Raw genomic sequence first — 72,089 nt, 5'->3', positions numbered from 1 at the left:
CATGAGATGAGTAGAAAAACATCAAAAATTTCAGTCCTGCATGATTCTACCAAGAAATGTGTTCATTGAAACCGCTGGTTTTTGATAGTTTGGGCCCTATTGAATAATGAATGTTTTGAATTTTCTCCAAAAGTAAAGTAGTTGCAAACTCATCCTTTTAGAAACTTGTTTGGGCTGTTGAGAGGAGTAAAAAACCATCAAAAATTTCAATCCTGCATGATTCTACCAAGAAATGTGATTCTTCATTCAAAACGCTGGTTTTTGCTATTGGGCTCTATTGAATAATGAATGTTTTGAATTTTCTCCAAAAGTAAAGTAGTTGCAAACTCATCCTTTTAGAAACTTGTTTGGGCTGTTGAGAGGAGTAAAAAACCATCAAAAATTTCAATCCTGCATGATTCTACCAAGAAATGTGATTCTTCATTCAAAACGCTGGTTTTTGCTATTGGGCTCTATTGAATAATGAATGTTTTGAATTTTCTCCAAAAGTAAAGTAGTTGCAAACTCATGCTTTTAGAGACTTGTTTGGGCTCATGAGAGGAGTAGAAAAACATCAAAAATTTCAGTCCTGCATGATTCTACCAAGAAATGTGTGTTCATTGAAACCGCTGGTTTTTGATAGTTTGGGCCCTATTGAATAATGAATGTTTTGAATTTTCTCCAAAAGTAAAGTAGTTGCAAACTCATCCTTTTAGAAACTTGTTTGGGCTGTTGAGAGGAGTAAAAAACCATCAAAAATTTCAATCCTGCATGATTTTACCAAGAAATGTGATTCTTCATTCAAAACCTGATTTTTGCTATTGGGCTCTATTGAACAGTGAATGTTTTGAATTTTCTCCAAAAGTAAAGTAGTTGCAAACTCATGCTTTTAGAGACTTGTTTGGGCTCATGAGAGGAGTAGAAAAACATCAAAAATTTCAGTCCTGCATGATTCTACCAAGAAATGTGTGTTCATTCAAACCGCTGGTTTTTGATAGTTTGGGCCCTATTGAATAATGAATGTTTTGAATTTTCTCCAAAAGTAAAGTAGTTGCAAACTCATCCTTTTAGAAACTTGTTTGGGCTGTTGAGAGGAGTAAAAAACCATCAAAAATTTCAATCCTGCATGATTCTACCAAGAAATGTGATTCTTCATTCAAAACGCTGGTTTTTGCAATTGGGCAAAAATTGCAAAAGTAAAGTAGTTGCAAACTCATGCTTTTAGAGACTTGTTTGGGCTCATGAGAGGAGTAGAAAAACATCAAAAATTTCAGTCCTGCATGATTCTACCAAGAAATGTGTGTTCATTGAAACCGCTGGTTTTTGATAGTTTGGGCCCTATTGAATAATGAGTGTTTTGAATTTTCCAAAAGTAAAGTAGTTGCAAACTCATGCTTTTAGAGACTTGTTTGGGCTCATGAGAGGAGTAGAAAAACATCAAAAATTTCAGTCCTGCATGATTCTTCCAAGAAATGTGTGTTCATTGAAACCGCTGGTTTTTGATAGTTTGGGCCCTATTGAATAATGAGTGTTTTGAATTTTCTCCAAAAGTAAAGTAGTTGCAAACTCATCCTTTTAGAAACTTGTTTGGGCTGTTGAGAGGAGTAAAAAACCATCAAAAATTTCAATCCTGCATGATTCTACCAAGAAATGTGATTCTTCATTCAAAACGCTGGTTTTTGCTATTGGGCTCTATTGAATAATGAATGTTTTGAATTTTCTCCAAAAGTAAAGTAGTTGCAAACTCATGCTTTTAGAGACTTGTTTGGGCTCATGAGAGGAGTAGAAAAACATCAAAAATTTCAGTCCTGCATGATTCTACCAAGAAATGTGTGTTCATTCAAACCGCTGGTTTTTGATAGTTTGGGCCCTATTGAATAATGAATGTTTTGAATTTTCTCCAAAAGTAAAGTAGTTGCAAACTCATGCTTTTAGAGACTTGTTTGGGCTCATGAGAGGAGTAGAAAAACATCAAAAATTTCAGTCCTGCATGATTCTACCAAGAAATGTGTGTTCATTGAAACCGCTGGCTTTTGATAGTTTGGGCCCTATTGAATAATGAATGTTTTGAATTTTCTCCAAAAGTAAAGTATTTGCAAACTCATCCTTTTAGAAACTTGTTTGGGCTGTTGAGAGGAGTAAAAAACCATCAAAAATTTCAATCCTGCATGATTTTACCAAGAAATGTGATTCTTCATTGAAAACCTGATTTTTGCTATTGGGCTCTATTGAATAATGAATGTTTTGAATTTTCTCCAAAAGTAAAGTAGTTGCAAACTCATGCTTTTAGAGACTTGTTTGGGCTCATGAGAGGAGTAGAAAAACATCAAAAATTTCAGTCCTGCATGATTCTACCAAGAAATGTGTGTTCATTGAAACCGCTGGTTTTTGATAGTTTGGGCCCTATTGAATAATGAATGTTTTGAATTTTCTCCAAAAGTAAAGTAGTTGCAAACTCATCCTTTTAGAAACTTGTTTGGGCTGTTGAGAGGAGTAAAAAACCATCAAAAATTTCAATCCTGCATGATTTTACGAAAAAATGTGATTCTTCATTCAAAACCTGATTTTTGCTATTGGGCTCTATTGAATAGTGAATGTTTTGAATTTTCTCCAAAAGTAAAGTAGTTGCAAACTCATGCTTTTAGAGACTTGTTTGGGCTCATGAGATGAGTAGAAAAACATCAAAAATTTCAGTCCTGCATGATTCTACCAAGAAATGTGTTCATTGAAACGGCTGGTTTTTGATAGTTTGGGCCCTATTGAATAATGAATGTTTTGATTTTTCTCCAAAAGTAAAGTAGTTGCAAACTCATCCTTTTAGAAACTTGTTTGGGCTGTTGAGAGGAGTAAAAAACCATCAAAAATTTCAATCCTGCATGATTCTACCAAGAAATGTGATTCTTCATTCAAAACGCTGGTTTTTGCTATTGGGCTCTATTGAATAATGAATGTTTTGAATTTTCTCCAAAAGTAAAGTAGTTGCAAACTCATCCTTTTAGAAACTTGTTTGGGCTGTTGAGAGGAGTAAAAAACCATCAAAAATTTCAATCCTGCATGATTCTACCAAGAAATGTGATTCTTCATTCAAAACGCTGGTTTTTGCTATTGGGCTCTATTGAATAATGAATGTTTTGAATTTACTCCAAAAGTAAAGTAGTTGCAAACTCATGCTTTTAGTGACTTGTTTGGGCTCATGAGAGGAGTAGAAAAACATCAAAAATTTCAGTCCTGCATGATTCTACCAAGAAATGTGTGTTCATTGAAACCGCTGGTTTTTGATAGTTTGGGCCCTATTGAATAATGAATGTTTTGAATTTTCTCCAAAAGTAAAGTAGTTGCAAACTCATCCTTTTAGAAACTTGTTTGGGCTGTTGAGAGGAGTAAAAAACCATCAAAAATTTCAATCCTGCATGATTTTACCAAGAAATGTGATTCTTCATTCAAAACCTGATTTTTGCTATTGGGCTCTATTGAATAGTGAATGTTTTGAATTTTCTCCAAAAGTAAAGTAGTTGCAAACTCATGCTTTTAGAGACTTGTTTGGGCTCATGAGAGGAGTAGAAAAACATCAAAAATTTCAGTCCTGCATGATTCTACCAAGAAATGTGTGTTCATTCAAACCGCTGGTTTTTGATAGTTTGGGCCCTATTGAATAATGAATGTTTTGAATTTTCTCCAAAAGTAAAGTAGTTGCAAACTCATGCTTTTAGAGACTTGTTTGGGCTCATGAGAGGAGTAGAAAAACATCAAAAATTTCAGTCCTGCATGATTCTACCAAGAAATGTGTGTTCATTGAAACCGCTGGTTTTTGATAGTTTGGGCCCTATTGAATAATGAATGTTTTGAATTTTCTCCAAAAGTAAAGTAGTTGCAAACTCATCCTTTTAGAAACTTGTTTGGGCTGTTGAGAGGAGTAAAAAACCATCAAAAATTTCAATCCTGCATGATTCTACCAAGAAATGTGATTCTTCATTCAAAACGCTGGTTTTTGCTATTGGGCTCTATTGAATAATGAATGTTTTGAATTTTCTCCAAAAGTAAAGTAGTTGCAAACTCATGCTTTTAGAGACTTGTTTGGGCTCATGAGAGGAGTAGAAAAACATCAAAAATTTCAGTCCTGCATGATTCTACCAAGAAATGTGTGTTCATTGAAACCGCTGGTTTTTGATAGTTTGGGCCCTATTGAATAATGAATGTTTTGAATTTTCTCCAAAAGTAAAGTAGTTGCAAACTCATCCTTTTAGAAACTTGTTTGGGCTGTTGAGAGGAGTAAAAAACCATCAAAAATTTCAATCCTGCATGATTCTACCAAGAAATGTGATTCTTCATTCAAAACGCTGGTTTTTGCTATTGGGCTCTATTGAATAATGAATGTTTTGAATTTTCTCCAAAAGTAAAGTAGTTGCAAACTCATGCTTTTAGAGACTTGTTTGGGCTCATGAGAGGAGTAGAAAAACATCAAAAATTTCAGTCCTGCATGATTCTACCAAGAAATGTGTGTTCATTGAAACCGCTGGTTTTTGATAGTTTGGGCCCTATTGAATAATGAATGTTTTGAATTTTCTCCAAAAGTAAAGTAGTTGCAAACTCATCCTTTTGGAAACTTGTTTGGGCTGTTGAGAGGAGTAAAAAACCATCAAAAATTTCAATCCTGCATGATTCTACCAAGAAATGTGATTCTTCATTCAAAACGCTGGTTTTTGCTATTGGGCTCTATTGAATAATGAATGTTTTGAATTTTCTCCAAAAGTAAAGTAGTTGCAAACTCATGCTTTTAGAGACTTGTTTGGGCTCATGAGAGGAGTAGAAAAACATCAAAAATTTCAGTCCTGCATGATTCTACCAAGAAATGTGTGTTCATTGAAACCGCTGGTTTTTGATAGTTTGGGCCCTATGGAATAATGAATGTTTTGAATTTTCTCCAAAAGTAAAGTAGTTGCAAACTCATCCTTTTAGAAACTTGTTTGGGCTGTTGAGAGGAGTAAAAAACCATCAAAAATTTCAATCCTGCATGATTCTACCAAGAAATGTGATTCTTCATTCAAAACGCTGGTTTTTGCTATTGGGCTCTATTGAATAATGAATGTTTTGAATTTTCTCCAAAAGTAAAGTAGTTGCAAACTCATGCTTTTAGAGACTTGTTTGGGCTTATGAGAGGAGTAGAAAAACATCAAAAATTTCAGACCTGCATGATTCTACCAAGAAATGTGTGTTCATTGAAACCGCTGGTTTTTGATAGTTTGGGCCCTATTGAATAATGAATGTTTTGAATTTTCTCCAAAAGTAAAGTAGTTGCAAACTCATCCTTTTAGAAACTTGTTTGGGCTGTTGAGAGGAGTAAAAAACCATCAAAAATTTCAATCCTGCATGATTTTACCAAGAAATGTGATTCTTCATTCAAAACCTGATTTTTGCTATTGGGCTCTATTGAATAGTGAATGTTTTGAATTTTCTCCAAAAGTAAAGTAGTTGCAAACTCATGCTTTTAGAGACTTGTATGGGCTCATGAGAGGAGTAGAAAAACATCAAAAATTTCAGTCCTGCATGATTCTACCAAGAAATGTGTTCATTCAAACCGCTGGTTTTTGATAGTTTGGGCCCTATTGAATAATGAATGTTTTGAATTTTCTCCAAAAGTAAAGTAGTTGCAAACTCATCCTTTTAGAAACTTGTTTGGGCTGTTGAGAGGAGTAAAAAACCATCAAAAATTTCAATCCTGCATGATTCTACCAAGAAATGTGATTCTTCATTCAAAACGCTGGTTTTTGCTATTGGGCTCTATTGAATAATGAATGTTTTGAATTTTCTCCAAAAGTAAAGTAGTTGCAAACTCATGCTTTTAGAGACTTGTTTGGGCTCATGAGATGAGTAGAAAAACATCAAAAATTTCAGTCCTGCATGATTCTACCAAGACATGTGTGTTCATTGAAACGGCTGTTTTTTGATAGTTTGGGCCCTATTGAATAATGAATGTTTTGAATTTTCTCCAAAAGTAAAGTAGTTGCAAACTCATCCTTTTAGAAACTTGTTTGGGCTGTTGAGAGGAGTAAAAAACCATAAAAAATTTCAATCCTGCATGATTCTACCAAGAAATGTGATTCTTCATTCAAAACGCTGGTTTTTGCTATGGGGCTCTATTGAATAATGAATGTTTTGAATTTTCTCCAAAAGTAAAGTAGTTGCAAACTCATGCTTTTAGAGACTTGTTTGGGCTCATGAGAGGAGTAGAAAAACATCAAAAATTTCAGTCCTGCATGATTCTACCAAGAAATGTGTGTTCATTCAAACCGCTGGTTTTTGATAGTTTGGGCCCTATTGAATAATGAATGTTTTGAATTTTCTCCAAAAGTAAAGTAGTTGCAAACTCATGCTTTTAGAGACTTGTTTGGGCTCATGAGAGGAGTAGAAAAACATCAAAAATTTCAGTCCTGCATGATTCTACCAAGAAATGTGTGTTCATTGAAACCACTGGTTTTTGATAGTTTGGGCCCTATTGAATAATGAATGTTTTGAATTTTCTCCAAAAGTAAAGTAGTTGCAAACTCATCCTTTTAGAAATTTGTTTGGGCTGTTGAGAGGAGTAAAAAACCATCAAAAATTTCAATCCTGCATGATTCTACCAAGAAATGTGATTCTTCATTCAAAACGCTGGTTTTTGCTATTGGGCTCTATTGAATAATGAATGTTTTGAATTTTCTCCAAAAGTAAAGTAGTTGCAAACTCATGCTTTTAGAGACTTGTTTGGGCTCATGAGATGAGTAGAAAAACATCAAAAATTTCAGTCCTGCATAATTCTACCAAGACATGTGTGTTCATTGAAACGGCTGGTTTTTGATAGTTTGGGCCCTATTGAATAATGAATGTTTTGAATTTTCTCCAAAAGTAAAGTAGTTGCAAACTCATCCTTTTAGAAACTTGTTTGGGCTGTTGAGAGGAGTAAAAAACCATCAAAAATTTCAATCCTGCATGATTCTACCAAGAAATGTGATTCTTCATTCAAAACGCTGGTTTTTGCTATTGGGCTCTATTGAATAATGAATGTTTTGAATTTTCTCCAAAAGTAAAGTAGTTGCAAACTCATGCTTTTAGAGACTTGTTTGGGCTCATGAGAGGAGTAGAAAAACATCAAAAATTTCAGTCCTGCATGATTCTACCAAGAAATGTGTTCATTGAAACCGCTGGTTTTTGATAGTTTGGGCCCTATTGAATAATGAATGTTTTGAATTTTCTCCAAAAGTAAAGTAGTTGCAAACTCATCCTTTTAGAAACTTGTTTGGGCTGTTGAGAGGAGTAAAAAACCATCAAAAATTTCAATCCTGCATGATTCTACCAAGAAATGTGATTCTTCATTCAAAACGCTGGTTTTTGCTATTGGGCTCTATTGAATAATGAATGTTTTGAATTTTCTCCAAAAGTAAAGTAGTTGCAAACTCATCCTTTTAGAAACTTGTTTGGGCTGTTGAGAGGAGTAAAAAACCATCAAAAATTTCAATCCTGCATGATTCTACCAAGAAATGTGATTCTTCATTCAAAACGCTGGTTTTTGCTATTGGGCTCTATTGAATAATGAATGTTTTGAATTTTCTCCAAAAGTAAAGTAGTTGCAAACTCATGCTTTTAGAGACTTGTTTGGGCTCATGAGAGGAGTAGAAAAACATCAAAAATTTCAGTCCTGCATGATTCTACCAAGAAATGTGTGTTCATTGAAACCGCTGGTTTTTGATAGTTTGGGCCCTATTGAATAATGAATGTTTTGAATTTTCTCCAAAAGTAAAGTAGTTGCAAACTCATCCTTTTAGAAACTTGTTTGGGCTGTTGAGAGGAGTAAAAAACCATCAAAAATTTCAATCCTGCATGATTTTACCAAGAAATGTGATTCTTCATTCAAAACCTGATTTTTGCTATTGGGCTCTATTGAACAGTGAATGTTTTGAATTTTCTCCAAAAGTAAAGTAGTTGCAAACTCATGCTTTTAGAGACTTGTTTGGGCTCATGAGAGGAGTAGAAAAACATCAAAAATTTCAGTCCTGCATGATTCTACCAAGAAATGTGTGTTCATTCAAACCGCTGGTTTTTGATAGTTTGGGCCCTATTGAATAATGAATGTTTTGAATTTTTCCAAAAGTAAAGTAGTTGCAAACTCATCCTTTTAGAAACTTGTTTGGGCTGTTGAGAGGAGTAAAAAACCATCAAAAATTTCAATCCTGCATGATTCTACCAAGAAATGTGATTCTTCATTCAAAACGCTGGTTTTTGCAATTGGGCAAAAATTGCAAAAGTAAAGTAGTTGCAAACTCATGCTTTTAGAGACTTGTTTGGGCTCATGAGAGGAGTAGAAAAACATCAAAAATTTCAGTCCTGCATGATTCTACCAAGAAATGTGTGTTCATTGAAACCGCTGGTTTTTGATAGTTTGGGCCCTATTGAATAATGAGTGTTTTGAATTTTCCAAAAGTAAAGTAGTTGCAAACTCATGCTTTTAGAGACTTGTTTGGGCTCATGAGAGGAGTAGAAAAACATCAAAAATTTCAGTCCTGCATGATTCTACCAAGAAATGTGTGTTCATTGAAACCGCTGGTTTTTGATAGTTTGGGCCCTATTGAATAATGAGTGTTTTGAATTTTCTCCAAAAGTAAAGTAGTTGCAAACTCATCCTTTTAGAAACTTGTTTGGGCTGTTGAGAGGAGTAAAAAAACATCAAAAATTTCAATCCTGCATGATTCTACCAAGAAATGTGATTCTTCATTCAAAACGCTGGTTTTTGCTATTGGGCTCTATTGAATAATGAATGTTTTGAATTTTCTCCAAAAGTAAAGTAGTTGCAAACTCATGCTTTTAGAGACTTGTTTGGGCTCATGAGAGGAGTAGAAAAACATCAAAAATTTCAGTCCTGCATGATTCTACCAAGACATGTGTGTTCATTGAAACGGCTGGTTTTTGATAGTTTGGGCCCTATTGAATAATGAATGTTTGGAATTTGCTCCAAAAGTAAAGTAGTTGCAAACTCATCCTTTTAGAAACTTGTTTGTGCTGTTGAGAGGAGTAAAAAACCATCAAAAATTTCAATCCTGCATGATTCTACCAAGAAATGTGATTCTTCATTCAAAACGCTGGTTTTTGCTATTGGGCTCTATTGAATAATGAATGTTTTGAATTTTCTCCAAAAGTAAAGTAGTTGCAAACTCATGCTTTTAGAGACTTGTTTGGGCTCATGAGAGGAGTAGAAAAACATCAAAAATTTCAGTCCTGCATGATTCTACCAAGAAATGTGTGTTCATTCAAACCGCTGGTTTTTGATAGTTTGGGCCCTATTGAATAATGAATGTTTTGAATTTTCTCCAAAAGTAAAGTAGTTGCAAACTCATGCTTTTAGAGACTTGTTTGGGCTCATGAGAGGAGTAGAAAAACATCAAAAATTTCAGTCCTGCATGATTCTACCAAGAAATGTGTGTTCATTGAAACCGCTGGTTTTTGATAGTTTGGGCCCTATTGAATAATGAATGTTTTGAATTTTCTCCAAAAGTAAAGTAGTTGCAAACTCATCCTTTTAGAAACTTGTTTGGGCTGTTGAGAGGAGTAAAAAACCATCAAAAATTTCAATCCTGCATGATTTTACGAAAAAATGTGATTCTTCATTCAAAACCTGATTTTTGCTATTGGGCTCTATTGAATAGTGAATGTTTTGAATTTTCTCCAAAAGTAAAGTAGTTGCAAACTCATGCTTTTAGAGACTTGTTTGGGCTCATGAGATGAGTAGAAAAACATCAAAAATTTCAGTCCTGCATGATTCTACCAAGAAATGTGTTCATTGAAACGGCTGGTTTTTGATAGTTTGGGCCCTATGGAATAATGAATGTTTTGAATTTTCTCCAAAAGTAAAGTAGTTGCAAACTCATCCTTTTAGAAACTTGTTTGGGCTGTTGAGAGGAGTAAAAAACCATCAAAAATTTCAATCCTGCATGATTCTACCAAGAAATGTGATTCTTCATTCAAAACGCTGGTTTTTGCTATTGGGCTCTATTGAATAATGAATGTTTTGAATTTTCTCCAAAAGTAAAGTAGTTGCAAACTCATCCTTTTAGAAACTTGTTTGGGCTGTTGAGAGGAGTAAAAAACCATCAAAAATTTCAATCCTGCATGATTCTACCAAGAAATGTGATTCTTCATTCAAAACGCTGGTTTTTGCTATTGGGCTCTATTGAATAATGAATGTTTTGAATTTACTCCAAAAGTAAAGTAGTTGCAAACTCATGCTTTTAGTGACTTGTTTGGGCTCATGAGAGGAGTAGAAAAACATCAAAAATTTCAGTCCTGCATGATTCTACCAAGAAATGTGTGTTCATTGAAACCGCTGGTTTTTGATAGTTTGGGCCCTATTGAATAATGAATGTTTTGAATTTTCTCCAAAAGTAAAGTAGTTGCAAACTCATCCTTTTAGAAACTTGTTTGGGCTGTTGAGAGGAGTAAAAAACCATCAAAAATTTCAATCCTGCATGATTTTACCAAGAAATGTGATTCTTCATTCAAAACCTGATTTTTGCTATTGGGCTCTATTGAATAGTGAATGTTTTGAATTTTCTCCAAAAGTAAAGTAGTTGCAAACTCATGCTTTTAGAGACTTGTTTGGGCTCATGAGAGGAGTAGAAAAACATCAAAAATTTCAGTCCTGCATGATTCTACCAAGAAATGTGTGTTCATTCAAACCGCTGGTTTTTGATAGTTTGGGCCCTATTGAATAATGAATGTTTTGAATTTTCTCCAAAAGTAAAGTAGTTGCAAACTCATGCTTTTAGAGACTTGTTTGGGCTCATGAGAGGAGTAGAAAAACATCAAAAATTTCAGTCCTGCATGATTCTACCAAGAAATGTGTGTTCATTGAAACCGCTGGTTTTTGATAGTTTGGGCCCTATTGAATAATGAATGTTTTGAATTTTCTCCAAAAGTAAAGTAGTTGCAAACTCATCCTTTTAGAAACTTGTTTGGGCTGTTGAGAGGAGTAAAAAACCATCAAAAATTTCAATCCTGCATGATTCTACCAAGAAATGTGATTCTTCATTCAAAACGCTGGTTTTTGCTATTGGGCTCTATTGAATAATGAATGTTTTGAATTTTCTCCAAAAGTAAAGTAGTTGCAAACTCATGCTTTTAGAGACTTGTTTGGGCTCATGAGAGGAGTAGAAAAACATCAAAAATTTCAGTCCTGCATGATTCTACCAAGAAATGTGTGTTCATTGAAACCGCTGGTTTTTGATAGTTTGGGCCCTATTGAATAATGAATGTTTTGAATTTTCTCCAAAAGTAAAGTAGTTGCAAACTCATCCTTTTAGAAACTTGTTTGGGCTGTTGAGAGGAGTAAAAAACCATCAAAAATTTCAATCCTGCATGATTCTACCAAGAAATGTGATTCTTCATTCAAAACGCTGGTTTTTGCTATTGGGCTCTATTGAATAATGAATGTTTTGAATTTTCTCCAAAAGTAAAGTAGTTGCAAACTCATGCTTTTAGAGACTTGTTTGGGCTCATGAGAGGAGTAGAAAAACATCAAAAATTTCAGTCCTGCATGATTCTACCAAGAAATGTGTGTTCATTGAAACCGCTGGTTTTTGATAGTTTGGGCCCTATTGAATAATGAATGTTTTGAATTTTCTCCAAAAGTAAAGTAGTTGCAAACTCATCCTTTTGGAAACTTGTTTGGGCTGTTGAGAGGAGTAAAAAACCATCAAAAATTTCAATCCTGCATGATTCTACCAAGAAATGTGATTCTTCATTCAAAACGCTGGTTTTTGCTATTGGGCTCTATTGAATAATGAATGTTTTGAATTTTCTCTAAAAGCATGAGTTTGCAACTACTTTACTTTTGGAGACTTGTTTGGGCTCATGAGAGGAGTAGAAAAACATCAAAAATTTCAGTCCTGCATGATTCTACCAAGAAATGTGTGTTCATTGAAACCGCTGGTTTTTGATAGTTTGGGCCCTATGGAATAATGAATGTTTTGAATTTTCTCCAAAAGTAAAGTAGTTGCAAACTCATCCTTTTAGAAACTTGTTTGGGCTGTTGAGAGGAGTAAAAAACCATCAAAAATTTCAATCCTGCATGATTCTACCAAGAAATGTGATTCTTCATTCAAAACGCTGGTTTTTGCTATTGGGCTCTATTGAATAATGAATGTTTTGAATTTTCTCCAAAAGTAAAGTAGTTGCAAACTCATGCTTTTAGAGACTTGTTTGGGCTTATGAGAGGAGTAGAAAAACATCAAAAATTTCAGTCCTGCATGATTCTACCAAGAAATGTGTGTTCATTGAAACCGCTGGTTTTTGATAGTTTGGGCCCTATTGAATAATGAATGTTTTGAATTTTCTCCAAAAGTAAAGTAGTTGCAAACTCATCCTTTTAGAAACTTGTTTGGGCTGTTGAGAGGAGTAAAAAACCATCAAAAATTTCAATCCTGCATGATTTTACCAAGAAATGTGATTCTTCATTCAAAACCTGATTTTTGCTATTGGGCTCTATTGAATAGTGAATGTTTTGAATTTTCTCCAAAAGTAAAGTAGTTGCAAACTCATGCTTTTAGAGACTTGTATGGGCTCATGAGAGGAGTAGAAAAACATCAAAAATTTCAGTCCTGCATGATTCTACCAAGAAATGTGTTCATTCAAACCGCTGGTTTTTGATAGTTTGGGCCCTATTGAATAATGAATGTTTTGAATTTTCTCCAAAAGTAAAGTAGTTGCAAACTCATCCTTTTAGAAACTTGTTTGGGCTGTTGAGAGGAGTAAAAAACCATCAAAAATTTCAATCCTGCATGATTCTACCAAGAAATGTGATTCTTCATTCAAAAGGCTGGTTTTTGCTATTGGGCTCTATTGAATAATGAATGTTTTGAATTTTCTCCAAAAGTAAAGTAGTTGCAAACTCATGCTTTTAGAGACTTGTTTGGGCTCATGAGATGAGTAGAAAAACATCAAAAATTTCAGTCCTGCATGATTCTACCAAGACATGTGTGTTCATTGAAACGGCTGTTTTTTGATAGTTTGGGCCCTATTGAATAATGAATGTTTTGAATTTTCTCCAAAAGTAAAGTAGTTGCAAACTCATCCTTTTAGAAACTTGTTTGGGCTGTTGAGAGGAGTAAAAAACCATAAAAAATTTCAATCCTGCATGATTCTACCAAGAAATGTGATTCTTCATTCAAAACGCTGGTTTTTGCTATGGGGCTCTATTGAATAATGAATGTTTTGAATTTTCTCCAAAAGTAAAGTAGTTGCAAACTCATGCTTTTAGAGACTTGTTTGGGCTCATGAGAGGAGTAGAAAAACATCAAAAATTTCAGTCCTGCATGATTCTACCAAGAAATGTGTGTTCATTCAAACCGCTGGTTTTTGATAGTTTGGGCCCTATTGAATAATGAATGTTTTGAATTTTCTCCAAAAGTAAAGTAGTTGCAAACTCATGCTTTTAGAGACTTGTTTGGGCTCATGAGAGGAGTAGAAAAACAACAAAAATTTCAGTCCTGCATGATTCTACCAAGAAATGTGTGTTCATTGAAACCACTGGTTTTTGATGGTTTGGGCCCTATTGAATAATGAATGTTTTGAATTTTCTCCAAAAGTAAAGTAGTTGCAAACTCATCCTTTTAGAAACTTGTTTGGGCTGTTGAGAGGAGTAAAAAACCATCAAAAATTTCAATCCTGCATGATTCTACCAAGAAATGTGATTCTTCATTCAAAACGCTGGTTTTTGCTATTGGGCTCTATTGAATAATGAATGTTTTGAATTTTCTCCAAAAGTAAAGTAGTTGCAAACTCATGCTTTTAGAGACTTGTGTGGGCTCATGAGAAGAGTAGAAAAACATCAAAAATTTCAGTCCTGCATGATTCTACCAAGAAATGTGTGTTCATTGAAACGGCTGGTTTTTGATAGTTTGGGCCCTATTGAATAATGAATGTTTTGAATTTTCTCCAAAAGTAAAGTAGTTGCAAACTCATCCTTTTAGAAACTTGTTTGGGTTGTTGAGAGGAGTAAAAAACCATCAAAAATTTCAATCCTGCATGATTCTACCAAGAAATGTGATTCTTCATTCAAAACGCTGGTTTTTGCTATTGGGCTCTATTGAATAATGAATGTTTTGAATTTTCTTCAAAAGTAAAGTAGTTGCAAACTCATGCTTTTAGAGACTTGTTTGGGCTCATGAGAGGAGTAGAAAAACATCAAAAATTTCAGTCCTGCATGTTTCTACCAAGAAATGTGTGTTCATTGAAACCGCTGGTTTTTGATAGTTTGGGCCCTATTGAATAATGAATGTTTTGAATTTTCTCCAAAAGTAAAGTAGTTGCAAACTCATCCTTTTAGAAACTTGTTTGGGCTGTTGAGAGGAGTAAAAAACCATCAAAAATTTCAATCCTGCATGATTCTACCAAGAAATGTGATTCTTCATTCAAAACGCTGGTTTTTGCTATTGGGCTCTATTGAATAATGAATGTTTTGAATTTTCTCCAAAAGTAAAGTAGTTGCAAACTCATGCTTTTAGAGACTTGTTTGGGCTCATGAGAGGAGTAGAAAAACATCAAAAATTTCAGTCCTGCATGATTCTACCAAGAAATGTGTGTTCATTGAAACCGCTGGTTTTTGATAGTTTGGGCCCTATTGAATAATGAATGTTTTGAATTTTCTCCAAAAGTAAAGTAGTTGCAAACTCATCCTTTTAGAAACTTGTTTGGGCTGTTGAGAGGAGTAAAAAACCATCAAAAATTTCAATCCTGCATGATTCTACCAAGAAATGTGATTCTTCATTCAAAACGCTGGTTTTTGCTATTGGGCTCTATTGAATAATGAATGTTTTGAATTTTCTCCAAAAGTAAAGTAGTTGCAAACTCATGCTTTTAGAGACTTGTTTGGGCTCATGAGAGGAGTAGAAAAACATGAAAAATTTCAGTCCTGCATGATTCTACCAAGAAATGTGTGTTCATTGAAACCGCTGGTTTTTGATAGTTTGGGCCCTATTGAATAATGAATGTTTTGAATTTTCTCCAAAAGTAAAGTAGTTGCAAACTCATCCTTTTGGAAACTTGTTTGGGCTGTTGAGAGGAGTAAAAAACCATCAAAAATTTCAATCCTGCATGATTCTACCAAGAAATGTGATTCTTCATTCAAAACGCTGGTTTTTGCTATTGGGCTCTATTGAATAATGAATGTTTTGAATTTTCTCCAAAAGTAAAGTAGTTGCAAACTCATGCTTTTAGAGACTTGTTTGGGCTCATGAGAGGAGTAGAAAAACATCAAAAATTTCAGTCCTGCATGATTCTACCAAGAAATGTGTGTTCATTGAAACCGCTGGTTTTTGATAGTTTGGGCCCTATGGAATAATGAATGTTTTGAATTTTCTCCAAAAGTAAAGTAGTTGCAAACTCATCCTTTTAGAAACTTGTTTGGGCTGTTGAGAGGAGTAAAAAACCATCAAAAATTTCAATCCTGCATGATTCTACCAAGAAATGTGATTCTTCATTCAAAACGCTGGTTTTTGCTATTGGGCTCTATTGAATAATGAATGTTTTGAATTTTCTCCAAAAGTAAAGTAGTTGCAAACTCATGCTTTTAGAGACTTGTTTGGGCTTATGAGACGAGTAGAAAAACATCAAAAATTTCAGTCCTGCATGATTCTACCAAGAAATGTGTGTTCATTGAAACCGCTGGTTTTTGATAGTTTGGGCCCTATTGAATAATGAATGTTTTGAATTTTCTCCAAAAGTAAAGTAGTTGCAAACTCATCCATTTAGAAACTTGTTTGGGCTGTTGAGAGGAGTAAAAAACCATCAAAAATTTCAATCCTGCATGATTTTACCAAGAAATGTGATTCTTCATTCAAAACCTGATTTTTGCTATTGGGCTCTATTGAATAGTGAATGTTTTGAATTTTCTCCAAAAGTAAAGTAGTTGCAAACTCATGCTTTTAGAGACTTGTATGGGCTCATGAGAGGAGTAGAAAAACATCAAAAATTTCAGTCCTGCATGATTCTACCAAGAAATGTGTTCATTCAAACCGCTGGTTTTTGATAGTTTGGGCCCTATTGAATAATGAATGTTTTGAATTTTCTCCAAAAGTAAAGTAGTTGCAAACTCATCCTTTTAGAAACTTGTTTGGGCTGTTGAGAGGAGTAAAAAACCATCAAAAATTTCAATCCTGCATGATTCTACCAAGAAATGTGATTCTTCATTCAAAACGCTGGTTTTTGCTATTGGGCTCTATTGAATAATGAATGTTTTGAATTTTCTCCAAAAGTAAAGTAGTTGCAAACTCATGCTTTTAGAGACTTGTTTGGGCTCATGAGATGAGTAGAAAAACATCAAAAATTTCAGTCCTGCATGATTCTACCAAGACATGTGTGTTCATTGAAACGGCTGTTTTTTGATAGTTTGGGCCCTATTGAATAATGAATGTTTTGAATTTTCTCCAAAAGTAAAGTAGTTGCAAACTCATCCTTTTAGAAACTTGTTTGGGCTGTTGAGAGGAGTAAAAAACCATAAAAAATTTCAATCCTGCATGATTCTACCAAGAAATGTGATTCTTCATTCAAAACGCTGGTTTTTGTTATGGGGCTCTATTGAATAATGAATGTTTTGAATTTTCTCCAAAAGTAAAGTAGTTGCAAACTCATGCTTTTAGAGACTTGTTTGGGCTCATGAGAGGAGTAGAAAAACATCAAAAATTTCAGTCCTGCATGATTCTACCAAGAAATGTGTGTTCATTCAAACCGCTGGTTTTGATAGTTTGGGCCCTATTGAATAATGAATGTTTTGAATTTTCTCCAAAAGTAAAGTAGTTGCAAACTCATGCTTTTAGAGACTTGTTTGGGCTCATGAGAGGAGTAGAAAAATATCAAAAATTTCAGTCCTGCATGATTCTACCAAGAAATGTGTGTTCATTGAAACCACTGGTTTTTGATAGTTTGGGCCCTATTGAATAATGAATGTTTTGAATTTTCTCCAAAAGTAAAGTAGTTGCAAACTCATCCTTTTAGAAATTTGTTTGGGCTGTTGAGAGGAGTAAAAAACCATCAAAAATTTCAATCCTGCATGATTCTACCAAGAAATGTGATTCTTCATTCAAAACGCTGGTTTTTGCTATTGGGCTCTATTGAATAATGAATGTTTTGAATTTTCTCCAAAAGTAAAGTAGTTGCAAACTCATGCTTTTAGAGACTTGTTTGGGCTCATGAGATGAGTAGAAAAACATCAAAAATTTCAGTCCTGCATAATTCTACCAAGACATGTGTGTTCATTGAAACGGCTGGTTTTTGATAGTTTGGGCCCTATTGAATAATGAATGTTTTGAATTTTCTCCAAAAGTAAAGTAGTTGCAAACTCATCCTTTTAGAAACTTGTTTGGGCTGTTGAGAGGAGTAAAAAACCATCAAAAATTTCAATCCTGCATGATTCTACCAAGAAATGTGATTCTTCATTCAAAACGCTGGTTTTTGCTATTGGGCTCTATTGAATAATGAATGTTTTGAATTTTCTCCAAAAGTAAAGTAGTTGCAAACTCATGCTTTTAGAGACTTGTTTGGGCTCATGAGAGGAGTAGAAAAACATCAAAAATTTCAGTCCTGCATGATTCTACCAAGAAATGTGTGTTCATTCAAAACGCTGGTTTTTGATAGTTTGGGCCCTATTGAATAATGAATGTTTTGAATTTTCTCCAAAAGTAAAGTAGTTGCAAACTCATGCTTTTAGAGACTTGTTTGGGCTCATGAGAGGAGTAGAAAAACAACAAAAATTTCAGTCCTGCATGATTCTACCAAGAAATGTGTGTTCATTGAAACCGCTGGTTTTTGATAGTTTGGGCCCTATTGAATAATGAATGTTTTGAATTTTCTCCAAAAGTAAAGTAGTTGCAAACTCATCCTTTTAGAAACTTGTTTGGGCTGTTGAGAGGAGTAAAAAACCATCAAAAATTTCAATCCTGCATGATTCTACCAAGAAATGTGATTCTTCATTCAAAACGCTGGTTTTTGCTATTGGGCTCTATTGAATAATGAATGTTTTGAATTTTCTCCAAAAGTAAAGTAGTTGCAAACTCATGCTTTTAGAGACTTGTGTGGGCTCATGAGAAGAGTAGAAAAACATCAAAAATTTCAGTCCTGCATGATTCTACCAAGAAATGTGTGTTCATTGAAACGGCTGGTTTTTGATAGTTTGGGCCCTATTGAATAATGAATGTTTTGAATTTTCTCCAAAAGTAAAGTAGTTGCAAACTCATCCTTTTAGAAACTTGTTTGGGCTGTTGAGAGGAGTAAAAAACCATCAAAAATTTCAATCCTGCATGATTCTACCAAGAAATGTGATTCTTCATTCAAAACGCTGGTTTTTGCTATTGGGCTCTATTGAATAATGAATGTTTTGAATTTTCTCCAAAAGTAAAGTAGTTGCAAACTCATGCTTTTAGAGACTTGTTTGGGCTCATGAGAGGAGTAGAAAAACATCAAAAATTTCAGTCCTGCATGATTCTACCAAGAAATGTGTTCATTGAAACCGCTGGTTTTTGATAGTTTGGGCCCTATTGAATAATGAATGTTTTGAATTTTCTCCAAAAGTAAAGTAGTTGCAAACTCATCCTTTTAGAAACTTGTTTGGGCTGTTGAGAGGAGTAAAAAACCATCAAAAATTTCAATCCTGCATGATTCTACCAAGAAATGTGATTCTTCATTCAAAACGCTGGTTTTTGCTATTGGGCTCTATTGAATAATGAATGTTTTGAATTTTCTCCAAAAGTAAAGTAGTTGCAAACTCATCCTTTTAGAAACTTGTTTGGGCTGTTGAGAGGAGTAAAAAACCATCAAAAATTTCAATCCTGCATGATTCTACCAAGAAATGTGATTCTTCATTCAAAACGCTGGTTTTTGCTATTGGGCTCTATTGAATAATGAATGTTTTGAATTTTCTCCAAAAGTAAAGTAGTTGCAAACTCATGCTTTTAGAGACTTGTTTGGGCTCATGAGAGGAGTAGAAAAACATCAAAAATTTCAGTCCTGCATGATTCTACCAAGAAATGTGTGTTCATTGAAACCGCTGGTTTTTGATAGTTTGGGCCCTATTGAATAATGAATGTTTTGAATTTTCTCCAAAAGTAAAGTAGTTGCAAACTCATCCTTTTAGAAACTTGTTTGGGCTGTTGAGAGGAGTAAAAAACCATCAAAAATTTCAATCCTGCATGATTTTACCAAGAAATGTGATTCTTCATTCAAAACCTGATTTTTGCTATTGGGCTCTATTGAACAGTGAATGTTTTGAATTTTCTCCAAAAGTAAAGTAGTTGCAAACTCATGCTTTTAGAGACTTGTTTGGGCTCATGAGAGGAGTAGAAAAACATCAAAAATTTCAGTCCTGCATGATTCTACCAAGAAATGTGTGTTCATTCAAACCGCTGGTTTTTGATAGTTTGGGCCCTATTGAATAATGAATGTTTTGAATTTTTCCAAAAGTAAAGTAGTTGCAAACTCATCCTTTTAGAAACTTGTTTGGGCTGTTGAGAGGAGTAAAAAACCATCAAAAATTTCAATCCTGCATGATTCTACCAAGAAATGTGATTCTTCATTCAAAACGCTGGTTTTTGCAATTGGGCAAAAATTGCAAAAGTAAAGTAGTTGCAAACTCATGCTTTTAGAGACTTGTTTGGGCTCATGAGAGGAGTAGAAAAACATCAAAAATTTCAGTCCTGCATGATTCTACCAAGAAATGTGTGTTCATTGAAACCGCTGGTTTTTGATAGTTTGGGCCCTATTGAATAATGAGTGTTTTGAATTTTCCAAAAGTAAAGTAGTTGCAAACTCATGCTTTTAGAGACTTGTTTGGGCTCATGAGAGGAGTAGAAAAACATCAAAAATTTCAGTCCTGCATGATTCTACCAAGAAATGTGTGTTCATTGAAACCGCTGGTTTTTGATAGTTTGGGCCCTATTGAATAATGAGTGTTTTGAATTTTCTCCAAAAGTAAAGTAGTTGCAAACTCATCCTTTTAGAAAGTTGTTTGGGCTGTTGAGAGGAGTAAAAAACCATCAAAAATTTCAATCCTGCATGATTCTACCAAGAAATGTGATTCTTCATTCAAAACGCTGGTTTTTGCTATTGGGCTCTATTGAATAATGAATGTTTTGAATTTTCTCCAAAAGTAAAGTAGTTGCAAACTCATGCTTTTAGAGACTTGTTTGGGCTCATGAGAGGAGTAGAAAAACATCAAAAATTTCAGTCCTGCATGATTCTACCAAGACATGTGTGTTCATTGAAACGGCTGGTTTTTGATAGTTTGGGCCCTATTGAATAATGAATGTTTGGAATTTGCTCCAAAAGTAAAGTAGTTGCAAACTCATCCTTTTAGAAACTTGTTTGGGCTGTTGAGAGGAGTAAAAAACCATCAAAAATTTCAATCCTGCATGATTCTACCAAGAAATGTGATTCTTCATTCAAAACGCTGGTTTTTGCTATTGGGCTCTATTGAATAATGAATGTTTTGAATTTTCTCCAAAAGTAAAGTAGTTGCAAACTCATGCTTTTAGAGACTTGTTTGGGCTCATGAGAGGAGTAGAAAAACATCAAAAATTTCAGTCCTGCATGATTCTACCAAGAAATGTGTGTTCATTCAAACCGCTGGTTTTTGATAGTTTGGGCCCTATTGAATAATGAATGTTTTGAATTTTCTCCAAAAGTAAAGTAGTTGCAAACTCATGCTTTTAGAGACTTGTTTGGGCTCATGAGAGGAGTAGAAAAACATCAAAAATTTCAGTCCTGCATGATTCTACCAAGAAATGTGTGTTCATTGAAACCGCTGGTTTTTGATAGTTTGGGCCCTATTGAATAATGAATGTTTTGAATTTTCTCCAAAAGTAAAGTAGTTGCAAACTCATCCTTTTAGAAACTTGTTTGGGCTGTTGAGAGGAGTAAAAAACCATCAAAAATTTCAATCCTGCATGATTTTACGAAAAAATGTGATTCTTCATTCAAAACCTGATTTTTGCTATTGGGCTCTATTGAATAGTGAATGTTTTGAATTTTCTCCAAAAGTAAAGTAGTTGCAAACTCATGCTTTTAGAGACTTGTTTGGGCTCATGAGATGAGTAGAAAAACATCAAAAATTTCAGTCCTGCATGATTCTACCAAGAAATGTGTTCATTGAAACGGCTGGTTTTTGATAGTTTGGGCCCTATGGAATAATGAATGTTTTGAATTTTCTCCAAAAGTAAAGTAGTTGCAAACTCATCCTTTTAGAAACTTGTTTGGGCTGTTGAGAGGAGTAAAAAACCATCAAAAATTTCAATCCTGCATGATTCTACCAAGAAATGTGATTCTTCATTCAAAACGCTGGTTTTTGCTATTGGGCTCTATTGAATAATGAATGTTTTGAATTTTCTCCAAAAGTAAAGTAGTTGCAAACTCATCCTTTTAGAAACTTGTTTGGGCTGTTGAGAGGAGTAAAAAACCATCAAAAATTTCAATCCTGCATGATTCTACCAAGAAATGTGATTCTTCATTCAAAACGCTGGTTTTTGCTATTGGGCTCTATTGAATAATGAATGTTTTGAATTTACTCCAAAAGTAAAGTAGTTGCAAACTCATGCTTTTAGTGACTTGTTTGGGCTCATGAGAGGAGTAGAAAAACATCAAAAATTTCAGTCCTGCATGATTCTACCAAGAAATGTGTGTTCATTGAAACCGCTGGTTTTTGATAGTTTGGGCCCTATTGAATAATGAATGTTTTGAATTTTCTCCAAAAGTAAAGTAGTTGCAAACTCATCCTTTTAGAAACTTGTTTGGGCTGTTGAGAGGAGTAAAAAACCATCAAAAATTTCAATCCTGCATGATTTTACCAAGAAATGTGATTCTTCATTCAAAACCTGATTTTTGCTATTGGGCTCTATTGAATAGTGAATGTTTTGAATTTTCTCCAAAAGTAAAGTAGTTGCAAACTCATGCTTTTAGAGACTTGTTTGGGCTCATGAGAGGAGTAGAAAAACATCAAAAATTTCAGTCCTGCATGATTCTACCAAGAAATGTGTGTTCATTCAAACCGCTGGTTTTTGATAGTTTGGGCCCTATTGAATAATGAATGTTTTGAATTTTCTCCAAAAGTAAAGTAGTTGCAAACTCATGCTTTTAGAGACTTGTTTGGGCTCATGAGAGGAGTAGAAAAACATCAAAAATTTCAGTCCTGCATGATTCTACCAAGAAATGTGTGTTCATTGAAACCGCTGGTTTTTGATAGTTTGGGCCCTATTGAATAATGAATGTTTTGAATTTTCTCCAAAAGTAAAGTAGTTGCAAACTCATCCTTTTAGAAACTTGTTTGGGCTGTTGAGAGGAGTAAAAAACCATCAAAAATTTCAATCCTGCATGATTCTACCAAGAAATGTGATTCTTCATTCAAAACGCTGGTTTTTGCTATTGGGCTCTATTGAATAATGAATGTTTTGAATTTTCTCCAAAAGTAAAGTAGTTGCAAATTCATGCTTTTAGAGACTTGTTTGGGCTCATGAGAGGAGTAGAAAAACATCAAAAATTTCAGTCCTGCATGATTCTACCAAGAAATGTGTGTTCATTGAAACCGCTGGTTTTTGATAGTTTGGGCCCTATTGAATAATGAATGTTTTGAATTTTCTCCAAAAGTAAAGTAGTTGCAAACTCATCCTTTTAGAAACTTGTTTGGGCTGTTGAGAGGAGTAAAAAACCATCAAAAATTTCAATCCTGCATGATTCTACCAAGAAATGTGATTCTTCATTCAAAACGCTGGTTTTTGCTATTGGGCTCTATTGAATAATGAATGTTTTGAATTTTCTCCAAAAGTAAAGTAGTTGCAAACTCATGCTTTTAGAGACTTGTTTGGGCTCATGAGAGGAGTAGAAAAACATCAAAAATTTCAGTCCTGCATGATTCTACCAAGAAATGTGTGTTCATTGAAACCGCTGGTTTTTGATAGTTTGGGCCCTATTGAATAATGAATGTTTTGAATTTTCTCCAAAAGTAAAGTAGTTGCAAACTCATCCTTTTGGAAACTTGTTTGGGCTGTTGAGAGGAGTAAAAAACCATCAAAAATTTCAATCCTGCATGATTCTACCAAGAAATGTGATTCTTCATTCAAAACGCTGGTTTTTGCTATTGGGCTCTATTGAATAATGAATGTTTTGAATTTTCTCTAAAAGCATGAGTTTGCAACTACTTTACTTTTGGAGACTTGTTTGGGCTCATGAGAGGAGTAGAAAAACATCAAAAATTTCAGTCCTGCATGATTCTACCAAGAAATGTGTGTTCATTGAAACCGCTGGTTTTTGATAGTTTGGGCCCTATGGAATAATGAATGTTTTGAATTTTCTCCAAAAGTAAAGTAGTTGCAAACTCATCCTTTTAGAAACTTGTTTGGGCTGTTGAGAGGAGTAAAAAACCATCAAAAATTTCAATCCTGCATGATTCTACCAAGAAATGTGATTCTTCATTCAAAACGCTGGTTTTTGCTATTGGGCTCTATTGAATAATGAATGTTTTGAATTTTCTCCAAAAGTAAAGTAGTTGCAAACTCATGCTTTTAGAGACTTGTTTGGGCTTATGAGAGGAGTAGAAAAACATCAAAAATTTCAGTCCTGCATGATTCTACCAAGAAATGTGTGTTCATTGAAACCGCTGGTTTTTGATAGTTTGGGCCCTATTGAATAATGAATGTTTTGAATTTTCTCCAAAAGTAAAGTAGTTGCAAACTCATCCTTTTAGAAACTTGTTTGGGCTGTTGAGAGGAGTAAAAAACCATCAAAAATTTCAATCCTGCATGATTTTACCAAGAAATGTGATTCTTCATTCAAAACCTGATTTTTGCTATTGGGCTCTATTGAATAGTGAATGTTTTGAATTTTCTCCAAAAGTAAAGTAGTTGCAAACTCATGCTTTTAGAGACTTGTATGGGCTCATGAGAGGAGTAGAAAAACATCAAAAATTTCAGTCCTGCATGATTCTACCAAGAAATGTGTTCATTCAAACCGCTGGTTTTTGATAGTTTGGGCCCTATTGAATAATGAATGTTTTGAATTTTCTCCAAAAGTAAAGTAGTTGCAAACTCATCCTTTTAGAAACTTGTTTGGGCTGTTGAGAGGAGTAAAAAACCATCAAAAATTTCAATCCTGCATGATTCTACCAAGAAATGTGATTCTTCATTCAAAAGGCTGGTTTTTGCTATTGGGCTCTATTGAATAATGAATGTTTTGAATTTTCTCCAAAAGTAAAGTAGTTGCAAACTCATGCTTTTAGAGACTTGTTTGGGCTCATGAGATGAGTAGAAAAACATCAAAAATTTCAGTCCTGCATGATTCTACCAAGACATGTGTGTTCATTGAAACGGCTGTTTTTTGATAGTTTGGGCCCTATTGAATAATGAATGTTTTGAATTTTCTACAAAAGTAAAGTAGTTGCAAACTCATCCTTTTAGAAACTTGTTTGGGCTGTTGAGAGGAGTAAAAAACCATAAAAAATTTCAATCCTGCATGATTCTACCAAGAAATGTGATTCTTCATTCAAAACGCTGGTTTTTGCTATGGGGCTCTATTGAATAATGAATGTTTTGAATTTTCTCCAAAAGTAAAGTAGTTGCAAACTCATGCTTTTAGAGACTTGTTTGGGCTCATGAGAGGAGTAGAAAAACATCAAAAATTTCAGTCCTGCATGATTCTACCAAGAAATGTGTGTTCATTCAAACCGCTGGTTTTTGATAGTTTGGGCCCTATTGAATAATGAATGTTTTGAATTTTCTCCAAAAGTAAAGTAGTTGCAAACTCATGCTTTTAGAGACTTGTTTGGGCTCATGAGAGGAGTAGAAAAACAACAAAAATTTCAGTCCTGCATGATTCTACCAAGAAATGTGTGTTCATTGAAACCACTGGTTTTTGATGGTTTGGGCCCTATTGAATAATGAATGTTTTGAATTTTCTCCAAAAGTAAAGTAGTTGCAAACTCATCCTTTTAGAAACTTGTTTGGGCTGTTGAGAGGAGTAAAAAACCATCAAAAATTTCAATCCTGCATGATTCTACCAAGAAATGTGATTCTTCATTCAAAACGCTGGTTTTTGCTATTGGGCTCTATTGAATAATGAATGTTTTGAATTTTCTCCAAAAGTAAAGTAGTTGCAAACTCATGCTTTTAGAGACTTGTGTGGGCTCATGAGAAGAGTAGAAAAACATCAAAAATTTCAGTCCTGCATGATTCTACCAAGAAATGTGTGTTCATTGAAACGGCTGGTTTTTGATAGTTTGGGCCCTATTGAATAATGAATGTTTTGAATTTTCTCCAAAAGTAAAGTAGTTGCAAACTCATCCTTTTAGAAACTTGTTTGGGTTGTTGAGAGGAGTAAAAAACCATCAAAAATTTCAATCCTGCATGATTCTACCAAGAAATGTGATTCTTCATTCAAAACGCTGGTTTTTGCTATTGGGCTCTATTGAATAATGAATGTTTTGAATTTTCTTCAAAAGTAAAGTAGTTGCAAACTCATGCTTTTAGAGACTTGTTTGGGCTCATGAGAGGAGTAGAAAAACATCAAAAATTTCAGTCCTGCATGTTTCTACCAAGAAATGTGTGTTCATTGAAACCGCTGGTTTTTGATAGTTTGGGCCCTATTGAATAATGAATGTTTTGAATTTTCTCCAAAAGTAAAGTAGTTGCAAACTCATCCTTTTAGAAACTTGTTTGGGCTGTTGAGAGGAGTAAAAAACCATCAAAAATTTCAATCCTGCATGATTCTACCAAGAAATGTGATTCTTCATTCAAAACGCTGGTTTTTGCTATTGGGCTCTATTGAATAATGAATGTTTTGAATTTTCTCCAAAAGTAAAGTAGTTGCAAACTCATGCTTTTAGAGACTTGTTTGGGCTCATGAGAGGAGTAGAAAAACATCAAAAATTTCAGTCCTGCATGATTCTACCAAGAAATGTGTGTTCATTGAAACCGCTGGTTTTTGATAGTTTGGGCCCTATTGAATAATGAATGTTTTGAATTTTCTCCAAAAGTAAAGTAGTTGCAAACTCATCCTTTTAGAAACTTGTTTGGGCTGTTGAGAGGAGTAAAAAACCATCAAAAATTTCAATCCTGCATGATTCTACCAAGAAATGTGATTCTTCATTCAAAACGCTGGTTTTTGCTATTGGGCTCTATTGAATAATGAATGTTTTGAATTTTCTCCAAAAGTAAAGTAGTTGCAAACTCATGCTTTTAGAGACTTGTTTGGGCTCATGAGAGGAGTAGAAAAACATGAAAAATTTCAGTCCTGCATGATTCTACCAAGAAATGTGTGTTCATTGAAACCGCTGGTTTTTGATAGTTTGGGCCCTATTGAATAATGAATGTTTTGAATTTTCTCCAAAAGTAAAGTAGTTGCAAACTCATCCTTTTGGAAACTTGTTTGGGCTGTTGAGAGGAGTAAAAAACCATCAAAAATTTCAATCCTGCATGATTCTACCAAGAAATGTGATTCTTCATTCAAAACGCTGGTTTTTGCTATTGGGCTCTATTGAATAATGAATGTTTTGAATTTTCTCCAAAAGTAAAGTAGTTGCAAACTCATGCTTTTAGAGACTTGTTTGGGCTCATGAGAGGAGTAGAAAAACATCAAAAATTTCAGTCCTGCATGATTCTACCAAGAAATGTGTGTTCATTGAAACCGCTGGTTTTTGATAGTTTGGGCCCTATGGAATAATGAATGTTTTGAATTTTCTCCAAAAGTAAAGTAGTTGCAAACTCATCCTTTTAGAAACTTGTTTGGGCTGTTGAGAGGAGTAAAAAACCATCAAAAATTTCAATCCTGCATGATTCTACCAAGAAATGTGATTCTTCATTCAAAACGCTGGTTTTTGCTATTGGGCTCTATTGAATAATGAATGTTTTGAATTTTCTCCAAAAGTAAAGTAGTTGCAAACTCATGCTTTTAGAGACTTGTTTGGGCTTATGAGACGAGTAGAAAAACATCAAAAATTTCAGTCCTGCATGATTCTACCAAGAAATGTGTGTTCATTGAAACCGCTGGTTTTTGATAGTTTGGGCCCTATTGAATAATGAATGTTTTGAATTTTCTCCAAAAGTAAAGTAGTTGCAAACTCATCCTTTTAGAAACTTGTTTGGGCTGTTGAGAGGAGTAAAAAACCATCAAAAATTTCAATCCTGCATGATTTTACCAAGAAATGTGATTCTTCATTCAAAACCTGATTTTTGCTATTGGGCTCTATTGAATAGTGAATGTTTTGAATTTTCTCCAAAAGTAAAGTAGTTGCAAACTCATGCTTTTAGAGACTTGTATGGGCTCATGAGAGGAGTAGAAAAACATCAAAAATTTCAGTCCTGCATGATTCTACCAAGAAATGTGTTCATTCAAACCGCTGGTTTTTGATAGTTTGGGCCCTATTGAATAATGAATGTTTTGAATTTTCTCCAAAAGTAAAGTAGTTGCAAACTCATCCTTTTAGAAACTTGTTTGGGCTGTTGAGAGGAGTAAAAAACCATCAAAAATTTCAATCCTGCATGATTCTACCAAGAAATGTGATTCTTCATTCAAAACGCTGGTTTTTGCTATTGGGCTCTATTGAATAATGAATGTTTTGAATTTTCTCCAAAAGTAAAGTAGTTGCAAACTCATGCTTTTAGAGACTTGTTTGGGCTCATGAGATGAGTAGAAAAACATCAAAAATTTCAGTCCTGCATGATTCTACCAAGACATGTGTGTTCATTGAAACGGCTGTTTTTTGATAGTTTGGGCCCTATTGAATAATGAATGTTTTGAATTTTCTCCAAAAGTAAAGTAGTTGCAAACTCATCCTTTTAGAAACTTGTTTGGGCTGTTGAGAGGAGTAAAAAACCATAAAAAATTTCAATCCTGCATGATTCTACCAAGAAATGTGATTCTTCATTCAAAACGCTGGTTTTTGTTATGGGGCTCTATTGAATAATGAATGTTTTGAATTTTCTCCAAAAGTAAAGTAGTTGCAAACTCATGCTTTTAGAGACTTGTTTGGGCTCATGAGAGGAGTAGAAAAACATCAAAAATTTCAGTCCTGCATGATTCTACCAAGAAATGTGTGTTCATTCAAACCGCTGGTTTTGATAGTTTGGGCCCTATTGAATAATGAATGTTTTGAATTTTCTCCAAAAGTAAAGTAGTTGCAAACTCATGCTTTTAGAGACTTGTTTGGGCTCATGAGAGGAGTAGAAAAATATCAAAAATTTCAGTCCTGCATGATTCTACCAAGAAATGTGTGTTCATTGAAACCACTGGTTTTTGATAGTTTGGGCCCTATTGAATAATGAATGTTTTGAATTTTCTCCAAAAGTAAAGTAGTTGCAAACTCATCCTTTTAGAAATTTGTTTGGGCTGTTGAGAGGAGTAAAAAACCATCAAAAATTTCAATCCTGCATGATTCTACCAAGAAATGTGATTCTTCATTCAAAACGCTGGTTTTTGCTATTGGGCTCTATTGAATAATGAATGTTTTGAATTTTCTCCAAAAGTAAAGTAGTTGCAAACTCATGCTTTTAGAGACTTGTTTGGGCTCATGAGATGAGTAGAAAAACATCAAAAATTTCAGTCCTGCATAATTCTTCCAAGACATGTGTGTTCATTGAAACGGCTGGTTTTTGATAGTTTGGGCCCTATTGAATAATGAATGTTTTGAATTTTCTCCAAAAGTAAAGTAGTTGCAAACTCATCCTTTTAGAAACTTGTTTGGGCTGTTGAGAGGAGTAAAAAACCATCAAAAATTTCAATCCTGCATGATTCTACCAAGAAATGTGATTCTTCATTCAAAACGCTGGTTTTTGCTATTGGGCTCTATTGAATAATGAATGTTTTGAATTTTCTCCAAAAGTAAAGTAGTTGCAAACTCATGCTTTTAGAGACTTGTTTGGGCTCATGAGAGGAGTAGAAAAACATCAAAAATTTCAGTCCTGCATGATTCTACCAAGAAATGTGTGTTCATTCAAAACGCTGGTTTTTGATAGTTTGGGCCCTATTGAATAATGAATGTTTTGAATTTTCTCCAAAAGTAAAGTAGTTGCAAACTCATGCTTTTAGAGACTTGTTTGGGCTCATGAGAGGAGTAGAAAAACAACAAAAATTTCAGTCCTGCATGATTCTACCAAGAAATGTGTGTTCATTGAAACCGCTGGTTTTTGATAGTTTGGGCCCTATTGAATAATGAATGTTTTGAATTTTCTCCAAAAGTAAAGTAGTTGCAAACTCATCCTTTTAGAAACTTGTTTGGGCTGTTGAGAGGAGTAAAAAACCATCAAAAATTTCAATCCTGCATGATTCTACCAAGAAATGTGATTCTTCATTCAAAACGCTGGTTTTTGCTATTGGGCTCTATTGAATAATGAATGTTTTGAATTTTCTCCAAAAGTAAAGTAGTTGCAAACTCATGCTTTTAGAGACTTGTGTGGGCTCATGAGAAGAGTAGAAAAACATCAAAAATTTCAGTCCTGCATGATTCTACCAAGAAATGTGTGTTCATTGAAACGGCTGGTTTTTGATAGTTTGGGCCCTATTGAATAATGAATGTTTTGAATTTTCTCCAAAAGTAAAGTAGTTGCAAACTCATCCTTTTAGAAACTTGTTTGGGCTGTTGAGAGGAGTAAAAAACCATCAAAAATTTCAATCCTGCATGATTCTACCAAGAAATGTGATTCTTCATTCAAAACGCTGGTTTTTGCTATTGGGCTCTATTGAATAATGAATGTTTTGAATTTTCTCCAAAAGTAAAGTAGTTGCAAACTCATGCTTTTAGAGACTTGTTTGGGCTCATGAGAGGAGTAGAAAAACATCAAAAATTTCAGTCCTGCATGTTTCTACCAAGAAATGTGTGTTCATTCAAACCGCTGGTTTTTGATAGTTTGGGCCCTATTGAATAATGAATGTTTTGAATTTTCTCCAAAAGTAAAGTAGTTGCAAACTCATCCTTTTAGAAACTTGTTTGGGCTGTTGAGAGGAGTAAAAAACCATCAAAAATTTCAATCCTGCATGATTCTACCAAGAAATGTGATTCTTCATTCAAAACGCTGGTTTTTGCTATTGGGCTCTATTGAATAATGAAAGTTTTGAATTTTCTCCAAAAGTAAAGTAGTTGCAAACTCATGCTTTTAGAGACTTGTTTGGGCTCATGAGAGGAGTAGAAAAACATCAAAAATTTCAGTCCTGCATGATTCTACCAAGAAATGTGTGTTCATTGAAACGGCTGGTTTTTGATAGTTTGGGCCCTATTGAATAATGAATGTTTTGAATTTTCTCCAAAAGTAAAGTAGTTGCAAACTCATCCTTTTAGAAACTTGTTTGGGCTGTTGAGAGGAGTAAAAAACCATCAAAAATTTCAATCCTGCATGATTCTACCAAGAAATGTGATTCTTCATTCAAAACGCTGGTTTTTGCTATTGGGCTCTATTGAATAATGAATGTTTTGAATTTTCTCCAAAAGTAAAGTAGTTGCAAACTCATGCTTTTAGAGACTTGTTTGGGCTCATGAGAGGAGTAGAAAAACATCAAAAATTTCAGTCCTGCATGATTCTACCAAGAAATGTGTGTTCATTGAAACCGCTGGTTTTTGATAGTTTGGGCCCTATTGAATAATGAATGTTTTGAATTTTCTCCAAAAGTAAAGTAGTTGCAAACTCATCCTTTTAGAAACTTGTTTGGGCTGTTGAGAGGAGTAAAAAACCATCAAAAATTTCAATCCTGCATGATTTTACCAAGAAATGTGATTCTTCATTCAAAACCTGATTTTTGCTATTGGGCTCTATTGAATAATGAATGTTTTGAATTTTCTCCAAAAGTAAAGTAGTTGCAAACTCATGCTTTTAGAGACTTGTTTGGGCTCATGAGAGGAGTAGAAAAACATCAAAAATTTCAGTCCTGCATGATTCTACCAAGAAATGTGTGTTCATTGAAACCGCTGGTTTTTGATAGTTTGGGCCCTATTGAATAATGAATGTTTTGAATTTTCTCCAAAAGTAAAGTAGTTGCAAACTCATCCTTTTAGAAACTTGTTTGGGCTGTTGAGAGGAGTAAAAAACCATCAAAAATTTCAATCCTGCATGATTTTACGAAAAAATGTGATTCTTCATTCAAAACCTGATTTTTGCTATTGGGCTCTATTGAATAGTGAATGTTTTGAATTTTCTCCAAAAGTAAAGTAGTTGCAAACTCATGCTTTTAGAGACTTGTTTGGGCTCATGAGATGAGTAGAAAAACATCAAAAATTTCAGTCCTGCATGATTCTACCAAGAAATGTGTTCATTGAAAGCGCTGGTTTTTGATAGTTTGGGCCCTATTGAATAATGAATGTTTTGAATTTTCTCCAAAAGTAAAGTAGTTGCAAACTCATCCTTTTAGAAACTTGTTTGGGCTGTTGAGAGGAGTAAAAAACCATCAAAAATTTCAATCCTGCATGATTCTACCAAGAAATGTGATTCTTCATTCAAAACGCTGGTTTTTGCTATTGGGCTCTATTGAATAATGAATGTTTTGAATTTTCTCCAAAAGTAAAGTAGTTGCAAACTCATCCTTTTAGAAACTTGTTTGGGCTGTTGAGAGGAGTAAAAAACCATCAAAAATTTCAATCCTGCATGATTCTACCAAGAAATGTGATTCTTCATTCAAAACGCTGGTTTTTGCTATTGGGCTCTATTGAATAATGAATGTTTTGAATTTTCTCCAAAAGTAAAGTAGTTGCAAACTCATGCTTTTAGAGACTTGTTTGGGCTCATGAGAGGAGTAGAAAAACATCAAAAATTTCAGTCCTGCATGATTCTACCAAGAAATGTGTGTTCATTGAAACCGCTGGTTTTTGATAGTTTGGGCCCTATTGAATAATGAATGTTTTGAATTTTCTCCAAAAGTAAAGTAGTTGCAAACTCATCCTTTTAGAAACTTGTTTGGGCTGTTGAGAGGAGTAAAAAACCATCAAAAATTTCAATCCTGCATGATTTTACCAAGAAATGTGATTCTTCATTCAAAACCTGATTTTTGCTATTGGGCTCTATTGAATAGTGAATGTTTTGAATTTTCTCCAAAAGTAAAGTAGTTGCAAACTCATGCTTTTAGAGACTTGTTTGGGCTCATGAGAGGAGTAGAAAAACATCAAAAATTTCAGTCCTGCATGATTCTACCAAGAAATGTGTGTTCATTCAAACCGCTGGTTTTTGATAGTTTGGGCCCTATTGAATAATGAATGTTTTGAATTTTCTCCAAAAGTAAAGTAGTTGCAAACTCATCCTTTTAGAAACTTGTTTGGGCTGTTGAGAGGAGTAAAAAACCATCAAAAATTTCAATCCTGCATGATTCTACCAAGAAATGTGATTCTTCATTCAAAACGCTGGTTTTTGCAATTGGGCAAAAATTGCAAAAGTAAAGTAGTTGCAAACTCATGCTTTTAGAGACTTGTTTGGGCTCATGAGAGGAGTAGAAAAACATCAAAAATTTCAGTCCTGCATGATTCTACCAAGAAATGTGTGTTCATTGAAACCGCTGGTTTTTGATAGTTTGGGCCCTATTGAATAATGAGTGTTTTGAATTTTCCAAAAGTAAAGTAGTTGCAAACTCATGCTTTTAGAGACTTGTTTGGGCTCATGAGAGGAGTAGAAAAACATCAAAAATTTCAGTCCTGCATGATTCTACCAAGAAATGTGTGTTCATTGAAACCGCTGGTTTTTGATAGTTTGGGCCCTATTGAATAATGAGTGTTTTGAATTTTCTCCAAAAGTAAAGTAGTTGCAAACTCATCCTTTTAGAAACTTGTTTGGGCTGTTGAGAGGAGTAAAAAACCATCAAAAATTTCAATCCTGCATGATTCTACCAAGAAATGTGATTCTTCATTCAAAACGCTGGTTTTTGCTATTGGGCTCTATTGAATAATGAATGTTTTGAATTATCTCCAAAAGTAAAGTAGTTGCAAACTCATGCTTTTAGAGACTTGTTTGGGCTCATGAGATGAGTAGAAAAACATCAAAAATTTCAGTCCTGCATGATTCTACCAAGACATGTGTGTTCATTGAAACGGCTGGTTTTTGATAGTTTGGGCCCTATTGAATAATGAATGTTTTGAATTTGCTCCAAAAGTAAAGTAGTTGCAAACTCATCCTTTTAGAAACTTGTTTGGGCTGTTGAGAGGAGTAAAAAACCATCAAAAATTTCAATCCTGCATGATTCTACCAAGAAATGTGATTCTTCATTCAAAACGCTGGTTTTTGCTATTGGGCTCTATTGAATAATGAATGTTTTGAATTTTCTCCAAAAGTAAAGTAGTTGCAAACTCATGCTTTTAGAGACTTGTTTGGGCTCATGAGAGGAGTAGAAAAACATCAAAAATTTCAGTCCTGCATGATTCTACCAAGAAATGTGTGTTCATTGAAACCGCTGGTTTTTGATAGTTTGGGCCCTATTGAATAATGAATGTTTTGAATTTTCTCCAAAAGTAAAGTAGTTGCAAACTCATGCTTTTAGAGACTTGTTTGGGCTCATGAGAGGAGTAGAAAAACATCAAAAATTTCAGTCCTGCATGATTCTACCAAGAAATGTGTGTTCATTGAAACCGCTGGTTTTTGATAGTTTGGGCCCTATTGAATAATGAATGTTTTGAATTTTCTCCAAAAGTAAAGTAGTTGCAAACTCATCCTTTTAGAAACTTGTTTGGGCTGTTGAGAGGAGTAAAAAACCATCAAAAATTTCAATCCTGCATGATTTTACCAAGAAATGTGATTCTTCATTCAAAACCTGATTTTTGCTATTGGGCTCTATTGAATAATGAATGTTTTGAATTTTCTCCAAAAGTAAAGTAGTTGCAAACTCATGCTTTTAGAGACTTGTTTGGGCTCATGAGAGGAGTAGAAAAACATCAAAAATTTCAGTCCTGCATGATTCTACCAAGAAATGTGTGTTCATTGAAACCGCTGGTTTTTGATAGTTTGGGCCCTATTGAATAATGAATGTTTTGAATTTTCTCCAAAAGTAAAGTAGTTGCAATCTCATCCTTTTAGAAACTTGTTTGGGCTGTTGAGAGGAGTAAAAAACCATCAAAAATTTCAATCCTGCATGATTTTACGAAAAAATGTGATTTTTCATTCAAAACCTGATTTTTGCTATTGGGCTCTATTGAATAGTGAATGTTTTGAATTTTCTCCAAAAGTAAAGTAGTTGCAAACTCAAGCTTTTAGAGACTTGTTTGGGCTCATGAGATGAGTAGAAAAACATCAAAAATTTCAGTCCTGCATGATTCTACCAAGAAATGTGTTCATTGAAACCGCTGGTTTTTGATAGTTTGGGCCCTATTGAATAATGAATGTTTTGAATTTTCTCCAAAAGTAAAGTAGTTGCAAACTCATCCTTTTAGAAACTTGTTTGGGCTGTTGAGAGGAGTAAAAAAGCATCAAAAATTTCAATCCTGCATGATTCTACCAAGAAATGTGATTCTTCATTCAAAACGCTGGTTTTTGCTATTGGGCTCTATTGAATAATGAATGTTTTGAATTTTCTCCAAAAGTAAAGTAGTTGCAAACTCATCCTTTTAGAAACTTGTTTGGGCTGTTGAGAGGAGTAAAAAACCATCAAAAATTTCAATCCTGCATGATTCTACCAAGAAATGTGATTCTTCATTCAAAACGCTGGTTTTTGCTATTGGGCTCTATTGAATAATGAATGTTTTGAATTTTCTCCAAAAGTAAAGTAGTTGCAAACTCATGCTTTTAGAGACTTGTTTGGGCTCATGAGAGGAGTAGAAAAACATCAAAAATTTCAGTCCTGCATGATTCTACCAAGAAATGTGTGTTCATTGAAACCGCTGGTTTTTTGATAGTTTGGGCCCTATTGTATATTGACTGTTTTGAATCTTCTCCAAAAGTAAAGTAGTTGCAAACTCATCCTTTTAGAAACTTGTTTGGGCTGTTGAGAGGAGTAAAAAACCATCAAAAATTTCAATCCTGCATGATTTTACCAAGAAATGTGATTCTTCATTCAAAACCTGATTTTTGCTATTGGGCTCTATTGAATAGTGAATGTATTGAATTTTCTCCAAAAGTAAAGTAGTTGCAAACTCATGCTTTTAGAGACTTGTTTGGGCTCATGAGAGGAGTAGAAAAACATCAAAAATTTCAGTCCTGCATGATTCTACCAAGAAATGTGTGTTCATTCAAACCGCTGGTTTTTGATAGTTTGGGCCCTATTGAATAATGAATGTTTTGAATTTTCTCCAAAAGTAAAGTAGTTGCAAACTCATCCTTTTAGAAACTTGTTTGGGCTGTTGAGAGGAGTAAAAAACCATCAAAAATTTCAATCCTGCATGATTCTACCAAGAAATGTGATTCTTCATTCAAAACGCTGGTTTTTGCAATTGGGCAAAAATTGCAAAAGTAAAGTAGTTGCAAACTCATGCTTTTAGAGACTTGTTTGGGCTCATGAGAGGAGTAGAAAAACATCAAAAATTTCAGTCCTGCATGATTCTACCAAGAAATGTGTGTTCATTGAAACCGCTGGTTTTTGATAGTTTGGGCCCTATTGAATAATGAGTGTTTTGAATTTTCCAAAAGTAAAGTAGTTGCAAACTCATGCTTTTAGAGACTTGTTTGGGCTCATGAGAGAAGTAGAAAAACATCAAAAATTTCAGTCCTGCATGATTCTACCAAGAAATGTGTGTTCATTGAAACCGCTGGTTTTTGATAGTTTGGGCCCTATTGAATAATGAGTGTTTTGAATTTTCTCCAAAAGTAAAGTAGTTGCAAACTCATCCTTTTAGAAACTTGTTTGGGCTGTTGAGAGGAGTAAAAAACCATCAAAAATTTCAATCCTGCATGATTCTACCAAGAAATGTGATTCTTCATTCAAAACGCTGGTTTTTGCTATTGGGCTCTATTGAATAATGAATGTTTTGAATTATCTCCAAAAGTAAAGTAGTTGCAAACTCATGCTTTTAGAGACTTGTTTGGGCTCATGAGATGAGTAGAAAAACATCAAAAATTTCAGTCCTGCATGATTCTACCAAGACATGTGTGTTCATTGAAACGGCTGGTTTTTGATAGTTTGGGCCCTATTGAATAATGAATGTTTTGAATTTGCTCCAAAAGTAAAGTAGTTGCAAACTCATCCTTTTAGAAACTTGTTTGGGCTGTTGAGAGGAGTAAAAAACCATCAAAAATTTCAATCCTGCATGATTCTACCAAGAAATGTGATTCTTCATTCAAAACGCTGGTTTTTGCTATTGGGCTCTATTGAATAATGAATGTTTTGAATTTTCTCCAAAAGTAAAGTAGTTGCAAACTCATGCTTTTAGAGACTTGTTTGGGCTCATGAGAGGAGTAGAAAAACATCAAAAATTTCAGTCCTGCATGATTCTACCAAGAAATGTGTGTTCATTGAAACCGCTGGTTTTTGATAGTTTGGGCCCTATTGAATAATGAATGTTTTGAATTTTCTCCAAAAGTAAAGTAGTTGCAAACTCATGCTTTTAGAGACTTGTTTGGGCTCATGAGAGGAGTAGAAAAACATCAAAAATTTCAGTCCTGCATGATTCTACCAAGAAATGTGTGTTCATTGAAACCGCTGGTTTTTGATAGTTTGGGCCCTATTGAATAATGAATGTTTTGAATTTTCTCCAAAAGTAAAGTAGTTGCAAACTCATCCTTTTAGAAACTTGTTTGGGCTGTTGAGAGGAGTAAAAAACCATCAAAAATTTCAATCCTGCATGATTTTACCAAGAAATGTGATTCTTCATTCAAAACCTGATTTTTGCTATTGGGCTCTATTGAATAATGAATGTTTTGAATTTTCTCCAAAAGTAAAGTAGTTGCAAACTCATGCTTTTAGAGACTTGTTTGGGCTCATGAGAGGAGTAGAAAAACATCAAAAATTTCAGTCCTGCATGATTCTACCAAGAAATGTGTGTTCATTGAAACCGCTGGTTTTTGATAGTTTGGGCCCTATTGAATAATGAATGTTTTGAATTTTCTCCAAAAGTAAAGTAGTTGCAATCTCATCCTTTTAGAAACTTGTTTGGGCTGTTGAGAGGAGTAAAAAACCATCAAAAATTTCAATCCTGCATGATTTTACGAAAAAATGTGATTCTTCATTCAAAACCTGATTTTTGCTATTGGGCTCTATTGAATAGTGAATGTTTTGAATTTTCTCCAAAAGTAAAGTAGTTGCAAATTCATGCTTTTAGAGACTTGTTTGGGCTCATGAGATGAGTAGAAAAACATCAAAAATTTCAGTCCTGCATGATTCTACCAAGAAATGTGTTCATTGAAACCGCTGGTTTTTGATAGTTTGGGCCCTATTGAATAATGAATGTTTTGAATTTTCTCCAAAAGTAAAGTAGTTGCAAACTCATCCTTTTAGAAACTTGTTTGGGCTGTTGAGAGGAGTAAAAAACCATCAAAAATTTCAATCCTGCATGATTCTACCAAGAAATGTGATTCTTCATTCAAAACGCTGGTTTTTGCTATTGGGCTCTATTGAATAATGAATGTTTTGAATTTTCAACAAAAGTAAAGTAGTTGCAAACTCATCCTTTTAGAAACTTGTTTGGGCTGTTGAGAGGAGTAAAAAACCATCAAAAATTTCAATCCTGCATGATTCTACCAAGAAATGTGATTCTTCATTCAAAACGCTGGTTTTTGCTATTGGGCTCTATTGAATAATGAATGTTTTGAATTTTCTCCAAAAGTAAAGTAGTTGCAAACTCATGCTTTTAGAGACTTGTTTGGGCTCATGAGAGGAGTAGAAAAACATCAAAAATTTCAGTCCTGCATGATTCTACCAAGAAATGTGTGTTCATTGAAACCGCTGGTTTTTGATAGTGTGGGCCCTATTGAATAATGAATGTTTTGAATTTTCTCCAAAAGTAAAGTAGTTGCAAACTCATCCTTTTAGAAACTTGTTTGGGCTGTTGAGAGGAGTAAAAAACCATCAAAAATTTCAATCCTGCATGATTTTACCAAGAAATGTGATTCTTCATTCAAAACCTGATTTTTGCTATTGGGCTCTATTGAATAGTGAATGTTTTGAATTTTCTCCAAAAGTAAAGTAGTTGCAAACTCATGCTTTTAGAGACTTGTTTGGGCTCATGAGAGGAGTAGAAAAACATCAAAAATTTCAGTCCTGCATGATTCTACCAAGAAATGTGTTCATTCAAACCGCTGGTTTTTGATAGTTTGGGCCCTATTGAATAATGAATGTTTTGAATTTTCTCCAAAAGTAAAGTAGATGCAAACTCATCCTTTTAGAAACTTGTTTGGCCTGTTGAGAGGAGTAAAAAACCATCAAAAATTTCAATACTGCATGATTCTACCAAGAAATGTGATTCTTCATTCAAAACGCTGGTTTTTGCAATTGGGCAAAAATTGCAAAAGTAAAGTAGTTGCAAACTCATGCTTTTAGAGACTTGTTTGGGCTCATGAGAGGAGTAGAAAAACATCAAAAATTTCAGTCCTGCATGATTCTACCAAGAAATGTGTGTTCATTGAAACCGCTGGTTTTTGATAGTTTGGGCCCTATTGAATAATGAGTGTTTTGAATTTTCCAAAAGTAAAGTAGTTGCAAACTCATGCTTTTAGAGACTTGTTTGGGCTCATGAGAGGAGTAGAAAAACATCAAAAATTTCAGTCCTGCATGATTCTACCAAGAAATGTGTGTTCATTGAAACCACTGGTTTTTGATAGTTTGGGCCCTATTGAATAATGAGTGTTTTGAATTTTCTCCAAAAGTAAAGTAGTTGCAAACTCATCCTTTTAGAAACTTGTTTGGGCTGTTGAGAGGAGTAAAAAACCATCAAAAATTTCAATCCTGCATGATTCTACCAAGAAATGTGATTCTTCATTCAAAACGCTGGTTTTTGCTATTGGGCTCTATTGAATAATGAATGTTTTGAATTTTCTCCAAAAGTAAAGTAGTTGCAAACTCATGCTTTTAGAGACTTGTTTGGGCTCATGAGATGAGTAGAAAAACATCAAAAATTTCAGTCCTGCATGATTCTACCAAGACATGTGTGTTCATTGAAACGGCTGGTTTTTGATAGTTTGGGCCCTATTGAATAATGAATGTTTTGAATTTTCTCCAAAAGTAAAGTAGTTGCAAACTCATCCTTTTAGAAACTTGTTTGGGCTGTTGAGAGGAGTAAAAAACCATCAAAAATTTCAATCCTGCATGATTCTACCAAGAAATGTGATTCTTCATTCAAAACGCTGGTTTTTGCTATTGGGCTCTATTGAATAATGAATGTTTTGAATTTTCTCCAAAAGTAAAGTAGTTGCAAACTCATGCTTTTAGAGACTTGTTTGGGCTCATGAGAGGAGTAGAAAAACATCAAAAATTTCAGTCCTGCATGATTCTACCAAGAAATGTGTGTTCATTCAAACCGCTGGTTTTTGATAGTTTGGGCCCTATTGAATAATGAATGTTTTGAATTTTCTCCAAAAGTAAAGTAGTTGCAAACTCATGCTTTTAGAGACTTGTTTGGGCTCATGAGAGGAGTAGAAAAACATCAAAAATTTCAGTCCTGCATGATTCTACCAAGAAATGTGTGTTCATTGAAACCGCTGGTTTTTGATAGTTTGGGCCCTATTGAATAATGAATGTTTTGAATTTTCTCCAAAAGTAAAGTAGTTGCAAACTCATCCTTTTAGAAACTTGTTTGGGCTGTTGAGAGGAGTAAAAAACCATCAAAAATTTCAATCCTGCATGATTCTACCAAGAAATGTGATTCTTCATTCAAAACGCTGGTTTTTGCTATTGGGCTCTATTGAATAATGAATGTTTTGAATTTTCTCCAAAAGTAAAGTAGTTGCAAACTCATGCTTTTAGAGACTTGTTTGGGCTCATGAGAGGAGTAGAAAAACATCAAAAATTTCAGTCCTGCATGATTCTACCAAGAAATGTGTGTTCATTCAAACCGCTGGTTTTTGATAGTTTGGGCCCTATTGAATAATGAATGTTTTGAATTTTCTCCAAAAGTAAAGTAGTTGCAAACTCATGCTTTTAGAGACTTGTTTGGGCTCATGAGAGGAGTAGAAAAACATCAAAAATTTCAGTCCTGCATGATTCTACCAAGAAATGTGTGTTCATTGAAACCGCTGGTTTTTGATAGTTTGGGCCCTATTGAATAATGAATGTTTTGAATTTTCTCCAAAAGTAAAGTAGTTGCAAACTCATCCTTTTAGAAACTTGTTTCGGCTGTTGAGAGGAGTAAAAAACCATCAAAAATTTCAATCCTGCATGATTCTACCAAGAAATGTGATTCTTCATTCAAAACGCTGGTTTTTGCTATTGGGCTCTATTGAATAATGAATGTTTTGAATTTTCTCCAAAAGTAAAGTAGTTGCAAACTCATGCTTTTAGAGACTTGTTTGGGCTCATGAGAGGAGTAGAAAAACATCAAAAATTTCAGTCCTGCATGATTCTACCAAGAAATGTGTGTTCATTGAAACCGCTGGTTTTTGATAGTTTGGGCCCTATTGAATAATGAATGTTTTGAATTTTCTCCAAAAGTAAAGTAGTTGCAAACTCATCCTTTTAGAAACTTGTTTGGGCTTTTGAGAGGAGTAAAAAACCATCAAAAATTTCAATCCTGCATGATTCTACCAAGAAATGTGATTCTTCATTCAAAACGCTGGTTTTTGCTATTGGGCTCTATTGAATAATGAATGTTTTGAATTTTCTCCAAAAGTAAAGTAGTTGCAAACTCATGCTTTTGGAGACTTGTTTGGGCTCATGAGAGGAGTAGAAAAACATCAAAAATTTCAGTCCTGCATGATTCTACCAAGAAATGTGTGTTCATTGAAACCGCTGGTTTTTGATAGTTTGGGCCCTATTGAATAATGAATGTTTTGAATTTTCTCCAAAAGTAAAGTAGTTGCAAACTCCTCATCCTTTTAGAAACTTGTTTGGGCTGTTGAGAGGAGTAAAAAACCATCAAAAATTTCAATCCTGCATGATTTTACCAAGAAATGTGATTCTTCATTCAAAACCTGATTTTTGCTATTGGGCTCTATTGAATAGTGAATGTTTTGAATTTTCTCCAAAAGTAAAGTAGTTGCAAACTCATGCTTTTAGAGACTTGTTTGGGCTCATGAGAGGAGTAGAAAAACATCAAAAATTTCAGTCCTGCATGATTCTACCAAGAAATGTGTTCATTCAAACCGCTGGTTTTTGATAGTTTGGGCCCTATTGAATAATGAATGTTTTGAATTTTCTCCAAAAGTAAAATAGTTGCAAACTCATCCTTTTAGAAACTTGTTTGGGCTGTTGAGAGGAGTAAAAAACCATCAAAAATTTCAATCCTGCATGATTCTACCAAGAAATGTGATTCTTCATTCAAAACGCTGGTTTTTGCTATTGGGCTCTATTGAATAATGAATGTTTTGAATTTTCTCCAAAAGTAAAGTAGTTGCAAACTCATGCTTTTAGAGACTTGTTTGGGCTCATGAGAGGAGTAGAAAAACATCAAAAATTTCAGTCCTGCATGATTCTACCAAGAAATGTGTGTTCATTGAAACCGCTGGTTTTTGATAGTTTGGGCCCTATTGAATAATGAATGTTTTGAATTTTCTCCAAAAGTAAAGTAGTTGCAAACTCATCCTTTTAGAAACTTGTTTGGGCTTTTGAGAGGAGTAAAAAACCATCAAAAATTTCAATCCTGCATGATTCTACCAAGAAATGTGATTCTTCATTCAAAACGCTGGTTTTTGCTATTGGGCTCTATTGAATAATGAATGTTTTGAATTTTCTCCAAAAGTAAAGTAGTTGCAAACTCATGCTTTTAGAGACTTGTTTGGCCTCATGAGAGGAGTAGAAAAACATCAAAAATTTCAGTCCTGCATGATTCTACCAAGAAATGTGTGTTCATTGAAACCGCTGGTTTTTGACAGTTTGGGCCCTATTGAATAATGAATGTTTTGAATTTTCTCCAAAAGTAAAGTAGTTGCAAACTCCTCATCCTTTTAGAAACTTGTTTGGGCTGTTGAGAGGAGTAAAAAACCATCAAAAATTTCAATCCTGCATGATTTTACCAAGAAATGTGATTCTTCATTCAAAACCTGATTTTTGCTATTGGGCTCTATTGAATAGTGAATGTTTTGAATTTTCTCCAAAAGTAAAGTAGTTGCAAACTCATGCTTTTAGAGACTTGTTTGGGCTCATGAGAGGAGTAGAAAAACATCAAAAATTTCAGTCCTGCATGATTCTACCAAGAAATGTGTTCATTCAAACCGCTGGTTTTTGATAGTTTGGGCCCTATTGAATAATGAATGTTTTGAATTTTCTCCAAAAGTAAAATAGTTGCAAACTCATCCTTTTAGAAACTTGTTTGGGCTGTTGAGAGGAGTAAAAAACCATCAAAAATTTCAATCCTGCATGATTCTACCAAGAAATGTGATTCTTCATTCAAAACGCTGGTTTTTGCTATTGGGCTCTATTGAATAATGAATGTTTTGAATTTTCTCCAAAAGTAAAGTAGTTGCAAACTCATGCTTTTAGAGACTTGTTTGGGCTCATGAGAGGAGTAGAAAAACATCAAAAATTTCAGTCCTGCATGATTCTACCAAGAAATGTGTGTTCATTGAAACCGCTGGTTTTTGATAGTTTGGGCCCTATTGAATAATGAATGTTTTGAATTTTCTCCAAAAGTAAAGTAGTTGCAAACTCATCCTTTTAGAAACTTGTTTGGGCTGTTGAGAGGAGTAAAAAACCATCAAAAATTTCAATCCTGCATGATTCTACCAAGAAATGTGATTCTTCATTCAAAACGCTGGTTTTTGCTATTGGGCTCTATTGAATAATGAATGTTTTGAATTTTCTCCAAAAGTAAAGTAGTTGCAAACTCATCCTTTTAGAGACTTGTTTGGGCTCATGAGAGGAGTAGAAAAACATCAAAAATTTCAGTCCTGCATGATTCTACCAAGAAATGTGTGTTCATTGAAACCGCTGGTTTTTGATAGTTTGGGCCCTATGGAATAATGAATGTTTTGAATTTTCTCCAAAAGTAAAGTAGTTGCAAACTCATCCTTTTAGAAACTTGTTTGGGCTGTTGAGAGGAGTAAAAAACCATCAAAAATTTCAATCCTGCATGATTCTACCAAGAAATGTGATTCTTCATTCAAAACGCTGGTTTTTGCTATTGGGCTCTATTGAATAATGAATGTTTTGAATTTTCTCCAAAAGTAAAGTAGTTGCAAACTCATGCTTTTAGAGACTTGTTTGGGCTTATGAGAGGAGTAGAAAAACATCAAAAATTTCAGTCCTGCATGATTCTACCAAGAAATGTGTGTTCATTGAAACCGCTGGTTTTTGATAGTTTGGGCCCTATTGAATAATGAATGTTTTGAATTTTCTCCAAAAGTAAAGTAGTTGCAAACTCATCCTTTTAGAAACTTGTTTGGGCTGTTGAGAGGAGTTAAAAACCATCAAAAATTTCAATCCTGCATGATTTTACCAAGAAATGTGATTCTTCATTCAAAACCTGATTTTTGCTATTGGGCTCTATTGAATAGTGAATGTTTTGAATTTTCTCCAAAAGTAAATTAGTTGCAAACTCATACTTTTAGAGACTTGTATGGGCTCATGAGAGGAGTAGAAAAACATCAAAAATTTCAGTCCTGCATGATTCTACCAAGAAATGTGTTCATTCAAACCGCTGGTTTTTGATAGTTTGGGCCCTATTGAATAATGAATGTTTTGAATTTTCTCCAAAAGTAAAGTAGTTGCAAACTCATCCTTTTAGAAACTTGTTTGGGCTGTTGAGAGGAGTAAAAAACCATCAAAAATTTCAATCCTGCATGATTCTACCAAGAAATGTGATTCTTCATTCAAAACGCTGGTTTTTGCTATTGGGCTCTATTGAAAAATGAATGTTTTGAATTTTCTCCAAAAGTAAAGTAGTTGCAAACTCATGCTTTTAGAGACTTGTTTGGGCTCATGAGATGAGTAGAAAAACATCAAAAATTTCAGTCCTGCATGATTCTACCAAGACATGTGTGTTCATTGAAACGGCTGGTTTTTGATAGTTTGGGCCCTATTGAATAATGAATGTTTTGAATTTTCTCCAAAAGTAAAGTAGTTGCAAACTCATCCTTTTAGAAACTTGTTTGGGCTGTTGAGAGGAGTAAAAAACCATCAAAAATTTCAATCCTGCATGATTCTACCAAGAAATGTGATTCTTCATTCAAAACGCTGGTTTTTGCTATTGGGCTCTATTGAATAATGAATGTTTTGAATTTTCTCCAAAAGTAAAGTAGTTGCAAACTCATGCTTTTAGAGACTTGTTTGGGCTCATGAGAGGAGTAGAAAAACATCAAAAATTTCAGTCCTGCATGATTCTACCAAGAAATGTGTGTTCATTCAAACCGCTGGTTTTTGATAGTTTGGGCCCTATTGAATAATGAATGTTTTGAATTTTCTCCAAAAGGAAAGTAGTTGCAAACTCATGCTTTTAGAGACTTGTTTGGGCTCATGAGAGGAGCAGAAAAACATCAAAAATTTCAGTCCTGCATGATTCTACCAAGAAATGTGTGTTCATTGAAACCGCTGGTTTTTGATAGTTTGGGCCCTATTGAATAATGAATGTTTTGAATTTTCTCCAAAAGTAAAGTAGTTGCAAACTCCTCATCCTTTTAGAAACTTGTTTGGGCTGTTGAGAGGAGTAAAAAACCATCAAAAATTTCAATCCTGCATGATTTTACCAAGAAATGTGATTCTTCATTCAAAACCTGATTTTTGCTATTGGGCTCTATTGAATAGTGAATGTTTTGAATTTTCTCCAAAAGTAAAGTAGTTGCAAACTCATGCTTTTAGAGACTTGTTTGGGCTCATGAGAGGAGTAGAAAAACATCAAAAATTTCAGTCCTGCATGATTCTACCAAGAAATGTGTTCATTCAAACCGCTGGTTTTTGATAGTTTGGGCCCTATTGAATAATGAATGTTTTGAATTTTCTCCAAAAGTAAAATAGTTGCAAACTCATCCTTTTAGAAACTTGTTTGGGCTGTTGAGAGGAGTAAAAAACCATCAAAAATTTCAATCCTGCATGATTCTACCAAGAAATGTGATTCTTCATTCAAAACGCTGGTTTTTGCTATTGGGCTCTATTGAATAATGAATGTTTTGAATTTTCTCCAAAAGTAAAGTAGTTGCAAACTCATGCTTTTAGAGACTTGTTTGGGCTCATGAGAGGAGTAGAAAAACATCAAAAATTTCAGTCCTGCATGATTCTACCAAGAAATGTGTGTTCATTGAAACCGCTGGTTTTTGATAGTTTGGGCCCTATTGAATAATGAATGTTTTGAATTTTCTCCAAAAGTAAAGTAGTTGCAAACTCATCCTTTTAGAAACTTGTTTGGGCTGTTGAGAGGAGTAAAAAAACCATCAAAAATTTCAATCCTGCATGATTCTACCAAGAAATGTGATTCTTCATTCAAAACGCTGGTTTTTGCTATTGGGCTCTATTGAATAATGAATGTTTTGAATTTTCTCCAAAAGTAAAGTAGTTGCAAACTCATCCTTTTAGAGACTTGTTTGGGCTCATGAGAGGAGTAGAAAAACATCAAAAATTTCAGTCCTGCATGATTCTACCAAGAAATGTGTGTTCATTGAAACCGCTGGTTTTTGATAGTTTGGGCCCTATGGAATAATGAATGTTTTGAATTTTCTCCAAAAGTAAAGTAGTTGCAAACTCATCCTTTTAGAAACTTGTTTGGGCTGTTGAGAGGAGTAAAAAACCATCAAAAATTTCAATCCTGCATGATTCTACCAAGAAATGTGATTCTTCATTCAAAACGCTGGTTTTTGCTATTGGGCTCTATTGAATAATGAATGTTTTGAATTTTCTCCAAAAGTAAAGTAGTTGCAAACTCATGCTTTTAGAGACTTGTTTGGGCTTATGAGAGGAGTAGAAAAACATCAAAAATTTCAGTCCTGCATGATTCTACCAAGAAATGTGTGTTCATTGAAACCGCTGGTTTTTGATAGTTTGGGCCCTATTGAATAATGAATGTTTTGAATTTTCTCCAAAAGTAAAGTAGTTGCAAACTCATCCTTTTAGAAACTTGTTTGGGCTGTTGAGAGGAGTTAAAAACCATCAAAAATTTCAATCCTGCATGATTTTACCAAGAAATGTGATTCTTCATTCAAAACCTGATTTTTGCTATTGGGCTCTATTGAATAGTGAATGTTTTGAATTTTCTCCAAAAGTAAATTAGTTGCAAACTCATACTTTTAGAGACTTGTATGGGCTCATGAGAGGAGTAGAAAAACATCAAAAATTTCAGTCCTGCATGATTCTACCAAGAAATGTGTTCATTCAAACCGCTGGTTTTTGATAGTTTGGGCCCTATTGAATAATGAATGTTTTGAATTTTCTCCAAAAGTAAAGTAGTTGCAAACTCATCCTTTTAGAAACTTGTTTGGGCTGTTGAGAGGAGTAAAAAACCATCAAAAATTTCAATCCTGCATGATTCTACCAAGAAATGTGATTCTTCATTCAAAACGCTGGTTTTTGCTATTGGGCTCTATTGAAAAATGAATGTTTTGAATTTTCTCCAAAAGTAAAGTAGTTGCAAACTCATGCTTTTAGAGACTTGTTTGGGCTCATGAGATGAGTAGAAAAACATCAAAAATTTCAGTCCTGCATGATTCTACCAAGACATGTGTGTTCATTGAAACGGCTGGTTTTTGATAGTTTGGGCCCTATTGAATAATGAATGTTTTGAATTTTCTCCAAAAGTAAAGTAGTTGCAAACTCATCCTTTTAGAAACTTGTTTGGGCTGTTGAGAGGAGTAAAAAACCATCAAAAATTTCAATCCTGCATGATTCTACCAAGAAATGTGATTCTTCATTCAAAACGCTGGTTTTTGCTATTGGGCTCTATTGAATAATGAATGTTTTGAATTTTCTCCAAAAGTAAAGTAGTTGCAAACTCATGCTTTTAGAGACTTGTTTGGGCTCATGAGAGGAGTAGAAAAACATCAAAAATTTCAGTCCTGCATGATTCTACCAAGAAATGTGTGTTCATTCAAACCGCTGGTTTTTGATAGTTTGGGCCCTATTGAATAATGAATGTTTTGAATTTTCTCCAAAAGGAAAGTAGTTGCAAACTCATGCTTTTAGAGACTTGTTTGGGCTCATGAGAGGAGCAGAAAAACATCAAAAATTTCAGTCCTGCATGATTCTACCAAGAAATGTGTGTTCATTGAAACCGCTGGTTTTTGATAGTTTGGGCCCTATTGAATAATGAATGTTTTGAATTTTCTCCAAAAGTAAAGTAGTTGCAAACTCATCCTTTTAGAAACTTGTTTCGGCTGTTGAGAGGAGTAAAAAACCATCAAAAATTTCAATCCTGCATGATTCTACCAAGAAATGTGATTCTTCATTCAAAACGCTGGTTTTTGCTATTGGGCTCTATTGAATAATGAATGTTTTGAATTTTCTCCAAAAGTAAAGTAGTTGCAAACTCATCCTTTTAGAGACTTGTTTGGGCTCATGAGAGGAGTAGAAAAACATCAAAAATTTCAGTCCTGCATGATTCTACCAAGAAATGTGTGTTCATTGAAACCGCTGGTTTTTGATAGTTTGGGCCCTATGGAATAATGAATGTTTTGAATTTTCTCCAAAAGTAAAGTAGTTGCAAACTCATCCTTTTAGAAACTCGTTTGGGCTGTTGAGAGGAGTAAAAAACATCAAAAATTTCAATCCTGCATGATTCTACCAAGAAATGTGATTCTTCATTCAAAACGCTGGTTTTTGCTATTGGGCTCTATTGAATAATGAATGTTTTGAATTTTCTCCAAAAGTAAAGTAGTTGCAAACTCATGCTTTTAGAGACTTGTTTGGGCTCATGAGAGGAGTAGAAAAACATCAAAAATTTCAGTCCTGCATGATTCTACCAAGAAATGTGTGTTCATTCAAACCGCTGGTTTTTGATAGTTTGGGCCCTATTAAATAATGAATGTTTTGAATTTTCTCCAAAATTAAAGTAGTTGCAAACTCATGCTTTTAGAGACTTGTTTGGGCTCATGAGAGGAGCAGAAAAACATCAAAAATTTCAGTCCTGCATGATTCTACCAAGAAATGTGTGTTCATTGAAACCGCTGGTTTTTGATAGTTTGGGCCCTATTGAATAATGAATGTTTTGAATTTTCTCCAAAAGTAAAGTAGTTGCAAACTCATCCTTTTAGAAACTTGTTTGGGCTGTTGAGAGGAGTAAAAAACCATCAAAAATTTCAATCCTGCATGATTCTACCAAGAAATGTGATTCTTCATTCAAAACGCTGGTTTTTGCTATTGGGCTCTATTGAATAATGAATGTTTTGAATTTTCTCCAAAAGTAAAGTAGTTGCAAACTCATGCTTTTAGAGACTTGTTTGGGCTTATGAGAGGAGTAGAAAAACATCAAAATTTCAGTCCTGCATGATTCTACCAAGAAATGTGTGTTCATTGAAACCGCTGGTTTTTGATAGTTTGGGCCCTATTGAATAATGAATGTTTTGAATTTTCTCCAAAAGTAAAGTAGTTGCAAACTCATCCTTTTAGAAACTTGTTTGGGCTGTTGAGAGGAGTAAAAAACCATCAAAAATTTCAATCCTGCATGATTTTACCAAGAAATGTGATTCTTCATTCAAAACCTGATTTTTGCTATTGGGCTCTATTGAATAGTGAATGTTTTGAATTTTCTCCAAAAGTAAATTAGTTGCAAACTCATACTTTTAGAGACTTGTATGGGCTCATGAGAGGAGTAGAAAAACATCAAAAATTTCAGTCCTGCATGATTCTACCAAGAAATGTGTTCATTCAAACCGCTGGTTTTTGATAGTTTGGGCCCTATTGAATAATGAATGTTTTGAATTTTCTCCAAAAGTAAAGTAGTTGCAAACTCATCCTTTTAGAAACTTGTTTGGGCTGTTGAGAGGAGTAAAAAACCATCAAAAATTTCAATCCTGCATGATTCTACCAAGAAATGTGATTCTTCATTCAAAACGCTGGTTTTTGCTATTGGGCTCTATTGAAAAATGAATGTTTTGAATTTTCTCCAAAAGTAAAGTAGTTGCAAACTCATGCTTTTAGAGACTTGTTTGGGCTCATGAGATGAGTAGAAAAACATCAAAAATTTCAGTCCTGCATGATTCTACCAAGACATGTGTGTTCATTGAAACGGCTGGTTTTTGATAGTTTGGGCCCTATTGAATAATGAATGTTTTGAATTTTCTCCAAAAGTAAAGTAGTTGCAAACTCATCCTTTTAGAAACTTGTTTGGGCTGTTGAGAGGAGTAAAAAACCATCAAAAATTTCAATCCTGCATGATTCTACCAAGAAATGTGATTCTTCATTCAAAACGCTGGTTTTTGCTATTGGGCTCTATTGAATAATGAATGTTTTGAATTTTCTCCAAAAGTAAAGTAGTTGCAAACTCATGCTTTTAGAGACTTGTTTGGGCTCATGAGAGGAGTAGAAAAACATCAAAAATTTCAGTCCTGCATGATTCTACCAAGAAATGTGTGTTCATTCAAACCGCTGGTTTTTGATAGTTTGGGCCCTATTGAATAATGAATGTTTTGAATTTTCTCCAAAAGTAAAGTAGTTGCAAACTCATGCTTTTAGAGACTTGTTTGGGCTCATGAGAGGAGCAGAAAAACATCAAAAATTTCAGTCCTGCATGATTCTACCAAGAAATGTGTGTTCATTGAAACCGCTGGTTTTTGATAGTTTGGGCCCTATTGAATAATGAATGTTTTGAATTTTCTCCAAAAGTAAAGTAGTTGCAAACTCATCCTTTTAGAAACTTGTTTCGGCTGTTGAGAGGAGTAAAAAACCATCAAAAATTTCAATCCTGCATGATTCTACCAAGAAATGTGATTCTTCATTCAAAACCTGATTTTTGCTATTGGGCTCTATTGAATAGTGAATGTTTTGAATTTTCTCCAAAAGTAAAGTAGTTGCAAACTCATGCTTTTAGAGACTTGTTTGGGCTCATGAGAGGAGTAGAAAAACATCAAAAATTTCAGTCCTGCATGATTCTACCAAGAAATGTGTTCATTCAAACCGCTGGTTTTTGATAGTTTGGGCCCTATTGAATAATGAATGTTTTGAATTTTCTCCAAAAGTAAAATAGTTGCAAACTCATCCTTTTAGAAACTTGTTTGGGCTGTTGAGAGGAGTAAAAAACCATCAAAAATTTCAATCCTGCATGATTCTACCAAGAAATGTGATTCTTCATTCAAAACGCTGGTTTTTGCTATTGGGCTCTATTGAATAATGAATGTTTTGAATTTTCTCCAAAAGTAAAGTAGTTGCAAACTCATGCTTTTAGAGACTTGTTTGGGCTCATGAGAGGAGTAGAAAAACATCAAAAATTTCAGTCCTGCATGATTCTACCAAGAAATGTGTGTTCATTGAAACCGCTGGTTTTTGATAGTTTGGGCCCTATTGAATAATGAATGTTTTGAATTTTCTCCAAAAGTAAAGTAGTTGCAAACTCATCCTTTTAGAAACTTGTTTGGGCTGTTGAGAGGAGTAAAAAACCATCAAAAATTTCAATCCTGCATGATTCTACCAAGAAATGTGATTCTTCATTCAAAACGCTGGTTTTTGCTATTGGGCTCTATTGAATAATGAATGTTTTGAATTTTCTCCAAAAGTAAAGTAGTTGCAAACTCATCCTTTTAGAGACTTGTTTGGGCTCATGAGAGGAGTAGAAAAACATCAAAAATTTCAGTCCTGCATGATTCTACCAAGAAATGTGTGTTCATTGAAACCGCTGGTTTTTGATAGTTTGGGCCCTATGGAATAATGAATGTTTTGAATTTTCTCCAAAAGTAAAGTAGTTGCAAACTCATCCTTTTAGAAACTTGTTTGGGCTGTTGAGAGGAGTAAAAAACCATCAAAAATTTCAATCCTGCATGATTCTACCAAGAAATGTGATTCTTCATTCAAAACGCTGGTTTTTGCTATTGGGCTCTATTGAATAATGAATGTTTTGAATTTTCTCCAAAAGTAAAGTAGTTGCAAACTCATGCTTTTAGAGACTTGTTTGGGCTTATGAGAGGAGTAGAAAAACATCAAAAATTTCAGTCCTGCATGATTCTACCAAGAAATGTGTGTTCATTGAAACCGCTGGTTTTTGATAGTTTGGGCCCTATTGAATAATGAATGTTTTGAATTTTCTCCAAAAGTAAAGTAGTTGCAAACTCATCCTTTTAGAAACTTGTTTGGGCTGTTGAGAGGAGTTAAAAACCATCAAAAATTTCAATCCTGCATGATTTTACCAAGAAATGTGATTCTTCATTCAAAACCTGATTTTTGCTATTGGGCTCTATTGAATAGTGAATGTTTTGAATTTTCTCCAAAAGTAAAGTAGTTGCAAACTCATGCTTTTAGAGACTTGTTTGGGCTCATGAGAGGAGTAGAAAAACATCAAAAATTTCAGTCCTGCATGATTCTACCAAGAAATGTGTGTTCATTGAAACGGCTGGTTTTTGATAGTTTGGGCCCTATTGAATAATGAATGTTTTGAATTTTCTCCAAAAGTAAAGTAGATGCAAACTCATCCTTTTAGAAACTTGTTTCGGCTGTTGAGAGGAGTAAAAAACCATCAAAAATTTCAATCCTGCATGATTCTACCAAGAAATGTGATTCTTCATTCAAAACGCTGGTTTTTGCTATTGGGCTCTATTGAATAATGAATGTTTTGAATTTTCTCCAAAAGTAAAGTAGTTGCAAACTCATGCTTTTAGAGACTTGTTTGGGCTCATGAGATGAGTAGAAAAACATCAAAAATTTCAGTCCTGCATGATTCTACCAAGACATGTGTGTTCATTGAAACGGCTGGTTTTTGATAGTTTGGGCCCTATTGAATAATGAATGTTTTGAATTTTCTCCAAAAGTAAAGTAGTTGCAAACTCATCCTTTTAGAAACTTGTTTGGGCTGTTGAGAGGAGTAAAAAACCATCAAAAATTTCAATCCTGCATGATTCTACCAAGAAATGTGATTCTTCATTCAAAACGCTGGTTTTTGCTATTGGGCTCTATTGAATAATGAATGTTTTGAATTTTCTCCAAAAGTAAAGTAGTTGCAAACTCATGCTTTAGAGACTTGTTTGGGCTCATGAGAGGAGTAGAAAAACATCAAAAATTTCAGTCCTGCATGATTCTACCAAGAAATGTGTGTTCATTGAAACCGCTGGTTTTTGATAGTTTGGGCCCTATTGAATAATGAATGTTTTGAATTTTCTCCAAAAGTAAAGTAGTTGCAAACTCATCCTTTTAGAAACTTGTTTGGGCTGTAGAGAGGAGTAAAAAACCATCAAAAATTTCAATCCTGCATGATTCTACCAAGAAATGTGATTCTTCATTCAAAACGCTGGTTTTTGCTATTGGGCTCTATTGAATAATGAATGTTTTGAATTTTCTCCAAAAGTAAAGTAGTTGCAAACTCATGCTTTTAGAGACTTGTTTGGGCTCATGAGATGAGTAGAAAAACATCAAAAATTTCAGTCCTGCATGATTCTACCAAGACATGTGTGTTCATTGAAACGGCTGGTTTTTGATAGTTTGGGCCCTATTGAATAATGAATGTTTTGAATTTTCTCCAAAAGTAAAGTAGTTGCAAACTCATCCTTTTAGAAACTTGTTTGGGCTGTTGAGAGGAGTAAAAAACCATCAAAAATTTCAATCCTGCATGATTCTACCAAGAAATGTGATTCTTCATTCAAAACCCTGGTTTTTGCTATTGGGCTCTATTGAATAATGAATGTTTTGAATTTTCTCCAAAAGTAAAGTAGTTGCAAACTCATGCTTTTAGAGACTTGTTTGGGCTCATGAGAGGAGTAGAAAAACATCAAAAATTTCAGTCCTGCATGATTCTACCAAGAAATGTGTGTTCATTCAAACCGCTGGTTTTTGATAGTTTGGGCCCTATTGAATAATGAATGTTTTGAATTTTCTCCAAAAGTAAAGTAGTTGCAAACTCATGCTTTTAGAGACTTGTTTGGGCTCGTGAGAGGAGTAGAAAAACATCAAAAATTTCAGTCCTGCATGATTCTACCAAGAAATGTGTGTTCATTGAAACCGCTGGTTTTTGATAGTTTGGGCCCTATTGAATAATGAATGTTTTGAATTTTCTCCAAAAGTAAAGTAGTTGCAAACTCATCCTTTTAGAAACTTGTTTGGGCTGTTGAGAGGAGTAAAAAACCATCAAAAATTTCAATCCTGCATGATTCTACCAAGAAATGTGATTCTTCATTCAAAACGCTGGTTTTTGCTATTGGGCTCTATTGAATAATGAATGTTTTGAATTTTCTCCAAAAGTAAAGTAGTTGCAAACTCATGCTTTTAGAGACTTGTTTGGGCTCATGAGAGGAGTAGAAAAACATCAAAAATTTAAGTCCTGCAGGATTCAACCAAGAAATGTGTGTTCATTCAAACCGCTGGTTTTTGATAGTTTGGGCCCTATTGAATAATGAATGTTTTGAATTTTCTCCAAAAGTAAAGTAGTTGCAAACTCTTGCTTTTAGAGACTTGTTTGGGCTCATGAGAGGAGTAGAAAAACATCAAAAATTTCAGTCCTGCATGATTCTACCAAGAAATGTGTGTTCATTGAAACCGCTGGTTTTTGATAGTTTGGGCCCTATTGAATAATGAATGTTTTGAATTTTCTCCAAAAGTAAAGTAGTTGCAAACTCATCTTTTTAGAAACTTGTTTGGGCTGTTGAGAGGAGTAAAAAACCATCAAAAATTTCAATCCTGCATGATTCTACCAAGAAATGTGATTCTTCATTCAAAACGCTGGTTTTTGCTATTGGGCTCTATTGAATAATGAATGTTTTGAATTTTCTCCAAAAGTAAAGTAGTTGCAAACTCGTGCTTTTAGAGACTTGTTTGGGCTCATGAGAGGAGTAGAAAAACATCAAAAATTTCAGTCCTGCATGATTCTACCAAGAAATGTGTGTTCATTGAAACGGCTGGTTTTTGATAGTTTGGGCCCTATTGAATAATGAATGTTTTGAATTTTCTCCAAAAGTAAAGTAGTTGCAAACTCATCCTTTTAGAAACTTGTTTGGGCTGTTGAGAGGAGTAAAAAACCATCAAAAATTTCAATCCTGCATGATTCTACCAAGAAATGTGATTCTTCATTCAAAACGCTGGTTTTTGCTATTGGGCTCTATTGAATAATGAATGTTTTGAATTTTCTCTAAAAGTAAAGTAGTTGCAAACTCATGCTTTTAGAGACTTGTTTGGGCTCATGAGAGGAGTAGAAAAACATCAAAAATTTAAGTCCTGCAGGATTCAACCAAGAAATGTGTGTTCATTCAAACCGCTGGTTTTTGATAGTTTGGGCCCTATTGAATAATGAATGTTTTGAATTTTCTCCAAAAGTAAAGTAGTTGCAAACTCATGCTTTTAGAGACTTGTTTGGGCTCATGAGAGGAGTAGAAAAACATCAAAAATTTCAGTCCTGCATGATTCTACCAAGAAATGTGTGTTCATTGAAACCGCTGGTTTTTGATAGTTTGGGCCCTATTGAATAATGAATGTTTTGAATTTTCTCCAAAAGTAAAGTAGTTGCAAACTCATCTTTTTCGAAACTTGTTTGGGCTGTTGAGAGGAGTAAAAAAGCATCAAAAATTTCAATCCTGCATGATTCTACCAAGAAATGTGATTCTTCATTCAAAACGCTGGTTTTTGCTATTGGGCTCTATTGAATAATGAATGTTTTGAATTTTCTCCAAAAGTAAAGTAGTTGCAAACTCGTGCTTTTAGAGACTTGTTTGGGCTCATGAGAGGAGTAGAAAAACATCAAAAATTTCAGTCCTGCATGATTCTACCAAGAAATGTGTGTTCATTCAAACCGCTGGTTTTTGATAGTTTGGGCCCTATTGAATAATGAATGTTTTGAATTTTCTCCAAAAGTAAAGTAGTTGCAAACTCATCCTTTTAGAAACTTGTTTGGGCTGTTGAGAGGAGTAAAAAACCATCAAAAATTTCAATCCTGCATGATTCTACCAAGAAATGTGATTCTTCATTCAAAACGCTGGTTTTTGCTATTGGGCTCTATTGAATAATGAATGTTTTGAATTTTCTCCAAAAGTAAAGTAGTTGCAAACTCATGCTTTTAGAGACTTGTTTGGGCTCATGAGAGGAGTAGAAAAACATCAAAAATTTCAGTCCTGCATGATTCTACCAAGAAATGTGTGTTCATTGAAACCGCTGGTTTTTGATAGTTTGGGCCCTATTGAATAATGAATGTTTTGAATTTTCTCCAAAAGTAAAGTAGTTGCAAACTCATCCTTTTAGAAACTTGTTTGGGCTGTTGAGAGGAGTAAAAAACCATCAAAAATTTCAATCCTGCATGATTCTACCAAGAAATGTGATTCTTCATTCAAAACGCTGGTTTTTGCTATTGGGCTCTATTGAATAATGAATGTTTTGAATTTTCTCCAAAAGTAAAGTAGTTGCAAACTCATGCTTTTAGAGACTTGTTTGGGCTCATGAGAGGAGTAGAAAAACATCAAAAATTTCAGTCCTGCATGATTCTACCAAGAAATGTGTGTTCATTGAAACCGCTGGTTTTTGATAGTTTGGGCCCTATTGAATAATGAATGTTTTGAATTTTCTCCAAAAGTAAAGTAGTTGCAAACTCATCCTTTTAGAAACTTGTTTGGGCTGTTGAGAGGAGTAAAAAACCATCAAAAATTTCAATCCTGCATGATTCTACCAAGAAATGTGATTCTTCATTCAAAACGCTGGTTTTTGCTATTGGGCTCTATTAAATAATGAATGTTTTGAATTTTCTCCAAAAGTAAAGTAGTTGCAAACTCATGCTTTTAGAGACTTGTTTGGGCTCATGAGAGGAGTAGAAAAACATCACAAATTTCAGTCCTGCATGATTCTACCAAGAAATGTGTGTTCATTCAAACCGCTGGTTTTTGATAGTTTGGGCACTATTGAATAATGAATGTTTTGAATTTTCTCCAAAAGTAAAGTAGTTGCAAACTCATCCTTTTAGAAACTTGTTTGGGCTGTTGAGAGGAGTAAAAAACCATCAAAAATTTCAATCCTGCATGATTCTACCAAGAAATGTGATTCTTCATTCAAAACGCTGGTTTTTGCTATTGGGCTCTATTGAATAATGAATGTTTTGAATTTTCTCCAAAAGTAAAGTAGTTGCAAACTCATGCTTTTAGAGACTTGTTTGGGCTCATGAGAGGAGTAGAAAAACATCAAAAATTTCAGTCCTGCATGATTCTACCAAGAAATGTGTGTTCATTGAAACCGCTGGTTTTTGATAGTTTGGGCCCTATTGAATAATGAATGTTTTGAATTTTCTCCAAAAGTAAAGTAGTTGCAAACTCATCCTTTTAGAAACTTGTTTGGGCTGTTGAGAGGAGTAAAAAACCATCAAAAATTTCAATCCTGCATGATTCTACCAAGAAATGTGATTCTTCATTCAAAACGCTGGTTTTTGCTATTGGGCTCTTGAATAATGAATGTTTTGAATTTTCTCCAAAAGTAAAGTAGTTGCAAACTCATGCTTTTAGAGACTTGTTTGGGCTCATGAGAGGAGTAGAAAAACATCAAAAATTTCAGTCCTGCATGATTCTACCAAGAAATGTGTGTTCATTGAAACCGCTGGTTTTTGATAGTTTGGGCCCTATTGAATAATGAATGTTTTGAATTTTCTCCAAAAGTAAAGTAGTTGCAAACTCATCCTTTTAGAGACTTGTTTGGGCTCATGAGAGGAGTAGAAAAACATCAAAAATTTCAGTCCTGCATGATTCTACCAAGAAATGTGTGTTCATTGAAACCGCTGGTTTTTGATAGTTTGGGCCCTATTGAATAATGAATGTTTTGAATTTTCTCCAAAAGTAAAGTAGTTGCAAACTCATCTTTTTCGAAACTTGTTTGGGCTGTTGAGAGGAGTAAAAAAACATCAAAAATTTCAATCCTGCATGATTCTACCAAGAAATGTGATTCTTCATTCAAAACGCTGGTTTTTGCTATTGGGCTCTATTGAATAATGAATGTTTTGAATTTTCTCCAAAAGTAAAGTAGTTGCAAACTCGTGCTTTTAGAGACTTGTTTGGGCTCATGAGAGGAGTAGAAAAACATCAAAAATTTCAGTCCTGCATGATTCTACCAAGAAATGTGTGTTCATTCAAACCGCTGGTTTTTGATAGTTTGGGCCCTATTGAATAATGAATGTTTTGAATTTTCTCCAAAAGTAAAGTAGTTGCAAACTCATCCTTTTAGAAACTTGTTTGGGCTGTTGAGAGGAGTAAAAAACCATCAAAAATTTCAATCCTGCATGATTCTACCAAGAAATGTGATTCTTCATTCAAAACGCTGGTTTTTGCTATTGGGCTCTATTGAATAATGAATGTTTTGAATTTTCTCCAAAAGTAAAGTAGTTGCAAACTCATGCTTTTAGAGACTTGTTTGGGCTCATGAGAGGAGTAGAAAAACATCAAAAATTTCAGTCCTGCATGATTCTACCAAGAAATGTGTGTTCATTGAAACCGCTGGTTTTTGATAGTTTGGGCCCTATTGAATAATGAATGTTTTGAATTTTCTCCAAAAGTAAAGTAGTTGCAAACTCATCCTTTTAGAAACTTGTTTGGGCTGTTGAGAGGAGTAAAAAACCATCAAAAATTTCAATCCTGCATGATTCTACCAAGAAATGTGATTCTTCATTCAAAACGCTGGTTTTTGCTATTGGGCTCTATTGAATAATGAATGTTTTGAATTTTCTCCAAAAGTAAAGTAGTTGCAAACTCATGCTTTTAGAGACTTGTTTGGGCTCATGAGAGGAGTAGAAAAACATCAAAAATTTCAGTCCTGCATGATTCTACCAAGAAATGTGTGTTCATTGAAACCGCTGGTTTTTGATAGTTTGGGCCCTATTGAATAATGAATGTTTTGAATTTTCTCCAAAAGTAAAGTAGTTGCAAACTCATCCTTTTAGAAACTTGTTTGGGCTGTAGAGAGGAGTAAAAAACCATCAAAAATTTCAATCCTGCATGATTCTACCAAGAAATGTGATTCTTCATTCAAAACGCTGGTTTTTGCTATTGGGCTCTATTGAATAATGAATGTTTTGAATTTTCTCCAAAAGTAAAGTAGTTGCAAACTCATGCTTTTAGAGACTTGTTTGGGCTCATGAGAGGAGTAGAAAAACATCAAAAATTTCAGTCCTGCATGATTCTACCAAGAAATGTGTGTTCATTGAAACCGCTGGTTTTTGATAGTTTGGGCCCTATTGAATAATGAATGTTTTGAATTTTCTCCAAAAGTAAAGTAGTTGCAAACTCATCCTTTTAGAAACTTGTTTGGGCTGTAGAGAGGAGTAAAAAACCATCAAAAATTTCAATCCTGCATGATTCTACCAAGAAATGTGATTCTTCATTCAAAACGCTGGTTTTTGCTATTGGGCTCTATTGAATAATGAATGTTTTGAATTTTCTCCAAAAGTAAAGTAGTTGCAAACTCATGCTTTTAGAGACTTGTTTGGGCTCATGAGATGAGTAGAAAAACATCAAAAATTTCAGTCCTGCATGATTCTACCAAGACATGTGTGTTCATTGAAACGGCTGGTTTTTGATAGTTTGGGCCCTATTGAATAATGAATGTTTTGAATTTTCTCCAAAAGTAAAGTAGTTGCAAACTCATCCTTTTAGAAACTTGTTTGGGCTGTTGAGAGGAGTAAAAAACCATCAAAAATTTCAATCCTGCATGATTCTACCAAGAAATGTGATTCTTCATTCAAAACCCTGGTTTTTGCTATTGGGCTCTATTGAATAATGAATGTTTTGAATTTTCTCCAAAAGTAAAGTAGTTGCAAACTCATGCTTTTAGAGACTTGTTTGGGCTCATGAGAGGAGTAGAAAAACATCAAAAATTTCAGTCCTGCATGATTCTACCAAGAAATGTGTGTTCATTCAAACCGCTGGTTTTTGATAGTTTGGGCCCTATTGAATAATGAATGTTTTGAATTTTCTCCAAAAGTAAAGTAGTTGCAAACTCATGCTTTTAGAGACTTGTTTGGGCTCATGAGAGGAGTAGAAAAACATCAAAAATTTCAGTCCTGCATGATTCTACCAAGAAATGTGTGTTCATTGAAACCGCTGGTTTTTGATAGTTTGGGCCCTATTGAATAATGAATGTTTTGAATTTTCTCCAAAAGTAAAGTAGTTGCAAACTCATCCTTTTAGAAACTTGTTTGGGCTGTTGAGAGGAGTAAAAAACCATCAAAAATTTCAATCCTGCATGATTCTACCAAGAAATGTGATTCTTCATTCAAAACGCTGGTTTTTGCTATTGGGCTCTATTGAATAATGACTGTTTTGAATTTTCTCCAAAAGTAAAGTAGTTGCAAACTCATGCTTTTAGAGACTTGTTTGGGCTCATGAGAGGAGTAGAAAAACATCAAAAATTTAAGTCCTGCAGGATTCAACCAAGAAATGTGTGTTCATTCAAACCGCTGGTTTTTGATAGTTTGGGCCCTATTGAATAATGAATGTTTTGAATTTTCTCCAAAAGTAAAGTAGTTGCAAACTCATGCTTTTAGAGACTTGTTTGGGCTCATGAGAGGAGTAGAAAAACATCAAAAATTTCAGTCCTGCATGATTCTACCAAGAAATGTGTGTTCATTCAAACCGCTGGTTTTTGATAGTTTGAGCCCTATTGAATAATGAATGTTTTGAATTTTCTCCAAAAGTAAAGTAGTTGCAAACTCATCCTTTTAGAAACTTGTTTGGGCTGTTGAGAGGAGTAAAAAACCATCAAAAATTTCAATCCTGCATGATTCTACCAAGAAATGTGATTCTTCATTCAAAACGCTGGTTTTTGCTATTGGGCTCTATTGAATAATGAATGTTTTGAATTTTCTCCAAAAGTAAAGTAGTTGCAAACTCATCCTTTTAGAAACTTGTTTGGGCTGTTGAGAGGAGTAAAAAACCATCAAAAATTTCAATCCTGCATGATTCTACCAAGAAATGTGATTCTTCATTCAAAACGCTGGTTTTTGCTATTGGGCTCTATTGAATAATGAATGTTTTGAATTTTCTCCAAAAGTAAAGTAGTTGCAAACTCATGCTTTTAGAGACTTGTTTGGGCTCATGAGAGGAGTAGAAAAACATCAAAAATTTCAGTCCTGCATGATTCTACCAAGAAATGTGTGTTCATTGAAACCGCTGGTTTTTGATAGTTTGGGCCCTATTGAATAATGAATGTTTTGAATTTTCTCCAAAAGTAAAGTAGTTGCAAACTCATCCTTTTAGAAACTTGTTTGGGCTGTAGAGAGGAGTAAAAAACCATCAAAAATTTCAATCCTGCATGATTCTACCAAGAAATGTGATTCTTCATTCAAAACGCTGGTTTTTGCTATTGGGCTCTATTGAATAATGAATGTTTTGAATTTTCTCCAAAAGTAAAGTAGTTGCAAACTCATGCTTTTAGAGACTTGTTTGGGCTCATGAGATGAGTAGAAAAACATCAAAAATTTCAGTCCTGCATGATTCTACCAAGACATGTGTGTTCATTGAAACGGCTGGTTTTTGATAGTTTGGGCCCTATTGAATAATGAATGTTTTGAATTTTCTCCAAAAGTAAAGTAGTTGCAAACTCATCCTTTTAGAAACTTGTTTGGGCTGTTGAGAGGAGTAAAAAACCATCAAAAATTTCAATCCTGCATGATTCTACCAAGAAATGTGATTCTTCATTCAAAACCCTGGTTTTTGCTATTGGGCTCTATTGAATAATGAATGTTTTGAATTTTCTCCAAAAGAAAAGTAGTTGCAAACTCATGCTTTTAGAGACTTGTTTGGGCTCATGAGAGGAGTAGAAAAACATCAAAAATTTCAGTCCTGCATGATTCTACCAAGAAATGTGTGTTCATTCAAACCGCTGGTTTTTGATAGTTTGGGCCCTATTGAATAATGAATGTTTTGAATTTTCTCCAAAAGTAAAGTAGTTGCAAACTCATGCTTTTAGAGACTTGTTTGGGCTCGTGAGAGGAGTAGAAAAACATCAAAAATTTCAGTCCTGCATGATTCTACCAAGAAATGTGTGTTCATTGAAACCGCTGGTTTTTGATAGTTTGGGCCCTATTGAATAATGAATGTTTTGAATTTTCTCCAAAAGTAAAGTAGTTGCAAACTCATCCTTTTAGAAACTTGTTTGGGCTGTTGAGAGGAGTAAAAAACCATCAAAAATTTCAATCCTGCATGATTCTACCAAGAAATGTGATTCTTCATTCAAAACGCTGGTTTTTGCTATTGGGCTCTATTGAATAATGAATGTTTTGAATTTTCTCCAAAAGTAAAGTAGTTGCAAACTCATGCTTTTAGAGACTTGTTTGGGCTCATGAGAGGAGTAGAAAAACATCAAAAATTTAAGTCCTGCAGGATTCAACCAAGAAATGTGTGTTCATTCAAACCGCTGGTTTTTGATAGTTTGGGCCCTATTGAATAATGAATGTTTTGAATTTTCTCCAAAAGTAAAGTAGTTGCAAACTCATGCTTTTAGAGACTTGTTTGGGCTCATGAGAGGAGTAGAAAAACATCAAAAATTTCAGTCCTGCATGATTCTACCAAGAAATGTGTGTTCATTGAAACCGCTGGTTTTTGATAGTTTGAGCCCTATTGAATAATGAATGTTTTGAATTTTCTCCAAAAGTAAAGTAGTTGCAAACTCATCCTTTTAGAAACTTGTTTGGGCTGTTGAGAGGAGTAAAAAACCATCAAAAATTTCAATCCTGCATGATTCTACCAAGAAATGTGATTATTCTTTCAAAACGCTGGTTTTTGCTATTGGGCTCTATTGAATAATGAATGTTTTGAATTTTCTCCAAAAGTAAAGTAGTTGCAAACTCATCCTTTTAGAAACTTGTTTGGGCTGTTGAGAGGAGTAAAAAACCATCAAAAATTTCAATCCTGCATGATTCTACCAAGAAATGTGATTCTTCATTCAAAACGCTGGTTTTTGCTATTGGGCTCTATTGAATAATGAATGTTTTGAATTTTCTCCAAAAGTAAAGTAGTTGCAAACTCATGCTTTTAGAGACTTGTTTGGGCTCATGAGAGGAGTAGAAAAACATCAAAAATTTCAGTCCTGCATGATTCTACCAAGAAATGTGTGTTCATTGAAACCGCTGGTTTTTGATAGTTTGGGCCCTATTGAATAATGAATGTTTTGAATTTTCTCCAAAAGTAAAGTAGTTGCAAACTCATCCTTTTAGAAACTTGTTTGGGCTGTTGAGAGGAGTAAAAAACCATCAAAAATTTCAATCCTGCATGATTCTACCAAGAAATGTGATTCTTCATTCAAAACGCTGGTTTTTGCTATTGGGCTCTATTGAATAATGAATGTTTTGAATTTTCTCCAAAAGTAAAGTAGTTGCAAACTCATGCTTTTAGAGACTTGTTTGGGCTCATGAGAGGAGTAGAAAAACATCAAAAATTTCAGTCCTGCATGATTCTACCAAGAAATGTGTGTTCATTGAAACCGCTGGTTTTTGATAGTTTGGGCCCTATTGAATAATGAATGTTTTGAATTTTCTCCAAAAGTAAAGTAGTTGCAAACTCATCCTTTTAGAAACTTGTTTCGGCTGTTGAGAGGAGTAAAAAACCATCAAAAATTTCAATCCTGCATGATTCTACCAAGAAATGTGATTCTTCATTCAAAACGCTGGTTTTTGCTATTGGGCTCTATTGAATAATTAATGTTTTGAATTTTCTCCAAAAGTAAAGTAGTTGCAAACTCATGCTTTTAGAGACTTGTTTGGGCTGTTGAGAGGAGTAAAAAACCATCAAAAATTTCAATCCTGCATGATTCTACCAAGAAATGTGATTCTTCATTCAAAACGCTGGTTTTTGCTATTGGGCTCTATTGAATAATGAATGTTTTGAATTTTCTCCAAAAGTAAAGTAGTTGCAAACTCATGCTTTTAGAGACTTGTTTGGGCTCATGAGAGGAGTAGAAAAACATCAAAAATTTAAGTCCTGCAGGATTCAACCAAGAAATGTGTGTTCATTCAAACCGCTGGTTTTTGATAGTTTGGGCCCTATTGAATAATGAATGTTTTGAATTTTCTCCAAAAGTAAAGTAGTTGCAAACTCATGCTTTTAGAGACTTGTTTGGGCTCATGAGAGGAGTAGAAAAACATCAAAAATTTCAGTCCTGCATGATTCTACCAAGAAATGTGTGTTCATTCAAACCGCTGGTTTTTGATAGTTTGGGCCCTATTGAATAATGAATGTTTTGAATTTTCTCCAAAAGTAAAGTAGTTGCAAACTCATCCTTTTAGAAACTTGTTTGGGCTGTTGAGAGGAGTAAAAAACCATCAAAAATTTCAATCCTGCATGATTCTACCAAGAAATGTGATTCTTCATTCAAAACGCTGGTTTTTGCTATTGGGCTCTATTGAATAATGAATGTTTTGAATTTTCTCCAAAAGTAAAGTAGTTGCAAACTCATGCTTTTAGAGACTTGTTTGGGCTCGTGAGAGGAGTAGAAAAACATCAAAAATTTCAGTCCTGCATGATTCTACCAAGAAATGTGTGTTCATTGAAACCGCTGGTTTTTGATAGTTTGGGCCCTATTGAATAATGAATGTTTTGAATTTTCTCCAAAAGTAAAGTAGTTGCAAACTCATCCTTTTAGAAACTTGTTTGGGCTGTTGAGAGGAGTAAAAAACCATCAAAAATTTCAATCCTGCATGATTCTACCAAGAAATGTGATTCTTCATTCAAAACGCTGGTTTTTGCTATTGGGCTCTATTGAATAATGAATGTTTTGAATTTTCTCCAAAAGTAAAGTAGTTGCAAACTCATGCTTTTAGAGACTTGTTTGGGCTCATGAGAGGAGTAGAAAAACATCAAAAATTTAAGTCCTGCAGGATTCAACCAAGAAATGTGTGTTCATTCAAACCGCTGGTTTTTGATAGTTTGGGCCCTATTGAATAATGAATGTTTTGAATTTTCTCCAAAAGTAAAGTAGTTGCAAACTCATGCTTTTAGAGACTTGTTTGGGCTCATGAGAGGAGTAGAAAAACATCAAAAATTTCAGTCCTGCATGATTCTACCAAGAAATGTGTGTTCATTGAAACCGCTGGTTTTTGATAGTTTGAGCCCTATTGAATAATGAATGTTTTGAATTTTCTCCAAAAGTAAAGTAGTTGCAAACTCATCCTTTTAGAAACTTGTTTGGGCTGTTGAGAGGAGTAAAAAACCATCAAAAATTTCAATCCTGCATGATTCTACCAAGAAATGTGATTATTCATTCAAAACGCTGGTTTTTGCTATTGGGCTCTATTGAATAATGAATGTTTTGAATTTTCTCCAAAAGTAAAGTAGTTGCAAACTCATCCTTTTAGAAACTTGTTTGGGCTGTTGAGAGGAGTAAAAAACCATCAAAAATTTCAATCCTGCATGATTCTACCAAGAAATGTGATTCTTCATTCAAAACGCTGGTTTTTGCTATTGGGCTCTATTGAATAATGAATGTTTTGAATTTTCTCCAAAAGTAAAGTAGTTGCAAACTCATGCTTTTAGAGACTTGTTTGGGCTCATGAGAGGAGTAGAAAAACATCAAAAATTTCAGTCCTGCATGATTCTACCAAGAAATGTGTGTTCATTGAAACCGCTGGTTTTTGATAGTTTGGGCCCTATTGAATAATGAATGTTTTGAATTTTCTCCAAAAGTAAAGTAGTTGCAAACTCATCCTTTTAGAAACTTGTTTGGGCTGTTGAGAGGAGTAAAAAACCATCAAAAATTTCAATCCTGCATGATTCTACCAAGAAATGTGATTCTTCATTCAAAACGCTGGTTTTTGCTATTGGGCTCTATTGAATAATGAATGTTTTGAATTTTCTCCAAAAGTAAAGTAGTTGCAAACTCATGCTTTTAGAGACTTGTTTGGGCTCATGAGAGGAGTAGAAAAACATCAAAAATTTCAGTCCTGCATGATTCTACCAAGAAATGTGTGTTCATTGAAACCGCTGGTTTTTGATAGTTTGGGCCCTATTGAATAATGAATGTTTTGAATTTTCTCCAAAAGTAAAGTAGTTGCAAACTCATCCTTTTAGAAACTTGTTTCGGCTGTTGAGAGGAGTAAAAAACCATCAAAAATTTCAATCCTGCATGATTCTACCAAGAAATGTGATTCTTCATTCAAAACGCTGGTTTTTGCTATTGGGCTCTATTGAATAATTAATGTTTTGAATTTTCTCCAAAAGTAAAGTAGTTGCAAACTCATGCTTTTAGAGACTTGTTTGGGCTGTTGAGAGGAGTAAAAAACCATCAAAAATTTCAATCCTGCATGATTCTACCAAGAAATGTGATTCTTCATTCAAAACGCTGGTTTTTGCTATTGGGCTCTATTGAATAATGAATGTTTTGAATTTTCTCCAAAAGTAAAGTAGTTGCAAACTCATGCTTTTAGAGACTTGTTTGGGCTCATGAGAGGAGTAGAAAAACATCAAAAATTTAAGTCCTGCAGGATTCAACCAAGAAATGTGTGTTCATTCAAACCGCTGGTTTTTGATAGTTTGGGCCCTATTGAATAATGAATGTTTTGAATTTTCTCCAAAAGTAAAGTAGTTGCAAACTCATGCTTTTAGAGACTTGTTTGGGCTCATGAGAGGAGTAGAAAAACATCAAAAATTTCAGTCCTGCATGATTCTACCAAGAAATGTGTGTTCATTCAAACCGCTGGTTTTTGATAGTTTGGGCCCTATTGAATAATGAATGTTTTGAATTTTCTCCAAAAGTAAAGTAGTTGCAAACTCATCCTTTTAGAAACTTGTTTGGGCTGTTGAGAGGAGTAAAAAACCATCAAAAATTTCAATCCTGCATGATTCTACCAAGAAATGTGATTCTTCATTCAAAACGCTGGTTTTTGCTATTGGGCTCTATTGAATAATGAATGTTTTGAATTTTCTCCAAAAGTAAAGTAGTTGCAAACTCATGCTTTTAGAGACTTGTTTGGGCTCATGAGAGGAGTAGAAAAACATCAAAAATTTCAGTCCTGCATGATTCTACCAAGAAATGTGTGTTCATTGAAACCGCTGGTTTTTGATAGTTTGGGCCCTATTGAATAATGAATGTTTTGAATTTTCTCCAAAAGTAAAGTAGTTGCAAACTCATCCTTTTAGAAACTTGTTTGGGCTGTTGAGAGGAGTAAAAAACCATCAAAAATTTCAATCCTGCATGATTCTACCAAGAAATGTGATTCTTCATTCAAAACGCTGGTTTTTGCTATTGGGCTCTATTGAATAATGAATGTTTTGAATTTTCTCCAAAAGTAAAGTAGTTGCAAACTCATGCTTTTAGAGACTTGTTTGGGCTCATGAGAGGAGTAGAAAAACATCAAAAATTTCAGTCCTGCATGATTCTACCAAGAAATGTGTGTTCATTGAAACCGCTGGTTTTTGATAGTTTGGGCCCTATTGAATAATGAATGTTTTGAATTTTCTCCAAAAGTAAAGTAGTTGCAAACTCATCTTTTTAGAAACTTGTTTGGGCTGTTGAGAGGAGTAAAAAACCATCAAAAATTTCAATCCTGCATGATTCTACCAAGAAATGTGATTCTTCATTCAAAACGCTGGTTTTTGCTATTGGGCTCTATTGAATAATGAATGTTTTGAATTTTCTCCAAAAGTAAAGTAGTTGCAAACTCGTGCTTTTAGAGACTTGTTTGGGCTCATGAGAGGAGTAGAAAAACATCAAAAATTTCAGTCCTGCATGATTCTACCAAGAAATGTGTGTTCATTCAAACCGCTGGTTTTTGATAGTTTGGGCCCTATTGAATAATGAATGTTTTGAATTTTCTCCAAAAGTAAAGTAGTTGCAAACTCATCCTTTTAGAAACTTGTTTGGGCTGTTGAGAGGAGTAAAAAACCATCAAAAATTTCAATCCTGCATGATTCTACCAAGAAATGTGATTCTTCATTCAAAACGCTGGTTTTTGCTATTGGGCTCTATTGAATAATGAATGTTTTGAATTTTCTCCAAAAGTAAAGTAGTTGCAAACTCATGCTTTTAGAGACTTGTTTGGGCTCATGAGAGGAGTAGAAAAACATCAAAAATTTCAGTCCTGCATGATTCTACCAAGAAATGTGTGTTCATTGAAACCGCTGGTTTTTGATAGTTTGGGCCCTATTGAATAATGAATGTTTTGAATTTTCTCCAAAAGTAAAGTAGTTGCAAACTCATCCTTTTAGAAACTTGTTTGGGCTGTTGAGAGGAGTAAAAAACCATCAAAAATTTCAATCCTGCATGATTCTACCAAGAAATGTGATTCTTCATTCAAAACGCTGGTTTTTGCTATTGGGCTCTATTGAATAATGAATGTTTTGAATTTTCTCCAAAAGTAAAGTAGTTGCAAACTCATGCTTTTAGAGACTTGTTTGGGCTCATGAGAGGAGTAGAAAAACATCAAAAATTTCAGTCCTGCATGATTCTACCAAGAAATGTGTGTTCATTGAAACCGCTGGTTTTTGATAGTTTGGGCCCTATTGAATAATGAATGTTTTGAATTTTCTCCAAAAGTAAAGTAGTTGCAAACTCATCCTTTTAGAAACTTGTTTGGGCTGTAGGGAGGAGTAAAAAACCATCAAAAATTTCAATCCTGCATGATTCTACCAAGAAATGTGATTCTTCATTCAAAACGCTGGTTTTTGCTATTGGGCTCTATTGAATAATGAATGTTTTGAATTTTCTCCAAAAGTAAAGTAGTTGCAAACTCATGCTTTTAGAGACTTGTTTGGGCTCATGAGATGAGTAGAAAAACATCAAAAATTTCAGTCCTGCATGATTCTACCAAGACATGTGTGTTCATTGAAACGGTTGGTTTTTGATAGTTTGGGCCGTATTGAATAATGAATGTTTTGAATTTTCTCCAAAAGTAAAGTAGTTGCAAACTCATCCTTTTAGAAACTTGTTTGGGCTGTTGAGAGGAGTAAAAAACCATCAAAAATTTCAATCCTGCATGATTCTACCAAGAAATGTGATTCTTCATTCAAAACCCTGGTTTTTGCTATTGGGCTCTATTGAATAATGAATGTTTTGAATTTTCTCCAAAAGTAAAGTAGTTGCAAACTCATGCTTTTAGAGACTTGTTTGGGCTCATGAGAGGAGTAGAAAAACATCAAAAATTTCAGTCCTGCATGATTCTACCAAGAAATGTGTGTTCATTCAAACCGCTGGTTTTTGATAGTTTGGGCCCTATTGAATAATGAATGTTTTGAATTTTCTCCAAAAGTAAAGTAGTTGCAAACTCATGCTTTTAGAGACTTGTTTGGGCTCATGAGAGGAGTAGAAAAACATCAAAAATTTCAGTCCTGCATGATTCTACCAAGAAATGTGTGTTCATTGAAACCGCTGGTTTTTGATAGTTTGAGCCCTATTGAATAATGAATGTTTTGAATTTTCTCCAAAAGTAAAGTAGTTGCAAACTCATCCTTTTAGAAACTTGTTTGGGCTGTTGAGAGGAGTAAAAAACCATCAAAAATTTCAATCCTGCATGATTCTACCAAGAAATGTGATTATTCATTCAAAACGCTGGTTTTTGCTATTGGGCTCTATTGAATAATGAATGTTTTGAATTTTCTCCAAAAGTAAAGTAGTTGCAAACTCATCCTTTTAGAAACTTGTTTGGGCTGTTGAGAGGAGTAAAAAACCATCAAAAATTTCAATCCTGCATGATTCTACCAAGAAATGTGATTCTTCATTCAAAACGCTGGTTTTTGCTATTGGGCTCTATTGAATAATGAATGTTTTGAATTTTCTCCAAAAGTAAAGTAGTTGCAAACTCATGCTTTTAGAGACTTGTTTGGGCTCATGAGAGGAGTAGAAAAACATCAAAAATTTCAGTCCTGCATGATTCTACCAAGAAATGTGTGTTCATTGAAACGGCTGTTTTTTGATAGTTTGGGCCCTATTGAATAATGAATGTTTTGAATTTTCTCCAAAAGTAAAGTAGTTGCAAACTCATCCTTTTAGAAACTTGTTTCGGCTGTTGAGAGGAGTAAAAAACCATCAAAAATTTCAATCCTGCATGATTCTACCAAGAAATGTGATTCTTCATTCAAAACGCTGGTTTTTGCTATTGGGCTCTATTGAATAATGAATGTTTTGAATTTTCTCCAAAAGTAAAGTAGTTGCAAACTCATGCTTTTAGAGACTTGTTTGGGCTCATGAGATGAGTAGAAAAACATCAAAAATTTCAGTCCTGCATGATTCTACCAAGACATGTGTGTTCATTGAAACGGCTGGTTTTTGATAGTTTGGGCCCTATTGAATAATGAATGTTTTGAATTTTCTCCAAAAGTAAAGTAGTTGCAAACTCATCCTTTTAGAAACTTGTTTGGGCTGTTGAGAGGAGTAGAAAAACATCAAAAATTTCAGTCCTGCATGATTCTACCAAGAAATGTGTGTTCATTCAAACCGCTGGTTTTTGATAGTTTGGGCCCTATTGAATAATGAATGTTTTGAATTTTCTCCAAAAGTAAAGTAGTTGCAGACTCATGCTTTTAGAGACTTGTTTGGGCTCATGAGAGGAGTAGAAAAACATCAAAAATTTCAGTCCTGCATGATTCTACCAAGAAATGTGTGTTCATTGAAACCGCTGATTTTTGATAGTTTGGGCCATATTGAATAATGAATGTTTTGAATTTTCTCCAAAAGTAAAGTAGTTGCAAACTCATCCTTTTAGAAACTTGTTTGGGCTGTTGAGAGGAGTAAAAAACCATCAAAAATTTCAATCCTGCATGATTCTACCAAGAAATGTGATTCTTCATTCAAAACGCAGGTTTTTGCTATTGGGCTCTATTGAATAATGAATGTTTTGAATTTTCTCCAAAAGTAAAGTAGTTGCAAACTCATGCTTTTAGAGACTTGTTTGGGCTCATGAGAGGAGTAGAAAAACATCAAAAATTTCAGTCCTGCATGATTCTACCAAGAAATGTGTTCATTCAAACCGCTGGTTTTTGATAGTTTGGGCCCTATTGAATAATGAATGTTTTGAATTTTCTCCAAAAGTAAAATAGTTGCAAACTCATCCTTTTAGAAACTTGTTTGGGCTGTTGAGAGGAGTAAAAAACCATCAAAAATTTCAATCCTGCATGATTCTACTAAGAAATGTGATTCTTCATTCAAAACGCTGGTTTTTGCTATTGGGCTCTATTGAATAATGAATGTTTTGAATTTTCTCCAAAAGTAAAGTAGTTGCAAACTCATGCTTTTAGAGACTTGTTTGGGCTCATGAGAGGAGTAGAAAAACATCAAAAATTTCAGTCCTGCATGATTCTACCAAGAAATGTGTGTTCATTGAAACGGCTGGTTTTTGATAGTTTGGGCCCTATTGAATAATGAATGTTTTGAATTTTCTCCAAAAGTAAAGTAGTTGCAAACTCATCCTTTTAGAAACTTGTTTGGGCTGTTGAGAGGAGTAAAAAACCATCAAAAATTTCAATCCTGCATGATTCTACCAAGAAATGTGATTCTTCATTCAAAACGCTGGTTTTTGCTATTGGGCTCTATTGAATAATGAATGTTTTGAATTTTCTCCAAAAGTAAAGTAGTTGCAAACTCATGCTTTTAGAGACTTGTTTGGGCTCATGAGAGGAGTAGAAAAACATCAAAAATTTAAGTCCTGCAGGATTCAACCAAGAAATGTGTGTTCATTCAAACCGCTGGTTTTTGATAGTTTGGGCCCTATTGAATAATGAATGTTTTGAATTTTCTCCAAAAGTAAAGTAGTTGCAAACTCATGCTTTTAGAGACTTGTTTGGGCTCATGAGAGGAGTAGAAAAACATCAAAAATTTCAGTCCTGCATGATTCTACCAAGAAATGTGTGTTCATTGAAACCGCTGGTTTTTGATAGTTTGGGCCCTATTGAATAATGAATGTTTTGAATTTTCTCCAAAAGTAAAGTAGTTGCAAACTCATCTTTTTAGAAACTTGTTTGGGCTGTTGAGAGGAGTAAAAAACCATCAAAAATTTCAATCCTGCATGATTCTACCAAGAAATGTGATTCTTCATTCAAAACGCTGGTTTTTGCTATTGGGCTCTATTGAATAATGAATGTTTTGAATTTTCTCCAAAAGTAAAGTAGTTGCAAACTCGTGCTTTTAGAGACTTGTTTGGGCTCATGAGAGGAGTAGAAAAACATCAAAAATTTCAGTCCTGCATGATTCTACCAAGAAATGTGTGTTCATTGAAACGGCTGGTTTTTGATAGTTTGGGCCCTATTGAATAATGAATGTTTTGAATTTTCTCCAAAAGTAAAGTAGTTGCAAACTCATCCTTTTAGAAACTTGTTTGGGCTGTTGAGAGGAGTAAAAAACCATCAAAAATTTCAATCCTGCATGATTCTACCAAGAAATGTGATTCTTCATTCAAAACGCTGGTTTTTGCTATTGGGCTCTATTGAATAATGAATGTTTTGAATTTTCTCCAAAAGTAAAGTAGTTGCAAACTCATGCTTTTAGAGACTTGTTTGGGCTCATGAGAGGAGTAGAAAAACATCAAAAATTTCAGTCCTGCATGATTCTACCAAGAAATGTGTGTTCATTGAAACCGCTGGTTTTTGATAGTTTGGGCCCTATTGAATAATGAATGTTTTGAATTTTCTCCAAAAGTAAAGTAGTTGCAAACTCATCCTTTTAGAAACTTGTTTGGGCTGTAGAGAGGAGTAAAAAACCATCAAAAATTTCAATCCTGCATGATTCTACCAAGAAATGTGATTCTTCATTCAAAACGCTGGTTTTTGCTATTGGGCTCTATTGAATAATGAATGTTTTGAATTTTCTCCAAAAGTAAAGTAGTTGCAAACTCATGCTTTTAGAGACTTGTTTGGGCTCATGAGAGGAGTAGAAAAACATCAAAAATTTCAATCCTGCATGATTCTACCAAGAAATGTGATTCTTCATTCAAAACGCTGGTTTTTGCTATTGGGCTCTATTGAATAATGAATGTTTTGAATTTTCTCCAAAAGTAAAGTAGTTGCAAACTCATGCTTTTAGAGACTTGTTTGGGCTCATGAGAGGAGTAGAAAAACATCAAAAATTTAAGTCCTGCAGGATTCAACCAA

This window comes from Dendrobates tinctorius, unplaced genomic scaffold (assembly GCF_039654945.1).
Source record: "Dendrobates tinctorius isolate UK_male_01 unplaced genomic scaffold, ASM3965494v1 ptg000037l, whole genome shotgun sequence".
Lineage (NCBI taxonomy): Eukaryota > Metazoa > Chordata > Amphibia > Anura > Dendrobatidae > Dendrobates > Dendrobates tinctorius.
The sequence above is the reverse complement of the archived record's forward strand: the minus strand, read 5'-3'. Positions refer to the sequence as shown.